This window comes from Benincasa hispida, chromosome 5 (genome assembly GCF_009727055.1).
Source record: "Benincasa hispida cultivar B227 chromosome 5, ASM972705v1, whole genome shotgun sequence".
Lineage (NCBI taxonomy): Eukaryota > Viridiplantae > Streptophyta > Magnoliopsida > Cucurbitales > Cucurbitaceae > Benincasa > Benincasa hispida.
This window is the reverse complement of record NC_052353.1, coordinates 40008559-40076096: the sequence shown is the minus strand read 5'-3', so window position 1 is coordinate 40076096 and position 67538 is coordinate 40008559. Positions and strand designations below refer to the sequence as shown.

Below are 67538 nucleotides of genomic sequence, written 5' to 3'. Positions count from 1 at the left end.
GTTTAGAGATGAATCCAAAAAGGTATGAGGTACTTAAGACTCATGAGGCTCCATACAACTACTAATTTTTTTCACATCTACTAAATTTTTTCACAAGAAATAATCAGCAAAATATACTGAGAAGTATGTTAACGTAAGACTTTTAATCCACATGTATTTAAATCATCCAAAAAACTATAGCGTTTCATAATGGAATGACTTACCAACTCACTGTTTTGAATGCTATCTCTCCCATATACCACATCTAACTGCAATCGTACCTTATAAGCACACGTAGCACCAAGTTTGTCAAGGCAATAAGAGATCTTTAAATGGTCACTTTTTCATTGGTTTAAACTTACTGTCTACATCTTTATAGTAGCCTTGCCATTGCCCCTTGTGAATTTGGAAAGAAAGCAATAACAAGACTAAATATTTTGTGGTTCGATCTTATATAAACTCTTTCGTATTGAATATCCCTGCTAGCATGTCTAATACACGAATGATTAAGATCAGACCATTTGTAGCACTTTACAACATTTGTAATATCTACAATTGCGCCATGCAATTCGTACTGCATGGCGAGATTCCTCTACCACTCTATAAATGGAGGATCGAAAAGTGTCTTCACTTCATCAAATTCAAATCAAAAAATTGAGTACTAGCACGTATGGCTATGGATGCAGCAAACAGGCTTTCTGCAATTGCAGCCGAAATGGGGCAACTGCAAAATCAGATTCAAGAGCGCCGTAGCGTAGAGTGCTAAACCACTTTTTGAGGAGTGTTAGAACACTGGATCCTGCCTGGAAAGAAGCGCGCTCACCAGGATAAGGTTTTCTTCCTTTATCCATATACTACAGACCATTTAGGTTATCACTTAACACATGATCCACTTGTATGTCTCCACATACATGCTTAAGTTACAACGATAACCAATGATCTTAGTTTATTGGTTTGTGGTTAATGCAACTAAATATCTCATATTTCATAGAATGAAGTGAATAAATATCTCATATTATATATCACAAAGTTGTTTGTTCATACAGATATTTACAAACTAATGGACCCTACGAGATTTAGGGTATTAACCTCAATAGTAAACCTGTGTGTTTCTTCTTCTTATCTTTATCTTCTTTGTACAATCGACTGTAATCTTTCTACAAATCGCGCAAAACTATCTTGCCTTCAAATCGTATCGAATTTCAGAGCATCGAGTAGAAACATATCTAGTATCAAGGATTTGACAGAGTCTTTCTCAACCATTTCTTCATCATCTTAGTGTTGATCTTGAGTAATTGGGCCTAAAAAATGTTGAATAAGCCAACAATTTGTGGTATCAGAGCATTTGAAGATCATTAAGGTTAGCATTCTTGAAGCATCAAGATACTCAAGAAAACCAGTCTCAATACTCTATCGGATCAGTGATGGCTGTTGTAAGATTTGAAATAGAGAAGTTCGATGGAAAGGGTGATATTGGTCTGTGGAAGGCCAAAATCAAAGCTATTCTTGGATAACAGAGAGCTTATAAAGCCCTTCTAGATTCGTCGACTCTGCCACCTACATTAACAACTCAAGAAAGGGAAGACATGGAACTTACAGCCTATGGAACTTTGGTTCTTAATCTCAGTGACAACATCTTCAGATAGGTGATTGATCAAGACACGGCCTACAAGATGTGGGTCAAGTTGGAAGGTCTCTTTGCAACCAAGGATCTCCCCAACAAGATGTACCTAAGGGAAAAGTTCTTCAATTTTAAGATGGATGCTGCCAAACCAGTATCAGACAATCTAGATGAGTTTAAGAGAATAGTTTTCGAGTTCAAGAGCTTGGCAAAAAAAATAGCGATGAGAATGAAGCCTTTGTCTTGTTGAACTCTCTACCCAAAGCCTATAAAAAAGTGAAGAATGCCTTGAAATATGGCAGAGAGTCAGTTACCACTGATGCCATTATTTCAGTATTGAGAACTAGAGAGTTGGAGCTTCAATCAGTCAAAAAGAAGAAGCCTTGTGCAGAAGGGTTGTTTGTCAAGGGCAAGAACAAGCAGAATCAGTCAAAAGGGACTAAAAGTCAGTCTGTGAAGAGCAGAAACCCAAAACCAAGTTGAGATGTAACTACTGCAAGAAGAAAGAGCACTTGATGAGGGATTGCTACAACTTAAAACGGAAAAATCAGGAAAAAGAGAAGGATCAGAAAAGAAAACAACCAGAAGCTTCAGTGGTTGAAGGGTCCTACTTCTATTCTGATGCCTTAGCCTCTACTAGAAACAAAACCAACCAAATAAGTCCTCTTGGGAAGCATGACTGGGTACTTGACTCCGATTGTACCTATCATATGACATCCTTCAGACCTTGGTTTAATACCTACAAGGATGTGAATGGAGAATCTATGTACATGGGGAACAATGAAGCTTGCAAAATCAAAGGGGTTGGTTCAGTATCCTTAAAGCTAAAGGTGGATCAATCAAGCTTCTCAGAAATGTGAGACATGTATCTTTACTCAAGAGAAACTTGATATCTCTGGGTATGCTTGACTCCATTGGGTGTGAGTTCAGAATCCTAAAGGTGATTAATGATTATAAGGTAGTGTTGGTTGGTGAAAAGGTCAATGACCTCTATATTGTAAGAGGAGTAGAAATGATGACTAATGTCTGCACTGTTTCAATAGCAAGCTAAATAAAAGCAAAATTGTGGCACAAAAGACTATCACATATCAGTGAGAAAGGGATGTAAGTACTGTCCACACAAGGTATATTACCCAAAGGGATTAATGAGCACATTAACTTCTGTGAGCACTGTATTCTAGGGAAAGCAACTAGACAAAGTTTCACAAAATCTCAGTATACCACCAAAGGAACATTGGATTATGTCCATTCTGACCTATGGGTGTTGCGATTCATACCTTAAATCTCGTAGGGTCCTGTAGTTTGTAAACACATATATGAACAAACTTTTTGTGATGTAATAATATGAGATATTTTATTCACTTTGTCTATGAAATATGAGTTATTTTAGTTGCATTAACCACAAACTAATAAATTAAGATCCCTGGTTATCGTTGTAACTTAAGCATGTATGTAGAGACATACAAGTGGATCGTGCTTTAAGTGATAACCTAAATGGTCTGTCGTATATGGATAAAGGAAGAAAACCTTATTCTGGTGACGCCACGAGTGTGGCCCGCTTTGTAAGTGTTATAAATGTTGTAAAGTACTACAAATGGTCTAATCCTAATCATTTGTGTATTAGACATGTGAGCAGGGATGCTCTATACAAAGGAGTTTGTATAAGACTGGACCACGAAATGTTTAGTCTCGTTATATAACATCGTTCACGACAGAGACTTTCATTTTACTAGGATGACCATAGGTAACATGACCTTAATCCTGAGTGAGTTGTAAACTCCTGCATATGAGGGCGGTCTTTTGATTTGCATGCGTGCAAGTGGCCAGATCATCGACTCAAACCTACCACTTTGGTGATTCGTCTGATTAGGGCTGATTCTGAGGCTTGAACAATATGGCACAAGTAGATAATCTGGCCAATTTCACTCATTCACCGAAAAAGGGATAAGTAGATAAATTGCTCCCTTAAGGGCTGATTCTGAGGCTTGAACAATATGGCACCACACCTTCTCTTGGCCCAAGAAGTGTTTACTCATAGTGGGACTATGATGTATTGTTCATTAGAGGAATCAGTGGTACTTAAGGAGTTAGATGTAACTATAGGGGCAAAACGGTAAATTGATCCAGCTGTATTTACGAGCGATTTGTGAAGGGTCATCATATTGTTGATTGGTTATAACCAATGGACACAGAAATATATCTGTAATGCGAAGAGTGCAGTTGTCGGTCTTTAATGGAATGTTCGATAGTTAACTGATGGTGGATATCGTGATTAAAGAGTTTAGTTAGTTATTCATATACCGTTGGAGCTTCAAGCTACAGGTCCATAAGGTCTCCTTGGTAGCTCAATGGATTCATGTTGAGAATCAGTTTTTGGGTTAGTTTGAAGTGTTCAAATTAACGAGGGGGAAATTAATTATATATGATATAACTAAATTGATTCAATTATATGTGATATAATTGATTTGATGTATTAAATATATTATTTGGAGGAATTAATATAAATATGATTTATATTAAATGCCATAAAGGAGAAAAAGAACTATGGTTTATATATTGCATGAGATGTGATATTAAAACCATAGGTTATAAATATAATATGATAAATTAGTTATTATATTTATAACAAAATAATTATGAGATAGTTGTGGTTGGTTATCTTTTTCTTTATTAACCAATTGAGTGGGAAGTTTTAATTAGTTTTGGTAACTAATGGATAAAATGAAAAAAAAAATTCATTTTTTCATAGTTGATTGCACATAAGGTAGATTGATATATGATAGCCTTGAGAGTGTAAACTATCAAGCATCGAGTTTGCTAAACGATAGTTCCTCACTACTCAATGATCGAGTATCTAAGTCTATATGATAGACGTTCTCTCTTCTCCCACTTACTTGATCATTTAGTTCCTCCTTCCCTCTACCAAATCCATATAGAGCCCACACCTCCTAGATTCTCACACCGAGAATACCAAGGTAGCCTCTTGGTAGTGTCTAGTTTATTGTTCGAGTGTCGAGGATCGAGTGTTACTCGATTGTATTCAAGGATATACCAGAGGCATTGTGTTCGTACTATTGAACGTTCATGTTGTTGGATTGAGGAAATACGAGAAGAAAAAGTTCTTCAAAGGTATGATTCGCTCGATCCCTTTATTTTTAATCCTTGAAGCATGCTGTAATTTATTTGATGCATAACTATCCTGTGTTAGATTGTAAATGTTGTTGTTATTTCACAATGGGGTTTGGAACGATCTACTTCCGCTCATTGGTTGTAAGACCCGCACTCACTTTTTCTTTGTAACGATGTTTACTATTAAGTTAAGCAAAATGTTGGGTTAAGTATCTAAGTTAACTTCGATTTGTACATTCCAAAGTAAAAGATGAGTTTGAAACTAGAGAAAATGGTTAAGTAAGGAAGCTTAGCTCTCGTTCACATCATCTTGGCTTGGCAAGGAAAATTTTGGCTAAGTGTTGATAATACTGAAGGATGCTTGTGAAGGAAATTGTGCACGAGGATTTCCATGAGCAGCAGAAGATCATTCCAAATTACAATTATATATGAACTTAACAATTACAGTCATAAACAAAAACATATGGTTATGCATTTATTATAGAAATTACAGCATGACACTACAAATAATTAAGGAGAAATGCTACACACATTTGTAGACTCATCGCCAAGGTCCTTAATCACGAATGCTCGAACACAGCAACCTCGAACGCTCGTCCAACATGACCGCTACACTACACGAACATCGTACACTCGAACTCAACGAACGCCTCAGTCACGAACACCCCAATAGAACGAACAGCCTCCACAGAACCTCGACAGTATCGAGTTGAGTATGACACCACCAAAAAGACTACCTTGGTATTCTCAGTGTGAGAATCCAGAGGGTGGGCTCTGTGTGGACTTAGTTTGAAGCAGAAGGAGGAGGAAACAACAATCGTGTAAATGATTGAGCAAGTGGGAGAAAACTGAACCTATTGTATAGGTCAATGCTCAATCGTTTAGCAAAAACTAAACGATCGTTTAGCTCATCGCTTAGCTGCGTGTCTGTCACCCACAAACACTACACGATTATTTAGCTCACTCCAAATTGTCGCTTAGTAAATCCTATTTACTTGACAACTTCCGTGAGATTATTTTCCGAGAGAGAAAATCTCAAAAAATAATTTTGCAAGCTTACCAACATTACTAAAATTAGTAAAACCAATTTTTCTTTTATCTCACGATTACCATGAAACCACCAATAACCTCCCACTCAATTGGTTATTAGAGAAAAAGATAAAATTATCTAATAATTAATATTATTATAAATATAAATGATAACTAACTTACCATAATATATTTATAACCTATAGTTTTAATATTTCATCTCATGAAACATACAAACCATAGCTCTTTTTCTATTTCATGGCACTTAATATAAATCTTATTTATATTAATCCTCCACTTGATGTATCTCATACACCATACCGATCATATCATATATAAATGAAATACCTCTTGTCAATTTGAAAATTTCAAATCAACACCAAGGATTCATCCTCAACCGAATCCATTGAGCTACCAAGAGGACCTTATGGACCTGTAACTCAAAGCTCCAACGGTACGTGAATAACTAACTAAACTCTTTAGTCATGGGATACACCATCCATTAACTGCCAGGCACTCCACTCAAGACCGATAGTTGAACTCTCCTTACCACAGATATATTATGTGTTCATCTTAACCAATTAGCAGTACGACAACCCTTCACAGATCGCTCGTAAGTACAGCTCGGCTAATAACCGTTATGCCCCTGTAGTTACGTCTAACTCCTTAAGTACCACTGGTCCCTTTAATGAACATAAGTCATAGTCCTACCATGAGTGAGTTCTCTCTTCCAAAGAGAAGTTGTGGCCACTATGTTCAAGCCCCGGAATCAGCCCTTAAGTGAGCAATCTCTCTACTTATCCTTGCTTCGAGAAAGGAGTAAATTCCATCTTATGGATTGAGTTATCAGTTCCCAAATCAGACAAGTCCTCAGAAAGGTAGACATGTTGAGTTGGCAATCTGACCACTCTCACCCATACTAATCAAAGAACCGCCCTCAATGACAGGAGTTCCCAAAACATTCAGGATTTAGATCGTCTCACATGTGGTCGTTTAGGTGAGATGTAAGTCTCTAGTATCAACGATGTTATATACAGAGTCTAGTCATCTCGTGGTCTAATCTTATACAAACTCTTTATATATGACACCCCCATTCGTATGTCTTCACATGAATGGTTAGGATCTACCATCTGTAGTAGTTTACAATACTTGCAAACATCTACAAAGCGGGCCACATCCGTAGTGTCACCAGGATTAGGTATCTCATCTTAATCCTTATACTATAGACCTATTAAGATTATCACTTAAGGCATGATCCACTTATATATCACATATACATGCTTAAGTTTACATAAGATAACCATGAAGATTTGTTTATTGGATATGAGTAAATGCTAGAATGAAATAACAGTTATTTTATTCATCAACAATGTGTATCATTACAAACAACAAGACTCCGGGAGAATTAGGACACTAATCCCAACAGCTTGAACATCGAGTAAACGCCAGGTGAGCATCGAGTAGATGCCACCGAGCATTGAGTAGATGTTGTCGAGCATTGAGTATATGTGAGCAAGGAAGGAGGCGAGTGTCGAGAGAGGGCGAGGAAGGCAAGTGTGTCAAGTTCGAGCATCGTGTAAGGGCACGTATCAAGCGAGCTCCCAATGTCGAGATCCTCATCGAGTAGAGAGTCCTCCCATCGAGTTTCCCCAACGAGTAATGAATTGCTCGAAACACTCAGATTTAAACGCTCAGTTTCAGACCTCTCTTTTAGTTACCTAGACAAATGGCTTAATCTCGACACTTGATCTCCATTAATGGTTGAGGTACCCGAAGGAGATTTCAGGTGAAGGGTTGGACATTAGTATAAAAAAGAATAGGACTTCAAGGGTTCGTTTTGGACATTCTACTCGAGCAAACTAGGCAAACTTGGTACCATTGGAAAGATCTTCGAGTCTAGTTGCTGAAATCGAGCCTTTGGAAGGGAGATCTCATTGATAAAAAGTCTGAAGATGGAAGAAAGAGTTGGAGGTTCTTTTTTGAGCTTTTTCGGGCACTCAACGAAGAATCATAGATCTAGATCGAACCACTTGGATTTTCGAGCTAAAACTTTAAGGTATTCTTGTGAACATCCTTCCAAGTAAGTTTGTAGAAGGAACCTTGGCAAGAAAAAGTATGTTTCGAGTTATATATATTTTGGGAAGTAACCCTGGAATCTTTACTCAAGCAGGAAGTTGGAGTTAGGGTCGTCAGGAAGGATTCGAGGGCCTAGGTTAAACCAAAAGGAGTTTCATGTTGAAACTTTGAGGCAACATTGGTAAAAAAATTACAAACATGTTTGGAGAAGGAACTTTCATGAAATGGGTTCTAGTTTTCAAGTTATTTACGTTAGAAATTGAATCTGAAAAATGTGGATGATTAGGCAATCCATTGCCAAGTATGAGCTTAGTTAAAGAGTAGTCTCAAAAGGGAGGCCAAGTAACAACTAAACTCTTATTCTTTTATGTGCAGGAACCAAGTCCATTGGAGAGGCACACAAAGCTTAGAAAGAACCAAGCCCAAGGATTTGCGAGTGACTAAATGTTTTCGAATATGTCCACAAAAGGGACATGCGGTTCAAATGAATTTCATGTTAATGTTCATGGTTTCCAAGCAACTAAAGTTATACTTTTATTTTAAATGAGTTTATGAAGAAACTCTTATCAAAGAGTACCTCTGAATGGAAGAAAGATCGTTCCAAACTCATTGTGACAGAATTATAGCATTTAGAATCTAACAGGCTAGATATGCATTAACAACTAATTACAGGCATGCTTTGAAACTTTAAACAACAAGAGAACAAAATACATACTAGTTGAAGAATTCTTCTTCACTGAAATCTCGCTCTCGTCCAACGAACTGCTCCTCTCGCTCTCGCTGAGAATGTCCAAGCAATCGTCCACCAAATCACAGTCGTCTACCCATGAATTTACTCCACATGAACTCGGCAGCAAGGAAGACACCACCACTTGGAACCCTCGGTATTCTCGTTGTGAGAATCTAGGAGGTGTGCGCTCTGTTGGATTTGGTAGAGGGAAGACGAAAAAGGCAATCGTATACCACGACCAAGCAAGTGGGAGAAGTAGGTGTCTATCGTATAGACGATGCTTGATCATTTAGGTAGAGGCACACGATCGTTTAGTAAAGGGGTCGCGATCGTTTAGTAAACACTCGGGCACTCGATCGTTTAGGAAAAAGCTAGACGATCGTTTAGTAAAACCTATACGATCATTTAATAAATTGTGCGTGTGTATACGATCATTTAGAAACTTTGAGCTATCATGTAGGCTCTCGGTTTGCTATGCGATTGGCAGTATACACCTCTTCATCAGTTACGAAAACTGAATTCAACCTCCCACTATCATTCGGTTACGGAGAAAAAATCGGCACAATTATCCTATAATTGTCAAAATTAAATAATAAATATAATCATATTATATTCATTGACCTGTAGTTTAATATCACATCAAATGCAACATATGAACTATAGTCTTTTCTCCTCCACTAGATATAAATCATATTTATATCATTTTCCTCCAATTAATGTATCTTATACATCATGTCAACTATATCATATATAATTGACCAGTTCAATCATATCATATATAATCGAACTCCCTCTTGTTAATTTGAACACTTCAAACTGATCTAAAAACTTATTCTCAACTTGAATCCATTAAGCTACCAAGTTGACCTTATGGACCTATGGCTCGAAGCTCCAACGATACGTGAATAGCTGACTAAACTCTTTAGCCACGAGATCCACCATCCGTTAACTACCAGGCATTCCACTAAAGACCGACAGCTGCACTCTTCTCACCACAAATATATTTTTGTGTCCATTGGATATAACCAATCAATAGTACGATAACCCTTCACAGATGCTCGTAAGTACAGCTGGGCCAATTTACCGTTTTGTCCCTGTAGTTACATCTAACTCCTTAAGTACCATCGATCCCTCTAATGAACAATACAACATAGTCCTACTATGTGTGGACACCTCTCGGGCCATGAGAAAGTGTGTGACGCCACATCGTTCAAGCCCCGAAATCAGCCCTCAAGGGAGCAATCTATCTACTCACCCCTGCTTCGGGGAAAGAGTGAATTCCATTTTATGTAGCTTAGTTCCCAGCTCCCAAATTAGAAGAATCCCCAAAGTAGTAGGTTTGAGTCGGCGATCTGGCCACTCGCACCCGTGTAAATTAAAGAACCGCCCTCAAAGACAGAAGTTCTCAACTCACTCAGGATTAAGGTCATGTTACCTATGGTCATCCTAGTGAAGTGAAGTCTCTGTCATGAATGGCGTTATATAACGAGACTATAACATTTCGTGGTCTGGTCTTATACAAACTCCTTTGTATAGGATCCCCCGCTCGCATGTCTCCACATGAATGATCAGGATCAGACCATCTGTAGCAAGTCACAACACTTATAACTATTCTACAAAGCGGGCCACATTCGTAGCGTTATCAGGATAAGGTTTCCCTCATCTATCCATATATTACATACCATTTTGGTATCACTTAAGGCATGATCCGCCTGTATGTCTCCATATACCTGCTTAAGTTACAAACGAAAACCAGGGATCTTAGTTTATTGGTTTGTAGTAAAGCAAATAAAATATCCAATGTTCATAGACAAAAGTGAAAAAAATATCATATATTATTACATCACAAGCGTTTGTTCGAAACGTTTTACAAACTACAGGACCGAACGAGAGTTTAGGGCATCATCCCCAATATTTTGTGAATCCTAGCATATGTTAAGAATGCATGAAAAGAAATGCAACTACATGTTATTAATTGTGAAGCATGCATGTGACTGATAATGATGCTAGAATTTCCCATGAATGTTATGTGTCCAATGTACCGGGTACCGCAAGTGTAGAAGGTATCCGAGGAAGTGCTAAGGTGTTGATGGTACTTAGTAAACTCCACATGCACGTAGGTAGTTCTTTACGCGAGATCGAAGTATGGGTCTCCTAGCCACAGTCTTCATTAAAGGACCAAAGTATGGGTCTCACGGCCTTGAATGGACGTTGGGAGCTTGAGCTATGAATTCTCATTCTCAACTTAGGTTTACTAGCATGATTGATTATAATGCTATGATTAATGTATGATATTGTGCAAGTTTCTTGAGGTTATTTCCAACATGTTATTTATTTTACATTTAAGCATATGAAAAGTTCGAGAAGAAATGTATTTCTATGCGTCACTCAATGGGCAACCAGCTCACAGTTTTCAAATATTTTTCCATTTACCAGGTAGCGGTAAGTACTCTCATGGTTGAATCCTCTGCAACTTACCACCCAAAGTTTGGAGACCTTAGAGAGGAGCTTAGGTTAAACTTGTTTTGATGTACACACTCTTGGAAAGGAGTTAGGGACTTGTGAGACTTATTAAATTTTTGGGACACATGTTATTTCGGTCATCTTAATTTTGTCGGACAATTGTTTATTTGTTTTGGAATTATGATTAAGACTTGCACTGTTCTATTGCATGGACATGTCATTACTAAGTCGTTGCATATTCAGGTTTAAGCAGGTTCACTTAAGTTAGGTAGTAAGTGCCGGCACCTAGGTCGGTAACTACTGTCGTCATGTCCTCTTCCGATTTCAGAGGGTAAACTGGGAGGGGGTGTGACATTGGTTCTCTTTGTTAAGAGTTCTTTTATGGGGACCATCTCCCACACAAAGCCTTAATGGCTCGAGGTATTTTCTAAACTTTATAGATGACTTTTCTAGGAAGAGTTGGATATACTTTCTTAAAACTAAGGACCAAATTTTTGGGAAGTTTAAATAGTGGAAACCTATGATAGAATCCCAAACATCTAAAAGGTTAAAATACTTTAGAACCGACAATGGGTTTGAGTTTTGCTATGAATACTTTGACAAATATTGTAGTGAGAATGGTATAACTAGGCATAGAACTATGAGGTATACACCTCAACAGAATGGGGTTGCTGAGAGGTTAAATAGAACAATAATAGAAAGGGTTAGATGTTTGCTTTCTGATGCTATCCTAAGTGAAATCTATTGGGCAAAAGCTGCAGCCCACACAGTGTATACCTTGAATAGGTGCCCTCACACATCTCTAGAGTCACTTACCCCTGAGGAGAAATGGACTAATCATCCTCCTAATCTAGAGAACCTCAAGTTCCTTAGATGTGTAGGGTTTACTCACCAAAATAAGGGAAAGTTGAAAGCCAAAGCAGTTAAGTGCATGTTTGTAAGCTTCACAGAGGGTGTCAAAGGATATAAAATGTGGCATCCAGTAGAGAGGAAGTTCGTAATTAGTAGAGACACCACTTTTAGAGAAGAGAAGATATTTATGCAAAAGGAGAAAAGGCTTGAAGATGAAGGCGAGTCATCCACCACAGGAATTGAGGTGAAGTTACCTACTGAGCAATCAATAGAATCTAACCTACCTAGTGACACAGAAGAAGTTAAGGAAGATGCAGGGGAACAAGAGGAGACTGTAAATGAGCAGCCTGATTTGAGTCAATATGTCTTAGCTAGGGATAGACAAAGGAGAACCATTACCCCTCCAGCTAGATATACTGAAATGAACTATATGAATTTGGTTTTAAATGCTGCTGTGGCTCCTACTAATCAAGAACCAACAACCTTTGAGGAAGCTATAAGTTGTGTTGTTGCAAGGGATTGGATAGAAGCTATGAATGAGGAAATGCATTCACTAAAAGTGAATGACACTTGGTCTTTAATTCCTCTGCTTAAGGGTTATGAACCAGCTACCTCTAAATGGGTTTTCAAACTTAAGGAAGGTGCATCCTGTGAAAGAAAAAAAAAAAAAAAAAAAAAAAAAAAAAAAAAAAAAAAAACCAAGGTATAAAGCAAGGTTGGTTGTAAAAGGGTTTACTCAAAGAAAAGGAATAGACTACTCATAGATTTTCTTTTCAATTGTCAAACAAACCTCCATAAGACTTCTTTTATCCTTAGTTGCTCAAAATAACTTAGAATTGTATCAACCAGATGTGAAAAAAGCCTTCCTCCGTGGACATCTAGAAGATACTATCTATATGACGCAACCTAAAGGATTTAAAGTTAAAGGGAAAAAAATCTCTATTACTTACTCAACAAGTCAATCTATAGGTTAAAACAATCACTAGGTGCTTGTATAGAAGGTTCAATGACTATATTTCTAGCATTAGATTGAAAAGAAGTTCATTTGACATATGTGTTTATGTAAGTACAGGTATAAGAATACGGTTTACCTACTCATATATGTGGATGATATGTTACTGGCAGGTAGGTCGAAGGAAAATCTAACCCGTGTTAAAAACCTCTTAAAAAGGGAGTTTGATATGAAGGACTTAAGAGAAGCAAACAAGGTCCTAGGAATTGAAATCCTAAAGAACAAAGAGGAGTCTGTTCTAAGCATCGATCAATCTAACTATTGTGAGAAAAACCTAAAAAGGTTCAATATGAGTGATGCTAAACCTCTAAGCTTATCTATTGCTCAGCACTTTAAGCTATCCTTAGCTAACTCTCCTAAAGATTCTGACAAGGAACATAAAAAACAAATGTCTGTCATACCCTATAGTCAAGAAGTCGGAAGCCTAATGTATTTAGGGATTTCTACTAGACCTGATCTCTAATATTCAACTTGCCTTGTTAGTAGATATATGTCTAACCCTAGTAAGAGACACTGGAAGGCTACTAAATGAATCCTAAGATACTTAGTTTGGTCTAAAAACTCAAGACTAGTCTACCAAAAATTAGCTGAACCAAACTTAGAACTATGTGGATATGTGGATGCTGACTATGCTGGTGATTTGGACAAAAGAAGGTCCCTAACAGGTTACATATTCCTTTATGGTCCTAATCTAATCAGTTGAAAAGTAACATTACAACCTATAGTAGCCTTATCTACAACAGAAGCTGAATATATGGCTTTGATAGAAGCAATTAAAGAGGCATTGTGGCTTTAGGGATTACTGAAAGACTTTAGAATAGATCAAAGAGTGGTAAAACTCTAATGTGACAACCAAAGTGCTATCCATTTATCTCGAAATCCACAATACCATACTAGAACTAAACACATTGATATAAAGTATCATTTCATCAGAGATAAAGTAGAGATTGAGGAAATAGAAATCCTAAAGGTTCACACATCAGACAATGCAATTGACATGTTGACAAAGCTTGTTTCAAAGCTTAAAATGGTTAAATGTCTAGAACATGTTGGTTTCGATCTTCCAGACACAGGGTAAACAGAATGGTTAGAATTAGGAAGATCAGAAGATTGCAAGGCATTAAAGTCAAGGTGGAGAATTTGAAGAAGTCGTGACTCAAATACCTCAGCTAGTTTTTTTTTTCATAACTTTATTTTGTAACGGTCTATTGGTATATGTTATAAATACCACTAATCAGAAAACAAAATAGAGCAAGTTCATCATTTTCTATTTTTTTGTAAACAAACAAGTTGTACGCAATCTTCTAAGTCAAAAACAACTTAAATCTTCCTGTGGACGTAGGCATCTGGGCCGAACCACGTAAACCTGTGTGTTTCTTCTTCTTGTATTTATCTTCTTTGTTCGATCGACTGTAATCTTTCTGTAAATCGTGCAAAACAATCTTGCCTTCAAATCGTATCAAATTCCAGAGTATTGAATTGAATCGTGCATCGATTTCGTCTATCAAGTAGCTTCGAATCAGTCATTTCTACCTTTGAGTCATACAGAGTAAATATCAAGATTCATCGAGTAAGATCGAGTATCGTTCAACATTAATCGAGTTCCATCGAGGATTGAACAGAAACTCGTCAAGAATAGAGGAAATTCGCATCAAGCATCGAGTATCTAGCATTGAGGATTTGACAGAGTCTTTCTCAGCCATTTCTTCATCATCTCAATATTGATCTTGAGTAACTGGCCTAGAGAATATTGAATAACCCAACACATTTCATCCTGTAAAAAACCCTAAATTCTTATTTATTGTTATTATTTAATTTGAACTCTTTGTATGTTAAGGTTTATAGGTAATATCAAAGAGAGAATATGGAAGGAAAAAAAAAAGCACTCTCAAAATTGGAAAAGGATCCAACAATCTTTCTAGTCATATTCTTTTGAAGAGGAAGGGACAAGAAGTTTTTTAAACTTCTCTAACAAACTGAAATTTGATTCTCATTAATGTATCCTATAAGTCAAGCAATTGAAAATCATATCCAATGCAAACTATGGATCCATTCTCATATCTTCCACATAAGTATAAATTAACAAGTTACATAACATATTCCAAAAAATATTAAAATATAGAAACAAAAACCACATTCAACTTTTGAAAACAATTCCAGAAGATTTTATAAAACATTAAATAGACTCCCATGCACAATATGAAATCAAAACAGATTTGGAAAAAAAAAATACCGATGGAGAAAAATTGCAACATAAGGCAAAATGTGTGGGTAGATATGGAGCAAGGATTAGAGATTTGACTTGTCAATGCACAAGTGAAAGTAGTTAGGGCATTTTAAAAGGGTCATCGAAGAGTACTCTGATGGTCTTCTCAAATGATTTGGCACCGCAAAACTCCAAACAATTATCAGCCCTAAGATATTTAATTTCCTTAGTTGTCTGATTTTCTATCATTAGTTTTCATTCCTTACTTTTCAAAAAACCAAATTTTTCTCTTTAGAAAGTAAATCCAAATTTATCTTTAAAAATCATCAGTTAAGGATAAGATATACCTGGAGCCATTTAGTAGAATGTTGTGCCTTTGTGAAACTATATCTTTTGGCTTTCCTCAACACACATTGCTCACAAAAAGTCTGTTCCTTGCTTATTTTTTTTAGGTAGAATGCCCTATTTTGATAAGGCTTCAAGTCCTTTAGAACCAATATGTGACAGCATCTTATGCCATAGGTTAGCCTCAGTCAAATCTGATGAAGTTACTATATTAGCTTCATTTAGCATTTGAACTCCTCTTACAATGAACAGATCATTTACCTTTTCTCCAACCAAGACTACCTTAGAGTCCTTTAGGACCGCTAAACTTCCACCTTTTCCCCTATATTCATATTCTATAGAGTCAAGCATTCCTAGGGAAATTAGGTTCCTTTTAAAAGAGGAACATGCCTTACATTCCTTAGTAGCTTTATTATCCCATCTTTTAGTTTCAATGTAACTGATCAATACCAGCAATTTGACATGCTTTATTATTCCCCAAGTAGACTCACCACTAATTTCTATGTAAGTGTTGAAACGAGATTTGAAGGGTGTCATATGGTAGATGCATTCGGGATCAAGCACCCAATCATGTTTTACTAGAGCATCAGTGTAGATTAGGAGCTTTCAACAAGGGATCCTTAGATTGTTTGCCCTTGGCATCTTTTTCTTTTTCTTAGTTTTTTCTTTTTAAAATAAAGCAATCTTTGATCAAATGACCCTTCTTTTTACAATACTTACACCCCAGTTTTTGTTTTGACTTGCTTCTTCATTTGACTGTTGTTTTTCCATTTTTGTTTTAATTAGAAGTAGGTGTGGCCTTCACAAAAGGGCCATTTCCATTGGGTTGATCCCTCTTTATAGCTTGCAGCTCAATTTCTCTTATTTTAAGGTTTGATATTAATGAATTTTCAGTTATTGATTCTCTGTCATACTTCAATGTACTCTTCACCTCTCTTTAGGATTCAGGTAAGGAATTTAGAAATACATAAGCCTTATTTTCATCCCCTAGTTTTGCACCTAGACTTTTGAATTTAGATGCAATCTTCTGGAACTCATCTAGGTTGTCTGATAAAGATTTAGAAGGATCCATCTTATAGGTGAAGAATTTTTCCTTTAAGTACATTTTGTTTGGGAGATCTCTTGTTGCGTGCAACTCTTTTAACTTGATCTAAATCTTGCATGTTGTTTCTTCTTCGGTTATCTGCCTTAGAACACTATCACTAAGATTCAAAATTAGTGTTTCATATGTTGTGTCAAACCCCACCTCAGATTACCCTAGGACGGACTACGATGACAAAAAACCCCGAGTGTAGAGTGGAGTCTATTGTCAAACTTGCCTTGAACTTGAAACTTAACTTGAACTAAATACCTTGTTTACCTACATGTAGCAACAAATTGGTGAGTCAGGTGGTAGCTTCTGATGCATTAATTCCTAATGAAACTCAAGAGCAACTTGGTGAACAAACATTTTGGAAAGATTGAGCTAAAAATGCCCAGTGAATGGTGAAATTTTCTAGGAAAATAACTTGAGAAAACTATAATCATACTAAATATAAATTTGAGGTCTTGAAAACATATATTAATCTTGAGCATATGAAAAACTTGAGAAGTGTCGTACAAATAAAATATGAGAATTATATTGCATCATAAACACGAACTTGAAAAAAAAATACATCACCAAACTTGTACTCAAACGTAGTCATACTATATACGGAGGAACTCAATGTATATAGTAGAGAAACATGGTCATATTATACATCGAGTAAGCTCCAGATTCATAGTAGAGCAAATGTGGTCATACTATCCATGGAGTAATCTCAAGTAAATAGTAGAGCAAACGTGGTCATACGTGCACACAGAGCAGCCCCACAAGACAAAACATACTGATACACGGTCCAAAGCCTATGTGTGTGTCAAAGTGGGTCCACAATGAAAACGAATTGAGATAGTGTAATGAAAAATCATCATGGGTACAATGATTTAGTGGTTTGAAAAGCACTTCAAACTTAATACATAAAATTTGTCACTTTTGAAAATCCTATGTTCACATAATTCATAAATCATTCTAAAATCATGATTATTCTTGATGAATATTTTATAAATCTAGAATTTCATATGAAAACGCATTTTTTCTAAAATACTTTTAAAACATCAAATCATATTAAAATGTGAATTTACTTGAAAATTTCGTAAACCTATTTTGGAAATATTTCAATTCTTTTAAAACTATACATCATCATAATTTTCATAAAATGTCATAATATTTAACTAATAACATTTGCTCTCTCCATCTAAACCTTCATTCTCCTTCAAACCCAGCTGACAAAACTCCCATAACTCCTCCATTGTTTTTTTACTCATCTTCTTCATGGCTCCAATAACCATAACCTCCAGCTTGCTATGCACTCCCTCACCAAAACTCTCAAATCACCTTGAAAGGCTCACATCAATTTGTTTCCAATCGCCGCCCAATTCTCACCCATGTTCTTCCAACATCATTTCCACTCATTCCCCTTTTTTAAACCAATAACTCCTCCTCGGTCCTTTTTCTTGGCTTCATCGGACGAAAATATGTACTTAGTTTAATTTTTCTTTATATTTTTTTTTTCTTTGCCACGTGCTAGGTCATAAAATACCCCACCAATAAACCCAAACACATGCCACTATAGCACGCTTCTCAAAATATATTTCGACTGAATTATCAACACTCTCATTTGTTTAAGTCTCGTTTGATAATCATTTGATTTTTTATTTTTATTTTTGAAAATTACGCATATTCCATTCACATTTCTTACTATGATTTGCATGTACAATAGTTGAATTCTTAGCCAAATTCCAAATTCTAAAAAAAACTTTTTTTTGTTCTCAAATTTTGGTTTGGTTTTTTAAATCATTGGTGAAAAGTGGATAACAAAGGAAGAAGTTTAGAGATGGAAGTAGTGTCCATAAACTTAATTTTCAAAAACAAAAATAAAAAACAAAATTGTTACTAAATGGAGCCATATGTATTTATTTTTACTTCAAGTTCAATTTTTTTTAATAGAAAGACACACCCTTGCATTTTAATATTTTCCCCTTTTAACCCTTAGCTTACTATTCTTCTTCAATTCCTACTTCCCTTTTTAACTTCTTTAATTTAGTTTTTATTTATCTTCTTTATGTAAGTGTATAATTCAAATGGACATTACCGGTGGATTTAAATTTCTACAATTAATATGTTAATAGACCATGATAGAAGTATATATATATATATATATATATATATAGAAGTATCAATAATAGAATCATAAGTAAATATTTTTAAAAAAGGAAATATGACAGATAGAATTATTAATGATAGATTCTGATAGAAGTATATATAGATATCTAACAGTATGTTAGTAGACCATGATAGAAGTATGTAGAAGTACAATTGTTAGAATTATAAGTTAATGATTGATTTTTTATAATAGTATGTAACTGATAGACTCTGATCAAATTATATGTGCAGTATGCTTATTATTATTGGTAGACTCTGTTGAAAACAAATATCAAGGTGGTTACATATAAAGACAAAGCAATCAATTTATTACTAAACAAAAACCTCATACAAATAAAAAAATAAATAAAATAATTATATCAGTAATAGACTTCTATCACTATCCATTAATGATAGTAATAGAATCACTGATAGACTTCTATCATTATACATCACTAATCTAATAGATATGATAAAAGCCTAGAAATGAGTTTTAAGCTTAGGGTTTAGATAGTGATATTTTCAATAGATTGGAGGTAAATTTTGCTATATTTGTAATTAATTTTAAGTTTGGTTGTTTTTGCTTAAATACATAAGGAGCCCTGAATTTTTTTTATAATACTTGAAATTTTTTTCAAAAAATACATATCATCATTGAAATTTGATGTTCTAAAAATGTGAGACTTCCACAATTCCGATCGATGGTAATCCTAAAGAAATATGTCCAATCTTTTGAAAAATATTCATCGACACACATTGATATTTTATAAAATTAAAAATAATTGACATCCACATTTTATAAATTATTTTTACCAACTTTCCATAAATTCTATCTCTCACGTTTCATTGATATCAACGCCTTTAAACCCTGGATGATAGAGATTATTTTTATCAACTTTCCATAAATTCTGTCTCTCACATTTCACTCATGCCAACGTTTTAAACGTTGGATCACATAATAATCTATTAAAAGAAATTGAGTTTGTCTACTTCAAAGAAAAATACTTAGGTCCGGAAATATCTTATTAAATTATCCTATCAATAATGTGACAAATGACAAATTATTCTTATTTATTTAAAAAAATAATTATTTTTTAGTATGAGTGATTGGAGGGAAAAACATAGAAATGTGTACATCTTAAAATACATTCAAATATTATTTTTTTAAAAAAATTGTCTTATTCAAAATATGAAAATGCAAACAATTTTCAATCCAACCCATCCAGCATACAAAACTCTATCCCATCTTCCTCAAACCTCAGCAAACCAAAAATCCTAAAACAGACACAACCAATGACTTCCACCATGGATTCCCTCCCCCATGTCTTCCTCGTCAGCTTCCCTGGCCAAGGCCACATAAACCCCATGCTTCGCTTTGGCAAAAAACTCGCCGCCTCCGGCCTCCTTGTCACGTTTTCCACCACAGCCTACCTCGGCCGCGACATGAAGAAGGCTGGCAGCATCTCCGACACACCGACCCCTCTCGGTCACGGCTTTCTCCGCTTCGAATTCTTCGACGATGGCCGCACCAACGAGTCCGCCCCTTCTACCTCCCTCTCCTTCGACCAATACATGCCGCAGCTCCAGAGTCTAGGTTCGATTTCTCTACTCCACATCTTGAAAAACCAAACCAAAGAAAACCGACCAGCCGTCTCCTGTGTTATTGGAAACCCTTTTGTGCCTTGGGTGTGTGACGTGGCCGACCAACTCGGAATCGCCTCCGCTGTCTTTTGGGTCCAATCATGCGCCGTTTTTTCCATTTATTACCACCATTTTAATGGCTCAATCCCTTTCCCTTCTGAAACCCAACCAAATCTCGACGTTCAAATTCCTTCTTTGCCTCTTCTAAAGCACGACGAAATTCCAAGCTTCTTGCTTCCAAACAACTCTCTTCATGCCATTGGGAAAGCCATTTTGGGGCAGTTTTTGAGCCTCTCGAAGCCCTTTTGTATATTAATCGATACATTTGAGGAGCTCGAGAGCGAGGTGGTGGACTTTATGTCGAAAAATTTTCCGATTAAGGCGGTGGGGCCATTGTTCAAACATTGTAGTGAAATTAAAACGAGGATCTCGGGGGATTGTTTGAGAACTGATGAATGTATGGAGTGGTTAGACTCAAAGCCAAAAGGGTCAGTGGTTTATGTGTCGTTTGGGAGTGTTGTTTATCTGAAACAAGAACAGGTAGATGAGATTGCTTATGGACTTGTAAATTCTGGGTTTTCCTTCTTGTGGGTCTTGAAACCGCCTGTTTCAAGTCTTGGGGGCAAGCGCCATGTCCTTCCTAATGAGGTTTGTAATTTTCCTTTTTTCTTCTTTTTTCTTTTTTTTGATAAATCATAAAAGCCGTCCTTCAACTTTGTCTTTGACCTATAACCTGAAAATTTAGATTATTACATTGTTTTTAGGTCGTTGTCAGACAAATCTAAATCTCGATTTTTGTTCAAATATCTAAAGGATTTGTATTTTCTGTTAATTTTGAAATGTGTATGGAAGTTCAAGTAATATGCCAACTTTTAAAAATATAGGGATATTTTTTAAACAAATGACAAAGCTCAACAATATTTGTTATAATTTCGCCTTTTTTCTTTTTAAAAAAATGGGCCTTTTTAAATATAAAAAATATTTAAAATATTTACACTCTATAGCAAAAAATTCCAACACAACAAAACATTTTTTAACTTTTTACTATAAAATGTAAATATTTTTAGATTTTTCTATTTATAAGAATTAGCAAAAGAAAAAAAATAGTTACATGCATCTTAGGCTATACTCATCTCTTGAAACATTTTTCATGTGAGCATAGAAAACTTTTCATTCTACCCTTCACTTATTGATTGCCACTTCAACGTACTTTTAAAAATAGTATAGCTTTTACTATAATAAGAAAAATACTGAAATTTCTAATATGAACAAATAAAGTATATACTCTTATTGTACTAGAAATTTTCTTACATCTCTTTGTGGATTTTATCTAGTTGTCCTAGTTCTAAATTCTCCTTATTTTTGTCTTAAAATATATATATATATATATATATATATATATATATATATATTATTTTGTGAATTTAGAGTTGGATGCATAAAATGTAGTGATATTCCTCGAGATATAATTTCTTTCTTGACAACATTGTGAGCTAAGAGGATTACAGTTTAGGTCTTGAGTTTGATAATACATGTTTAGGAATGGCAAAAAAATTTATACGTACAGGTTCTCGACCTAGTCTACTGGGTGGAAAATCTCTGATTTAACTAGGTACGGGGGCAAAACCAGATATTTAATTTGTTTTTTAGTGTATATATATATATATATATATATATATATATATATATATATATATATATATATATATAGTGTTATTCATTTTATTTTATATTAAATTTAATTTCAAAATATAATAACTCTAATTTTTGTATTAAATTTACAATAAAAAATGTTAAAATGTTTTTTTTTTCAATTATTCATAACAATAATACTAATTTGTTACACAAAATAAATAATTATTAAAAATGTGACCTAACAGAAATTAAAATCTTAGATCACCCTAATAACAAAAAGGAAAACCAACAAAAATTAGACCAATAGATTATCATAAATTCAACTTTTTTTTCTTAACTCAGATTCTTTCTTCTCTTATAGGTTAAGGAAAAGGCCGGCGAGAGAGGGAAGGTGGTTCAATGGAGTCCACAAGAACAAGTACTCTCACACCCATCAGTCGCATGTTTCATGACACACTGCGGTTGGAACTCGTCGGTGGAGTCGATCAGCTCCGGCGTGCCAGTGGTGGCATTTCCTCAGTGGGGAGATCAGCTCACCAACGCCAAGTTTCTTGTTGATGTCTTCGGCGTTGGTCTCCGCCTTTCTCGTGGTGCTGGAGAAGACAGGCTAATCAAAAGAGATGAGATCAAGAATTGCCTTAAAGAAGCCATGGAAGGACCCAAGGCGGTGGAGATAAGAAAGAAAGCCTTGGAGCGGAAAATAGCGGCGGAGAAGGCGGTGGCTGAGGGTGGGTCCTCCAACAGAAATATCAAATACTTTATTGATGAGATAAGGAAACGGTCTCTTGGTTGTTGTCGGAATCTCCAAGTTTGTCCCTCTACTACCTAGAAACTTTCTCTCTTTCATCATCATTTTTTTTCTCTTATTGTCTTCTTGTTTTTAGTTTAAAAACATGGATTGGTGTGATAGAATTAAACTTTTGATCTTTTAGTCGAGAGTATATTCTTAAACTAAATGTAACTTTATAAAAATAATATCCTAACAAAATGTATGTATATAAGTTAAAAAGGAGTTTCTCTTTAAGTTCAAAATATATAGCGGTGACTATATCAATAGTAAAGAACAATGTATTTTTAGAGAATTAGGGTTTGGCTATTTCACTAATATATATAAATTTTTGTTTCTTTTTAAATGTTATTTATATAATCTAAAATCGTCAATTGATCCAAAAGCTTACACTCATAAGTGAGGATAAATTTCACTTGTGGATGTTGAAATATGTAGAAGAGCCAAACAAGTGGAAATAAATATTAATTGAGTAGAAAACGAGATTGTAAGGCTTGAATAGAGGACCTCCCTGGACCATCTGCTCTTATCACATTTTAAATCATTAATTAACCCAAAAACTTAAGTTAATGGATGAAGATAAATTTAGATAAATTTAATTATGTCATTCAACACTAAAAGACCTAACAGTTTAAGCGAATGTGTGAACATATAAATTTAGGTAAATTTAATTATATCATCTAACGCTCCTCTCACTTGTGGACTTGAAATATATAAGACCCAACAAGTGGAGATCAACATTAATTGAGGAAATAACACTAAACCAACATGCTCGGATACTATCTTAAATTACTGTTTGACCAAAAAACTTAAACTCGTGAGTAAAGATAATTTTAATTATATATCATCTAACATATAAAAATAACTTTATATAAGAAACTAAAATTGGAATATATTACAAGAAAATTATAAATTTGGTTTGACCTTTGGGAAAAAGAAAATAATAATAAAAGTTAGAAACTAAAATTAAAAATAAAAAATAAAAAATAAAAAAGATTATGGCAAGAAATTTGAATATATTACAAAGAAATAAAATAAAACATTCTTAAAATAAGACATCTCCATATATATCCTGTGAAACAAACACAACTATCAGAGTATTCCAGGATATTTGCAAAAATATTTCTACAAAACAAACATAGTTATCTAAAGATAACAAACCTATGTTATTTCGTACATCTATAATTTACGATATCTAAAGATTCTAATTATGTACATTTCTTAAAGGTAAATTTGTTGAGGTTTGTGATGGTGATTTAATCATGTTGTATATTGTTTCGTTCAAACTTGTTCTTTTCTTCATCCCTTCCAAATCAATGAGCTTCTATAAGATTTCTATCACACTATTTCTTGAAAAAAAAATGTTAATACACATTTAAAATAGACTACAATAAAGTTATTGGGATCGTATAATTGATTAGTCTGGCCAAAGATAGCAAATGGAAATGTTTATTATTGGCCTAAAAACGAAGCTTTGTTGGTATCGAAAAATATGGTGGGGAAACCAAAGGCATCAAAGCAAAAACGCATTAGACAAATCTAATGGAAATAAAAAACAGCAAGATGATGATATGACACATTAACAACTCCAATGCCAAATTCCTTCCCACAAATGGTATATATAATTTATAATTACCCTTTACAATGAGTAATTTCTAAACGAAAAATTATTATTTCTATTTTTTTAATTTGAAAGAGACATTTGACATATACGGTTGAGTTGAATTGATAATAATTATCTAGAAAATTAGATTATTTGTGAACTTAGATTGTCTGTGTTTAGGTACTGAATTGAACTGAGTTAAGTCAGAAAGTCTGTATTTTGGTGCAGAATTGAGTTGGATTGAATTTGGGTATCTGGTAAAGTGTTTCTAAATAAAATTAATTTTGTTTTGAATTTTTTACTGCTCTTTTAAATTTCCAACTACACATATTTTCTAAAATTTTTAACACTAAAAAGTGATTTATTATTTTTTTTCATTTTTAAAACATAGTAAATTCTTACAAAGTAGACATATACTAAATGCAAAATTTGAATTCATTTTTTGAACACTCAGTTTCATAACATATATTTTTTCTCATTCCCAAACACCAAACAAATGAAAACTTTTCTAAACTACTTAACTCTCAATCATGAATACTGAAGAAGTTTAAAAATTGAACAACTTTTTGTTTTTTTCTTCTTGGAAAATGTGACATATTTTTACCACATAACTTGAACACTCTGTTGCATAATAATTTTATCTATCCCAAAGACATGTCATATTCCAATAAATGAACATTTTCTCTAACCCCTAATCCTCAATTTTTAACCCTCAATAAATTTTCACTCAACCACAAATATTAACTAAAAAAATTCTTTTTCTTTTCTTTTTTTTTTTCCATTTGTGAAATATAAAATCCAATTTTTATGTTTTTTCTATTTTTATGCAAACGTTTGATTTTTTACATTTTACACGAATACAACGAATGATGCTTTTTTTTGTGCACATTTTTTATGGTTGATTTTTATGGCTAAGTCTAATTTGCTACTTAAAAATGAAATAATAATATCTACAAAAATGTCTATGCACATGTAAAAAAAAATACATAACAATAAATAGCACTCGATAAATCGCAAATTGTTCCCAACAATTATATAAAATTTGGATGAAAGTAGACTTTGAACTTAAAACTAATGAACATGAAGCTAATTATTGGAGGAATTGTGCAATCAATTTCGGTCGTACAAGTAAGATAACAAACTATAGTTAGATTAGAATAAAGTTAAATGCAAATAAAATTAAAATCAAACATACTACAACATATCCTGAAAGGTTCAGAATGAATTATATCGAAATACCAAGACTAAATAGGGTAATAATAACGATATTTATATAGTATATTGAGTCAAAATTATAACTAACCATAAATAATTATATATGCTAAATATGAAACCATTCTTATTTTTTTTCAAATTTTTTAAAAAGATATTTATTGCTTTGCTATTTTTCCTTTAAATATTCTTATATCCGTGTACATCTTTAACATCTAAAAGGGTGGATGGGTGATAAACTTTTGATTTTCCCTTTTGCCCTTTTTAGTTGATGGTCAAAGGGATATTTTAGGTAATTTCATATCTGATAGGTAGATGAGCCGTCAACTTTCGAAACTATTAGTCCATGGTGGGAGCACTTTGTATATAACTTTTGGCCCTTCATCTTTCTAAATCGAGGTCCAGCTCACGTCGTTTCAACAACCGGCATGGATCCTCTGAGTCTCAATTGGGTTACCTTCCCAGGTCTCACCGTGAAAAATGGATAACGATCAATAGATATGAAGGGGAGGGCAGTGTATGAAATGAAACTAGATCGATGCTTGCATTAGCCGTCGAGGTCCCAAGGAGAAAGTCGTAGCCACAATCTAGAACATGTTAAATCAATAAACACACCTATTTTTTTGGCATCCACTTCAAAGGAATTTTTTTAAAATTATATATATTATATTTTATCTCTAATTCACGTTAATAGAAAAAAATTATAAAACCACAATTTATCTATATTCCATGAAAGAAAAATTAAAAAAATCACATTTATCTCTAATTCATCTTAAAAGATAAACAATTAAAAAATTCTCATGTTATCGAAAAGGCTACCATTCAAACTAAATGATAGTAGATTTCTATTAAAAAAAAAAAAAAAAAAAACACGTTTTCTCTCTAATCTAGATTAAGAGGGCAAAAAAAAAAAAAAGTAAATCTCATGTTATCTAAACCTACCATTTATCTCTTAACTCACATTAAAACAAGACAAATTTTTTTTAAAAAAAATCACATTTATCTCTAATTCACATTAAAAGAAAACCTAATTTAAAAACATCACATTTGATCTCCAATTCACATTAAAAGAAAAAATTAGAAAAAAAAAATCTCATGTTATTTAAAAAACTATCATTCACATTAAGTTATAGTAGATTTTCAAAAAAAAAATATAATTACATCTTATCTCTAATTCACATTAAAGAAAAAAATCACATTTTTTCTTTAATTCACATAAAAAAAATAATAATAATAAATAATTAATGTTATCTAAAAGCTATCAACCATTCACATGAAGTTATAGTAGATTTTGAGAACAACAAATTATACTTTTTTCTCCAATTCATGTTAAAAGAAGAAGAAAAAACTAAAAGAAAAAAAATATAATCTTATCTAAACCCAACCATTTACGTTAAATGATTTATATATTTTTAAAAAAAAAAATCATATTTTATCTCCAATTCATGTTAACATTAAAAACAAATCTCAAATTATCTAAAAATCTATTGTTCAGATTAAATGATAGTAGATTTTTTAAAAAAATAATAAAAATAAAAAACAAAATCACACTTTATCACTAATTAACATTAAAAGAAAAAGAAAAAAAAAAAAAAAAAAAAACTCTCACTTTGTCTATTAACCTACCATTCACGTTAAACGATAGTATATTTTCAAACAGAAAAATTACATTTTATCTTTAATTCTCGTTAAAAAAATAAAAATAAAAATATCATATTATCTAAAAACCTACCATTTACATTAAATGGTGTAATAGCTTTCTAAAGAAATCAAACTTTATCTCTATTCCACGTTCACAAAAAAAAAAAAAAAAAAAAAAAAAAAAAAAAAAAAAAAAAAAAAGACAAAAAAGGTCATGTTATCTATAAATTTACCATTCACATTAAATGATAGTAGATTTTTAAAGAAAAATAGAAAGTTAATAATAAAAATCACAACTTATAATTCGTGTTGAAAGAAAAAAGATTTTAAGTAAATCACATTCTACCTCTAATTCACATTTAAGAAAATGATGTTATCTAAAAATCTATCAGTGACATGATAGTAAATTTTCCAAAAAAAAAAAAAAAGATTTTATCCGTAACTCACATTTTAAAATGTTTTAAAAATTATATTTTATCTCTAATTTAAATTAAAAGATAAAAAATTAAAAAATCTCATGATATCTAAAAACTTATCATTCAATAGTAGATTTCAAAACTAAAATCATATTTTATCTCTAATTCAATAAAAAAAATTAAAAAATCACATTTTATCTCAAAATTTACCTTAAAAAATAATAAGAAATTTATGTTATAAAAAAATATACCATCATATTAAATGAAGGTAGATTTTAAGAAAAAATAAAGTATATTTTTATATCTAATTCACTTTAAAAGAAGAATTTTTCTAAAAAAAGGAAAGAAGATTAAAAAATAACATGTTATCTTGAAATACCTACCATTCACATCATTTAGATTTTTCCAAAAATAAAAAATAAAAATAAATAAAAACCAAAAATAAAAAATCTCTAATTCACGTTAGAAAGAAAAAGATTAAAAGTATCTTGTTATCTAAAAACCTATCATTCACATGACATGATTTGCATGTTAACTAGTGGAATATTTGCATGTTAGTCTCTAAATAATTCATTTTTAAATTTTACCATTTTAACTAGTGGAATATTTGCACGTTAGTCTTAGGTTGTTTAATTAGTCAGTTAGTTATTAGTCTAATTGATGAAACTAACCCCTAATCTTTCTCATATGTTTATTTTTAATTATTCTACTTGATTTAATTGTGTTGTTATACATCAATTATTATCTCAAAAGTTTCTTAGATTGTTATTTGTAATTTTGTGATTTATTGAAGTAAATACATTACCCAAAATGTGGATTTTAGAAGTTTTGAGGTTTTGTATTAATGAGATTTAATATTGGGTTGTTTTCATATATAGAAAAATGAACCAAAATTTTTCTATTTAGTTTATTTTATTTTAAGTAATTACAATTGATAGTGTTTTTAGAAATAATAACCAAGTGTATAATATCATTTTAAAAAATGCAAATGTAGCCAAGTCGATCAGCGATAGACTCTTCTTACCAGTAATATGGTCTCTCACTGATAGACTCCTACCAATAATATGGTCTATCACTGATAGACTATCTAAATTTAGTTATATTTGTAATACTTTTTACATTATGTTATATATGCTATATTTTAGGTCTAATATCGATATTTGCAATTTTTCCTTTTATTTTTTTAGTTTAAAAGAGAGAGTCAAACCATTAATTTTTTTTTTGATAATAATGGATGTATTTATCATTTAAATTTGGCTCATATATATATAAAGATAGGAGTGTACAAATCTAACTTTTAATCCTAAATGCCTCCAAAAAGGTGTTTCGTATAGAGACGGTCTTGGACAAATAAAATTGTCTACATTTGGACATAGGATTAACGTTTGAACATCTTCTATGTGCTTTTCTTTTTTGTTTTTGGTTTTTCGAAAGGATATCTTCTATGTGTATTACTTTGTTAACAATTTGTTTTCAATCAAAATACATGAAAACTAATTATATTACCCACTCTACTATTTAGGCACAATTTGATAATTATGTTCTTTTCAGTTTTAGTTTTTGAAAAAAGAAAATACTACTTTCACTTCATGAATTTTTTTGTTTCATTTTATTATCCATTATTTTAGGAATATTTCAAAATCAGGTCAAAAAATTTAATTTTTTTTTAATTAAAAATAGTAGTTTAAATTTTCTTTTTATTTTTGGAATTTATTTAAAAATTCAAATATTAACTTAAAAAAGATGAAAACATGATACAAAACTGTGAGAAAAGAAGCGCTTTTTAAAAACTAAATAGTTGGTCAAAATATTGTTTTCGTTTTGTTTTGAAAATTAAACTAAGAATTCAATATTTCTTTAAAAAAATTGAAAATTATAATAAAAGAAATGATGAAAAAACAAGCATCATCTCTAAAAACAAAATCGTTATATAGTTGTTTTTCACTATAAATGTTGAAATATTATCTTTAATTTATTCAACTTAAATGCTTTTTTACACAAAGCGCTTTTTAAAAACTAAATAGTTGGTCAAAATATTATTTTCGTTTTGTTTTGAAAATTAAACTAAGAATTCATATTTCTTCAAAACAATTGAAAATTGTAATAAAAGAAATGATTAAAAAAAAGCATCAGTTCAAAAACCAAAATCGTTATAGAGTTGTTTTTCACTATAAATATTGAAACATTATCTTTAATTCATTCAACTTAAATACTTTTTTACACGATTCATCTATATCCCGGGGTGATTCAAGGATAGAGTGATATAAATTTGTCAATGAGAATTGATAAATTATGTTTTTTCCAAACTATATATCTCAATTACACGTTTCTTCGTTAAATTAGTACAATATTTAGTTTACAATTGTGTTCTTGAAAACAAAATTTTCACTACAAAATTGGGATATTATTTTTCAAAATATGAAAAGAAATGAAAAAAAAAAAAAAGAAAGAAGAGAGAACTTATTTATTTATTTATTTTGTGTATGCATGCCTTTGGGAGTGGGAAAGTTTGGAAAGCTTCATCCCCTCCCTTTTTCTCTTTTACTTTCCCTCTTTCTTCAAAGGGAGGGTTTCATGATCATGATTACTCCACGAAGCCTTACTCAAATCTATCTACCACGATTGGATAGTTGGCAACGACGCCAAGATCGACCGCTATCCTTACCACAAGAACTGCAACTGCACCCTTCACGACTGAGATAACAAACACTATTCCCACTCTATGCCTACACATAAGTCCTCTCGTACCCGACCAGACGAACCTAGAGTGTTGATAACATAGCAGTTGAAGATCAAGAGATTTTGTTTTTGGAGAGAGCCTTTTCGATTTCCTTCTTTTCTTCTTGTATTTAATCAATGCAATAGTAGCTACAGCCCTATTATCTTTTATACACTCATTGCCCTACAATATGGTTACATAATAATACAAAAGAATAAAGGCTATTACACTTGGCTTGGTTTGATTGGTGGAGAAAAAACAAATTCTCAACTGAAAAGTAGGGACTCATTTCTTCTATTTTCTTCCACCTTTCCTTTGCCTTTTTCATCTTTATTTTCTTCTCTAACACCCCCCCTCAAACTGGAGGTACTCAAGTACTCCCAGTTTAGATCTCAATGTATAGAAGTGGGAGTTTTTTAGTGGTTTGGTTAGGCAATCAGCTAGTTGGTCTGCCAAAGGAACATATCAAATGGGGATGTTGCCTTTTAGAACATGGTCCTAGACAAAATGAAGATCAATTTCTACATGCTTAGTTCTAGAGTGAAACACCGGGTTGACAGCTAAGGCACCTGCCCCTAGATTATCACACCATATGGTCGGTCGAGTGTTTGACTGTAATCCCATCTCACCTAGTAGTTGTTGAAGCCAGAGGACTTCGGATGTAGCATGAGCAAGTGCCCTGTATTCAGATTCTGTACTCGACCGTGCAACGACCGTTTGCTTCATCGAGGACCATGATACAATGTTCTTTCCTACAAAGGTACAGTAGGCAGCCACTGATTTTCTGTCATCGAGATTGGACGCCCAATCAGCATCAGACTAGGCAGAGACATGTAAGTTCGGGCTTGGTTGGAAGTAAATGTCATAGTGTTTTGTGCCGCTGATGTAGCGAAGGACTCTCTTAGTTGCCTACCAGTGTACATCAGTTGGAGTTTGAAGGAATTGACTTAGCTGGTTGACAGCATAGGTGATGTCCGGTCATGTGTGAGTTAAGTACTAAAGGGTGCCGATGGTGTTACGATATATGTAAAGTTCAGAGAGGGGTTGTCCATCAGTCTTCGATAGTTTCCTGCCTTGCACACTTGGTGAGGGAATTGGTTTCACATCAGTCATCTGTAGCTTGTGCAGTAGGTCATCTACATACTTGGATTGGTTGATCAGTAGGCCGGATCGACATTGGTTTCACATTAGTCATCTGTAGCTTGTGCAGTAGGTCATCCACATTTTTGGATTGGTTGATCAGTAGGCCAGATTCTAAATAGTGAAATTGTATTCCCAAGAAATACCAACCTGTCCCAAGTCCTTGAGTGCAAACTGAATATCAAGAGTTTCAATGAGTTGCTCTATTAATTGAGAATTGTTACCTGTGATAATGACGTTGTCGACATAGACAAGTAGGAATATTATGGAGCCCATCGTGCGGTAGATGAACAAGGAAATGTTCGATCGTGACTGATGAAATCCTCATTTTGTTAGGACAGAGCTGAGAGCTATATTCCATGCTCGTGGTGCTTGTTTTAGGCCATAGATAGCTTTTTCTAGTTTGTAGACATGCTTCAGGTATTGAGAGCTAACATACCCGGGTGGTTAGCACATATAGACATCCTTGGCAAATTTTCTTTTTAAGAACGCATTGTTGAAGTCAAGTTGCCTGAGAGTTCAGCCTTGTGACATAGAAACACTGATTACTACTCGAATTATGGAAGATTTCACGACAGGGTTGAATGTCTCAAAGAAGTCCACTCCATGATGTTGATGAAAGCCCTTCACAACTAGTCAGGCCTTGTATCTCTGTATTGAGCCATCCATGTTACTCTTGAGTCGAAATATCCACTTATTTCCAACTATATTGTGTGATGGAGATGGAGGAACCAGTTTCCAGGTCTTGTTCTTTATGAGAGTCGAGTATTCCTCATCCATTGCCTTCTTCCATTGAGGAGTTGCAAGCGCAGCTATGATTCTACTGGGCTCTGTTTGAGACCAATCAGTACTTTTGCTTATTATTCAGGCTTTGGGTTTAAATATGCCAGTTTTAGCTCTTGTTATCATGCGGTGAGTGGGAACAAGTGAGGGGCGGGAGGAGATGGCAGGCTTTGGTAAAATGGTAGAGGTTGGATTATTAGTATGATGTGATATATGTGGTATAATGGGGTACTGAGCTGGTTTGAGTCAGTGGCACCGGTGAGTGATGGGTAGGCTCACCATCAGGGAGAGATTTGGGTTGTGGTAGGATGCATAGTCTGGAGAGGATGTTTGGTTTGTAGTGGTGTAGGATTTATTTGTAGGAATGATTGTGACTGAAGCAGGTTATTGAGTATGGGTTGAAGGCTCGGGATTAAGGACTCGACTATGGTAGGGGCTATCGCCTAGAAGATCGTGTTGGATGATGGAATGTCAGCGATCGTGGGGTTCTTCGCTGTGGTGATCGTTCTATGAGATGAGCTTTCACCAATTTGTCTAGGTGATAGACTCTTTGCGATCGTTGTGTCTTTGGCCTGGGCAATCGTTCTACATGATGGAGACTGAGCGATCGTGTTGTCTTTCGTCTAGGCAATCGTTCTAGACGATGGATGCTGAACGATCGCATTGTCTGTCGCCTAGGCGATTATTTTAGACAATGAAAGCTGAACGATCGTGTTGTCTATCGTCTGGGCGATCGTTCTTAGTGATGATAACTCAGCGATCGTTTTTTCTTTCTTTTGGCCTGTCATCTGGGCGATCGTGCTAAACGATGGAGGTTTAGGATCGTTTTGTCTATCGTATGAGTGATTGTGGTACACGATGGGGATGCAAAGGGGAAGTCATTCTCATTGAACTTCACATGTCTGTTGGTGTATATTCGGCCCGATGGACTAAGGCATCTGTACCCTTTGTGATGTGAGCTGGGACCAATATACACACATTTCTCCGAGTTTAATTGGAATTTTTTTATTGTAGTATGGCCTTAGATAAGGGAAGCAAGCACATTTGAATGTCCTGAGATTGAAAAAATCAAGGTTAGAACCAAACAGTACAATGATGGGCGATTTACCTTGTAGCACGGTGGTAGGCATTCCATTTTTTAGATAAGCTACTGTTGAGAATGCCTCCCACCAAAAAGACAGAGGCATGGATGCTTGTGCAAGTAGCGTGAGGCCGGTTTTGACGATATGTCGATGCTTGTGCTCGGCCCTACCATTTTATGTAAAGGTATACGGCCATGATTTTCTAATTAAGATGCCTTTGGACTCACAAAGATGATGAATTCTATTATACTCTTTACCATTATCTGATTGAAGCATTTTGATCCCTGATTTGAATTGAGTTTGGATTAATTGTATAAAGTGATTGAATGCCGACAGTGTCTCACTCTTCTGTTTCATAGGGTATATCCACACATATCTACTGTGATCATTCAAGAACAGTATGTAGTATCGGTATCCATCAGTAGATTCAATAGAAGTTGGTCCCCATACATCTGTATGTATTAAGTCAAAATTGTTTGATGCTCGAGATTGAGATTGAAAATGGTAGGGCACTTGCTTTTCCTAATTGACATGGATCACAAAATTCATTTCCTTCATTAAATTTGACAGGTAAATTACATTCTCTAATGATATAATCTAGTGTCTTAATCGACGGATGTCCTAATCTCCTATGCCAAACAGCTCTTGACTCAGCCAAATTTATCCTAATTCCTGATAGAACTAGGGCAATCAGGTTGTTATTTTTTTACAGAGTATTCCCTCTTCTCTTTGTGTTGTCTTTTAGTACTTCAGTCCCTTGTAGGCGGTATAGTCCTTTGTCAAGCTCCCTTTTCAGCAGTGTTTTGCCCATAGTCTTGTCCTTAATGACACAACAGTCAGTGTGAAATTCAACAATCACAGTATTGTCATGAGCTAACTTGGATATGTTAATCAAATTCTTTGCAATATTAGGCACACATAGGACATCATTTAGTATAAACTCATTTCTTCCATCAGATAAATATGACTGACCGGTGTGAGATATATGCAGTTTTTCACCATTACCTACAATGACCAGTTCATTACCTCCATAATCGGTTGGGTTGTTGATTTTGTTATAATCAGAAGTTACATGATTTGTAGTGCCACTGTCGATGTACCAATTTAGATCAACTATTGTCTCTGGTGTGGCCATGAATGGGTTGAAGGTCTGTGAGGCTGTGGACACAGCTGAGGCATTGTTACTGGGGCTAACCGACCCATGATTTCCTCTGCCTTGTCCATTATTTTGGGAGTATTCTGTATCAAACCGATGATAGCATACTAAGGCTGAGTGATTGTACTTCCCACAAACTTGACATGTCGGTCAGTTTGAGTTGTTGTTTCGTCCTCTTCCTCGACCTCGGCCGCCACCTTCTCCATTGAATGGATTATGGTTAGAAATGCTACCTTTGGAGTTGTTGCCCTGTTATCGATTTCCATTGAATGAAGGATTGAAATGTGGCTTCCTCCATTTTTGTTTCTATTGAAATCTACATTGACAGAAGGATGCTAGGCAAAGGAGCTATGCATTTTAACAAAGTTTTAGTGTTCCAATCATTTTTCATAAGAAAGAAGTTTGGATTACATATCTAACCAAGAAATACCTGGTTTACCTTGGATGCCCACGACTACTGGTTGTATTCCTCATCAAGGCCAAGGAGAACTTGTGAGATTAGTGCTCTTGTCAACACAGGGCTGCCTGTTTGCACAAGGTTATCGGAGTGCAGCTTCATCAGCTTGAGATACTCACTCATTTTCTGACTGCCTTTCCTTGTCTATTGGAACATTTACCTTAGGTAGTCTTCTTCAGCTCGAGATTGAACATCAAACAGCTCTTGGATTGCCTCCCACAGTTCTTTTGCATTCTCGTACCCCATGAGTTGAACGGCAACATCTGAAGCCATGGAGTTGGACAGCCATCCTAGCAGGAGTTGATCAACAGCCAGTCATGCTTCATATGGAGGATTCAAACATCGTTCAACTGAGGAGCTTACTCTATCATCGTCGATCGTTTGGGAGCTCGAGGTTGCTTCAGAGGTAGTTTGGACAAACATCGGTGGGCAGAGATTTGTCCTGAGAGGTGTCCTTCGAGCTTGTAGCTTTGGAGGATGGGCAACGCGAGCGTCTTCCACAACATGAAATTGCTACGTTCTAGCTTCGTGGTGGTGAGCTGATTTAGAAATGGTGTGCTAAACTTCACTGGTTCGACGGTGGAGGAACTTCCGGTGAGTGTGGCGTCGGCCACGGTTGCTCTGATACCAAGTTAAAGATCAAAAGATTTTGTTTTTGGAGAGAGCCTTTTCGACTTCCTTCTTTTCTTCTTGTATTCAATCAATGCAATAACAGCTACAATCCTATTATCTTTTATACACTCATTGCCCTACAATATGGTTATATAATAATACAAAAGAATAAGGAATATTATACTTGGCTTGGTTTGATTGGTGGAGAGAAAACAAATTCTCAATTGAAAAGTAATGACTCATTTCTTCTATTTTCTTCCACCATTCTGTTGCCTTTTTCATCTTTATTTTCTTTTCTAACAATGGCTTATCATAATCTTCTATAGCGTCCATTATAGTTCTATAAAAATGCTATAAAAACTCTCATACTTTTAATAACATGGTTTGTCAGGGTCTTCGAAAAAGGCTATAAAAGGTTTTACTATAGCATTGTTCATTAGCTATCGTAACCATTATTTCTTGTAGTGTTTGCTTTTCTTTAAAAGAAAACATGTGTTCAATCATGCATCAATAAAAGGAGAGTGAGATGTCTTTACCTTAGGACTTGAAGGAATTGGCGGCAATGCTTGTGTTTCACTTTCTTTTTCTTTTCTTACCTCTTCTTGAGTTGTGACAGGAGATGGAATGGGGTTAGCAACTAGCGTGGAAGGGGTAGGAGAGATTTCTTTACTACTTCTCAATGTGATTGCACATACATTTGTTGGGATTGGTGTCCTAATTCTCCTGGAGTCTCGTAGTTTGTAAATTGTACACATTGTCATGAATAAAATAAGAGTTATTTTATTTTGCATTTACTCATATCCAATAAACAAAGCTCCATAGTTATTGTATGAAAACTTAAGCATGTATATGAGATATACAAGTGGATCATGCCTTAAGTGATAACCTAAAAAGGTCTGTAGCATAAGGATTAAAGGAGGGATTCCCTATCCTGGTGACACTACGGATGCAACCTGCTTTGTAGAGGTTTGCAAGTGTTGTGAGCTACTACAGATGGTTGATCCTGGCCATTCATGTGGAGACATGCGAGCAAGGGTGTCCTACACAAAGAGTTTGTATAAGATCGGACCACGAGATGACTAGTCTCTTTATATAACGCCGCTGATACTTGAGTCTTACATCTCACCTAAACGACTATAGGTAACATGACCTTAATCCTGAGTGTTTTGGAAACTTCTGCCTTTGCGGGCGGTCCTTTGATTAGTATGGGTGAGAGTGACCAAATTGCCAACTCAACAAGCCTACTTTTTTGGGGATTTATCTGATCTGGGAGCTGGGAACTCAGTTACACAAGATGGAATTCACTTCTTCACCAAAGTAGGGATAAATAGATAGATTGTTCCCTTAAAGGCTGATTTCGGGTCTTGAACATAGTGGTCACAGCCTCTCTTTGGAATAGATGACTCAGCCATAATAGAGTATGACTTATGTTCATTAGAGGGATCAGTGGTACTTAAAGAGTTAGATGTAACTACAGGGGCAAAATGGTATATTGGTCAAGCTATACTTACGAGCGATCTAAGAAAGGTTATCGCACTGTTGATTGGTTGATATGGACACAAAATATATTTGTAGTAAGAAGAGTGCAGCTGTCGCTCTTTAGTGGAATGCTCGGCAGTTAACGGATGGTGGATCCTGTGACTAAAGAGTTTAGTCAGTTATTCATATACCTGTTGAAGTTTCAAGCTACATGTCCATAAGGTCCCCTTGGTAGCTCAATGGATTCAAATTTAGAACGATTATGGGATCCAAATTGTGTGAGAATAGAAGGGAATTTAAGAAAATTTTAGAGTTTTGGTATATATAGGTTAAAGAACAAAATCTTCTTCAAAATTCACCAAATTGCATGAAGATTTTCCAAATCAACTTTTCTTTTATTTAAAGAGAATTACATGCATTCTAAATGCATATAAATTTGACACCAACACAAGGATAAAAAGTGGAATTATTAGGTGTAAATCATATTGGAGAATGTGGGATTTTCCCACAAAATTCTCCATAAATCCAATTTTTATTTTAATATTGATTTTCAAAAAATAAAATGTAAAATGAATTTAGATTTTAAAATTGAATTTCTTAAATCCAATTTTAAATTTTAAATAGTTAATTAAACAATTTAATTAATTAAATTAAATTAATATCAAATATTAAATTAAAACACCTATTCCAAACATGAATCCCTATTCATTTAATTAATATTTAAATCAAATTTACATATTCTCAATTCTTTAACTTGTTTAATACAGTAATTAAATGTTTTAATCATATCATATATAATCAATACTTTAATTCCCTAAAACTGAATTTGAACATTTTAAATTCTCTCAATATACTGTTTTAAGGTTTAATCCGATACAAACTAGCAAGGGAACCTAATGGACCTACAGATCATGAGCTCCAACAATCTGAGATTAACCAGCAAATCTCATTAACCCAATTAACCAACATTTGTTAACAATCAGGACACTCCACTAAAACCCAATAGTTGCACTCTCTCCACTTTAGATATATTTCTTGTTGGGATTGATGCCCTAAATCACATAGGGTCCTGTAGTTTGTAAACACATATATGAACAAACAGTTTTGTGATATATAATATGAGATATTTTATTCACTTCAGTCTATTAAATATGAGATATTTTAGTTGAATTAACCATAAACCAATAACCTAAGATCTCTGGTTATCATCGTAACTTAAGCATGTATATGGAGACATACAAGTGGATCGTGCTTTAAGTGATAACCTAAATGGTCTGTAGTATATGGATAAAGGAGGGAAACCTTATCGTGGTGACACTACGAGTGTAGCTAGCTTTATATGTGTTACAAATGTTGTAAAGTACTATAAATGGTCTGATCCTGATCATTCGTGTATTAGACATGCAAGCGGGGATACTCTATACAAAGGAGTTTATGTAAGACAGGACTACGGAATGTTTAGTCTCGTCATATAACGCCGTTCATGACAGAAACTTTCATTTCACTAGAATAACCATAGGTAACATGACCTTAATCCTGAGTGAGTTGTGAACTCCTACCTATGAGGGCGGTCCTTTGATTTGCATGGGTATGAGTGGCCAGATCGCCAACTCAAACCTACCACTTTGGGATTCATCTTATTGGGGAGCTGGGAACTCAGCTACACAAGACGAAATTCACTCCTTCCCTAAAACAGGGGATAAGTAGATAAATTACTCCCTTAAAGGCTGATTTCGGGGCTTGAACAATGTGGTGTCACACCTTCTCTTAGCCCTAGAGAGGTTTAGTCATAATGGGACTATGATGTGTTGTTCATTAGAGGAATAGTGGTATTTAAGAAGTTAGATGTAACTACAGGGGTAAAACGAAAAATTGGCCAAGCTGTACTTACGAGCGATTTGTGAAGATTCATCGTACTATTGATTGGTTATATCTGATGAACACAGAAATATATCTGTAGTGCGAAGAGTGCAGTTGTCGGTCTTTAGTGGAGTGCCCGGTAATTGACGGATGGTGGATATCGTGATTAAAGAGTTTAGTCAATTATTCACGTACTATTGGAGCTTCAAGCTACAGGTCCACAAGGTCCCCTTGGTAGCTCAATGGATTCATGTTGAGAATCAGGTTTTGGGTTAGTTTGAAATGTTCAAATTAACTAGAGGAAATTTTATTATATATGATATAATGAAATTGATTCATTATATGTGATATAATTGATTTGATGTATTTGATACATTATTCGATTGGAGGAATTAATATAAATATGATTTATATTAAATGCCATAAAGGAGAAAAAGAACTATGGTTTATATGTTGCATATGATGTGATATTAAAACTATTTGTTATAATTATAATATGATAAATTAGTTATTATATTTATTTATAATAAATTCATTTTGAGATAATTGATTTTAGTTTTTCTCCAATAATCAACTTAGTGGTTGGTTATGCACGGTTTATGGCTAACTGATGGATAAAGAAGAAAAAGAGTTTTTCATTATTCATTCCATACAACACACGAATCAAGTGATCGTTTTCATATTCGAGAGAGTAAACGATTGTTATTGATTTTACTATATGATAGTTACTCGTTACTAAACGATCGAGTACTCAAGTCTATACGATAGACTCATTCCTTCCGTCGCCTACTCGATCGTCTAGTTCCTCTATCCCTCTACCCAAATCCATAGAGAGCCCACAACTCTTAGGTTCTCACACCAAGAGTACCAAAGCGATCGAATGGTGGTGTCCAATTTCGTTCGAGGATCGAGTTTTACTTGATCGTGATCGAAGTTTTTCCAGTTCGTGTTGTTTGTTGGTTTGATCGTTGTATTTATGCTATTGGACACATTGGTGTTCGATTGAGGGAAATAATAGAAGAAAAGGGTTCTTCAAAGGTATTGTACTCGATCCCTTATTTGTTCATTTAAGAAGCATACTGTAATTTAGTCTTTAATGCATAACTATTTGGTTTGATTGTAAATGTTTATGTTCTTTCACAATAGGTTTTGGAAGGATTTGCTTTCGCTCACTGATTCTCCAGATTTAGAGTTCCTTCAATTGGTATCAGAGCCAAGTTTTAGCAAAATAGTTCTATTGTACCCTAAGTGACATCTATTTTGTAATGATGCCCTAGTGAGGTAGGACAAAAGTCACCGTTGGGATGATCAAGTGCCCCTTCACTGGAATGAGACAATCTCAACCATTAGACAGAAACAGCTCCTTGTAACTGACTCTAACAGTCACCATTGTTCGATCTAGAATTTGTTAACAACCTTAACAATTCCACATAAGTGTAACCCCTCATTTTAGGCCCTAAAGTCCCACCCTAATACGTCCACCGTATGGAAAAAGAAAATTATGACAAGAGACTAAAGCAATCCTATCCTTTTCAAAAGATCGGATAAAAAGTTGTGCAAATACAACCATCCTTTAGGGGGGACACTCCCAGGTTGCCTCGAGGCAATGCACGAAAACGTTATCCAACCTAATGAGAGAAACCATGGTATATGTTGTCACACATCCCGCTCCCACTTACTATGAACATTCTCTCCATTCACCTTCGTATTGTTGGATTTTATGTCCTAAAACCTCACAGTTTGTAAAATGATAAACATTTTCTATTATCAATATACTTGTTATTGATCTTATAAATTGTATGAAAATCTAAATCCAATAAACTAAGACCTATGACATTGTATGAGTACTTGAACTTTATATGGAGACACAAGAGTGGATCGGGTTCGAGTAAATAGTCAAAATGATCTATGGTACCTGAATGAGGTTGGGTACCTTATTCTGATAACACCATTGGATGTGGCCTACTTTGTAGTTATTATAAAGAGTTGTAAAGTGCTACATACGATGTGATTCTAATTCATACATGTTATGACATGAGGAGTGGGAGCGTCTTATGCAATGAGTTTGCATAAGATCCGGATCAAGAAATAAGTCACTCTTATTTTATAACGTTGTTTACTGTTTAAGACTGACTATTTCACTTAGATGACCTAGGTAACTCGATCTTAATCCTGAGCTAACTATGAACGCCTGTTTATTCGGGATTGCCCTTAGATTTGCATAGTTGAGGGTTGGCTCAACATCGCCGGCTCACTAAGACTTCCATTGTAGGGTTAAGACCGAATAGATAGTTGGGAACATAGGGTACAAGATGGAGTTCACACCTACCCAATTTAGGGATAGGAGAAAGGTTGTTCTCTCAAGTATTGAATCCAGGTCTTAAACAAGGGGCCCCACCCTCTCACTGGGCTGAAAGAGTTTGGTTTGGTGATTGGATCACAAACTAGCTGTTCATTAGAGAATTAGTAGGGACTTAAGGAATAAGACGTAATCTCGGGGTAAAACAGATATTTAACCCAGTCGTTATTATGAATAACCTGTGAAGGGTCGACTTATTGATTATGATTAAATCATGTGGACATAATGTATCTACAGTGAGGGGAGTGAAACTATGGGCTTTAGTAGAATGACCCTAATGGAACACGAGACATATGCAGTGTAATTAAGATCTAATTGCACTTTAATTGCTTCTAATTTAAAGGAAATAAGCATGCAAATGGAGGAAAAAAAACAGTAAATAAAAGTGGATAGCAAACAACCTTTGTAGCTTTCAAACACCGCTTTTCCTCACTGAATCTTGACCCAAACTCTTCTAGATCACCACTAGAGTTGACCTACTATGCTCTGGACTCAGAACCGGGTTGTGGGACCCGGTGGATGAAGGAAATCGAGAGAGAGAAAAGAGATGGAAAATAAGAATGAATTTAGGTTTGGGTTTTTATTGCACTCAAAGAAAAGAGAATTTTCCAACCCAAATTTAGAAAAATCTTTTGGCAAAAATGGCAAAAGTTTTTAATCCAAAATGAAAGCCCAATTTATAGAAAAAACCATGCAACAATTGCATCAACCAAATTCATAAAAATCTAAACCTATAACCCACTATCTTAGTAGGCTTAATGTCTCCACTATAAGCCAACACCTAGCCCACTGTTTTGTTAGTGAAATTATCCAACAAAAGTTTGGATTTTCCCACTAATTATAGTCAAAGGGTAAAATAGTCACTTGGTTAAAGTCAAACTTTGATGATCATTTTCCCAGCTAGAGATGGAGCTTTGAAGAAGTTCTTCAAGAGGTATGTCTTGAAACCCATTTTTTCAACAGAAGTATGCTTTATATTATGCCAAAATTAGTGAATTTGAATACTTAGATGATCATTGTTCTTCCGCTGCAAATGATACAATCCTACAGTATTGACCTACTCAAACACCATCCTATAGGGAGACACTCTCAGGGTGCCTCGAGGTCGAGGATAGATCTCACGGTGTGAACTCTTAGGGAGAAACGTGTAGAGGTTTAAGTGAAGTATCATATACCCAAAGTACCTCTCACTGAATGTTCTACCTAGGGATTCATTAACTTAGTAAATTTGGCTACTGATCTTAACTAAATAGGAGCTTAATTTGCTAAAAAAACAAAATCACTCGATTTTGTGATTTGATCATTGTTCATTAGGGGATCAGTGAGGACTTAAGGAACAAAAGGTAATTTCGGAGGTAAAACAGAGATTTGACCCAGCCGTTATTGCGAACAACATGTGAAGGGTTAACTTACTAATCATGGTTATATCGAGTGGACATAATATATCTACAGTGAGGGGAGTTCAATTATGGGCTTTAATGGAGTGACCCATTAGTTAACGAATGGGGGTTAGATCGGTCTAATGAGTTTAGTCGACTAATCTAAGATCATTGGAGCCCATGATCTGTAGATCCATGAGGTCCCCCTACTAGCTCGGAAATGGATAACTCTAGAGTAGCGTGATAAGTTAATTTGAAACGTTCAACTTAGAATCAAGCGAAATTGGAGAAAATATATTTAAATATGATTTAAATATATGAAGATGAATTTGTGTAAAAATTAATTTAATATTAGATATTAAATTAATTAGAATTATTTAAATTGTTTAAATAATTATTTATTAATTTTAGAAAATTAATTTATGAAATTAATTTGTAACATTAATAAATTTTGATTTTAGAAATAAAATATGATTTTAAAATCAAAATGGATTTTTGGAAATTGAAAATTACACAAAACTTGAAAAATGGGTTTTCAAGTTCATCTTCAAAGTAGCTTACAAGAAACCCACTTTCTCCTTTGATTCACTCCAAGCATGAGTTGTAGCCCATGTAGGACTTCTCTTTGTATGATAGTTTGCAATATATTGAAGAGATTGGAGTGAAGAAAGGCAAGAGAACTGACTGAATTTTTGCTGAAAAATTCGGATGAAGAAGGTGTTTTTCAATGAGTTCTATTCAGTGAGTTTTATCCATATTCCCTTTGATTCCACCTTATTTTGAGTCCCACAACTCAATCTAGAGTACCAAGAGGATAGTAGGGAAGATCTTGTGGTGGTCTACTCAAGGATCGGAAGATTTTGCAGTTGGAAATGGAGATTTCGTTGGTTCGGCCAAGGTATGTTCATGAAACCCATTATACTCTGTTTTTAGCATGTTTTTTTCAACCAAAATTAATGAACTAGAGTGCTTATGGATCCTGTTCCCTTCCACTGCGTGCTGGAACTATGATGTATTGTTCATTAGAGGAATCAGTAGTACTTAAGGAGTTAGATGTAACTATAGGAGCAAAATGGCAAATTAGCCCAGTCGTACTTACGAGCGATTTGTGAAGGGTCATCATACTGTTGATTGGTTATATCCGAGAACCATTTTCTTTTGTTTTAGTTTTGTTGAGCTCATAGAAACTATTACCATGTATGAGGGCATCATTAGGACTCTTGAAGCTATCACAACTCCAGTTTGAACCAAAACTCATTCACTGATTATTTGAAATTTCTAGATTGAAAAATCTAGATACGATAATTTTTTCGTAGAAAAGAGTTCAAAAATTTTCTAATTGCTAAAAACTTTTTTTCCCTTTATAAATTCAATCAAACATATCATAAGTGGTAATATTAAAAAAATATCATTATTATAATAGTAAAATTAAGTTGTCTTTTTCTATTACTAAAAATAAGTTTTTTTTCTTCTTTCTTAACCGAACGACTTTATTTTTTATTCTTGCATAAATTCCAAGGTAAAATACAAAGTTTAGCTCTGAAACCTTTATATTTGTGTCTAGGAACTTTATGTTTAATAGGCTTTGCCATATTCGATATTTTTTAAAATTAACAAACATATTGTACATAAATTTAAGTTTGGTTTCTATTAGATCATAAAATTATCAATTTTATGTCTAATAAATTTGTAGATTTAAAAAATGAACGACTATTTGATATAAAATTAAAAGAAAAACTTATTAGATACAAGGTTCAAAATATCAATGTCAATAAAAAATATAGAGATCCTGATTTTATGAAAATTGATGAAAATTGTCATAATTAGTTAATAAAACTTTGATTGTGGCTCAATTACATTATAATTGAACATTCTTAATCATCATTTCTATAAATTAAGATAATATTTAGTTGTATATATTAAATATTTGTGTAAATATTGATGCGATATTATAAATTTAAAAAAGAAATAGGACAAGCAACTACAAAATAATATAAAATTCAAAAATATTTTGAAGTGAAATGATGTGAAAATGAGTTTTTTATGGTAAAAAGAAACAAAACTGACATACATCGCTTCAATTTTGAGGTAAGTAATGTGAAAATTTAATGGAAAATATTTAAATGAGGTTAAAAATAAATAAAAAATAAAAAAAATTGATGATTCACTCCTCATATCAATGTTAGAAATGACATTGGCATGTAAAATTATATAACTGTATTTAATAAAGACCATTAAAAAAAAAAAAAAAAAAAACCCTTAATCTGAGCTAACATAGGTAATTCCTAAAATAAAACAAAATTTTCTTGGAATATTCTCGAAATCTCTCAAAAAAAATAGTAAGATTTCGATGAAAATTTTCTACTATGATTAAAAGTTTAAAAATTTATTAGACATCTTTTAAAATGAGGGACCTTTTAGATACCAGATGGAAAGCTTGTAGTCTTATGGATATTATTTTCCCCTGTTTGAAACCTTAGAATTTTGAAAGATTTCAAATCCATTATGATTTAAAAAGAATTTACTTTTTTACCAAAGAAAATCAAATAATTTCAAGTAATTGCTGATTTCAAATCTTGTTTTTTCCAAAAATATTTTGGCTTTGCCAAGATTTAAGTCTTTTAAAATTTGGAATTTTTTTAATAATGTTGTTTTAATAATTATTAACAAAAATATAGTTGAGTAGAAAATATTGTCAAAAATATTTAGTGGTATACAATTACCACTAAATCATGTACCCGATACACGATTTACGATTACCTGTGACCTGGCACGTGCAGATTGCCACATGGACAGTCATGCAGTGTTGACCAGGTAGTCGTGGATGGGGTCCACAATTACCTTTAAGTCTTGTATCGGGTACACGACTTAGTGGTTCTTAAACCCGTGTTTCTACTGGGTACACCACGAGCATACATTATGCAGCTTATCGGAAGATTTTTGTTTGCTAACAAGTCAAACACTCGAGTACATCTCATGTTTCTCTCGCTACTCACTAGAAGAAATTCGAGTTTTAATGTCGGTTGACAACCGACATTAAAGATAGTGTTATTAAAGCCTTTTAATGTCGGTTGCCTTTAATATCAGTTTTAAACCGACGTTAAAGGGTTTCAATAACATAGCCTTCAATGTCGGTTGCAATCAATATTAAAGGTCTTCAGTGAAATTTCCAACCGACATTAAAGGTCTTTAATGTCGATTGCAACCAACATTAAAGCTTTTTTTTAATTCTTAACCGACATTGAAGTCCGAATCTGTCTGTTTTTTTTAATTCCATTGCCAAACTCATTTTTTTGGTCAAAAAGTATAACATGACACATCATCATCGAACGTTGTGGCTATGACATATTATTTATGTATGGATTGTAAATCTATTACATTTAATTCACAAATTTTGCTATAAAATTATAATTTAAAAGGCCGTACAATAATTCAGCCCTTGAAAACACAAATTACAAGTAATACAAACATTATGATTTTACAAACATTATGAGTTTACTGTCCCTCTCCACTTGGTAAGTATGGATCCCTTCATAATTCTTCTTGAACAGACCGCCCGCGGATTCTGCAGTGTCTAGTTATAGGCATCTTTGTCTGACCACTGTTGTTTAAAGGATCACAAACAAAAAAGGTTTAAGACAAAGGATTGAAAGTGAAAATGTGATCAAAATTCATATTCAACTAACCGTGTTTATTGGGAATGTGTATAAATGGTACATTCAAGGCAAAATTCTTTATTAGAGTTTCCCAAGAAAAAGCATGAAGAGGTTGCGATATCAAATCTTTACTCCTTTGTTGCACCTGCAAAACAAGAAAACTCAATAGTTGAATAAATGAGAGAATCTTCTTTTTAAAACTGGAGTAATCAACTAAAACTTATTAAAACTGTGAGTCAAACATTCTTTTAGTGTATTTAATTAGCATAATGCACATGTTCTCAAGCCAATCAATCGTTTAGTTCCTGCATCTATCGCTTAGCTCCAGCGGCCCATTGTGTAGCTCAATCGTTTAGTAAATGATCTCGCGAATAGGCTATCGTTTAGCTATCGTGCCCATCGTTTAGCATTGACACCTATCGTCTAATGCATTCGCCTATCGCTTAACATCATCGCCTATCGCTTAGCATTCCGCCTATCATGTAAGTGCTATCGTCTAGCGCATTGCTTAGCTCCGCGCATCTGCTATACGATCGTCTACCTCATCGTTTAGCTCTTTGTATTGCTACACGATCGTCTAACGCCCGCCTACACGATTGCCTACCTCATTATATAGCGCTACCCATTTGCTACACGATCGTCTACCCAGCGCCTTGCGCTCAATATTTCGCTTTCACTGCTCTTGCTCACGTATACCCAACACAGGGGAAACTCTTGGCAACGCCTCTTGCCAATACTTTAACAAATGTATCATATACAACAAAACCATTAATCAAATCGAATTTCAAAGGCCATAGACATATAAAAAGTAAGCCTAAATCTAGGAGCAGAGAGACATATTGAAGTGAAACCGCAGCTGGCTTTCATTGAGACATTTACACAAACAGTTGAAAAGCGTAACATAAGAACAAAAATTGGTGTGAGTTTAAGAGAGGAAAGAGAAGAAGAGCATACTAAACTGGACAAACGACGAACAGCGAACTTCAAATCTTCAGATCTGGACTTCAGATTGAATGACGAACGGTGGCGCATAGATCAACGCGTCTACTCATCGTCTACCGCAGCACGGTTATCGTCTAGCACTCATGCCCATCGCGTAGCGCCATCGTGTAGTCTATCGCTTCGTGCCCACACATCTGCTATGCGATCGTCCAATGCCCGCCTACACGAACGATGATCATCCAGTGCCCACCTACACGATCGTCCAGCGTCTGCCTACACGATTGTCTCGCGCCTATGCATATCTACACGATCGTGTAGCACTGAGAGGAAAGTTGAGAGGCGTAACATTGAGACATTTATACAAACAGTTGAGAGGCGTAACATAAGAACAAAAATTGTTGTGAGTTTAAGAGAGGAAAGAGAAGAAGAGCATATTGATCTGAACGAACGACGAACGGCGAACTTCAGATCTTCAGATTTGGACTTCAGATCAAACGACGAACGATGACACATGGATCCGGGTGACTTCAGATCTAGACTTCAGATCCGGACGACTGGGTGCGACGGCGCGGGTTGTATGACGAACAGACCTGCACGGAAGCCAGATCTATACCACGACAAACCTACATGGGTTGCACGGCGACGCGGGTTACGCTACCCATTGGGCAAGGGTTTGGAAAAGAGAAGTGAGAAAGAAGAGGATCTGAAGAGGGAAGTGTGAGAATGAGAGGAAAAAGAAAATAGGGGGAGAGTGAAGAGGAAAAAATTAAGCGGGTCTTTAATGTCGGTTTAAAACCGACATTAAAGGTACCTCTACAATGTCGGTTTAAAACCACATTAAAGATCCGCTTTTAAAAAAAAACAAAACCAACATTATACATCCGATTTCACTTTTTTCAACCGACATTAAAGGCCAAAATTCTTGTAGTGATTGTTTGATTTCGAGCATGTTGGTACGTACTCGTGGGGTAGTTTCTGTCTTGCATGGCTTTATAGAGAACTTTTTCGGGCTACCATTGCACAAGCGTTGGAAATAGCGGGGTCGCTGAACTATTACAAGTATAGACTTATGATAGATTTCTAATTATAGCACCACAAGTCCAGTTACAGGCCCCAGGTCATCATCCACTTAGTGACATGTATTATTTCATTTATATATTTATTTCGTTATCATTTTATGTAAGAATATAAATTAATTGTATGTTTTATAATTTTAGATGGAGTGATGTATTAGTTGCCTCTAAACAGTCAACAAATATGTTGCTAGTATACCGAAAAATATTTGATAGACTGATGCACAATCAGATAACAAATGTATATATAAATGAATATTTAAAATATTTGGTCAAATTAATTAGATGTATAATTATCTTCTTTTTTTGCCAGATTAATTGAACGTCATACACGCAAGATATTTAGTAATCATTATCTGATTACTGTCGTGATGGTAAGACATTTGGTTGACCGTTAGCTCTCTTATATGCTTCCATATAGTAGAGTGACATTATCCAGATCATGCGCTGAGATAGTTCGGTTTATGACCAATGGTACCTTCGGTTTATGACCAATGGTACCTTCGTTGTGCTATACATTCCCGAAACTACACCAGATTGATTTGAGAGGTAAACATGACCAAGACTGGCGTTGAATTCAGGCAGAATATATATCCTACTAGCATGCACGACATGATTGTTGTGCACAGGGAGAAATAACAAATACATATCAGACAACTACTTTTCCTGGTACGATTCAATCACGAGGCGATTTATCACACCTGACGACACTTACTATCACTGCATGGTAAGAGATTTAAATCAGACATTTCCCAAATATATGATATGAATATTGTTTAATATTAATTATTTTCATCGTACAGAATAAATTTATTGAAGAAGTACAATAATATTCACAACACAATTTACCAGAGTTGGGTTCAATGTGTGACCAAACATTTGTAGAGATTACTACTTAGTGAAGTCACAATTTTTTTTATTGATTAAAATTGAGGATTACTTAAAAATTAGAAAATAATCAGTTAAATGGATTAAAAAAAGAAATATATATATATATATATATATATATATAATTCACAATTAAATATATAATTAATTCAAAAAAAAAAGTAATCGTAGACCCGATCCATGAGTACGTGGTTGACCACACCACCGTTGTTGACATGGTGCTAATTGGATTAAAGCTTAATCGTGTACCGGGTACACGATTTCCCTTCCCCATCTACCATATTTTTGTCGATACTTTCCATTCCCACCTATGTTTAAAAATTGTTTTCCATATATCCCATTTTTGTCATTATTTCAAAAATCAACTATATTTTTTAACTTTCTCCAAAAATTTGTTTCCAATTTTACTCTCATGTTTCAACATTCCTCTATTTACATCACTTCAAACTAAACTCATCTAATCTAGTGTAAACAATTACTATAAAAAAAAAAAAAATAGTGTAAACATAATCTACGCACAAAATTAAAAAAAAAAAAAATCAAGAAAAAAGAATCTAAAATATGACAGAGTATCGCCAATGGAAGTTTCTTTTTTTCTTCTCAGTTTTATCAAAGATATGGAGGAGATTTAAAATTGATATTGGGATTTTTTTAATGGAAAACCATAATTTAGGTTACTTTTTCAAGGAATAAAAACAACTTGCAGTCAGGTTTAAAATAGGAATGTTGATAGAAATATCAAAATCTTAATTTTATAGAAATTTTGATGAAAATATTGATAAAATATCAATTTTGATGAATATTTTTGAAAAATTATAGAAAGAAAAAATTCAAAAAATAAATTTAAATTAATAATTAAACATTCTATTATTTTAAATGAGTAAACATGTCTAATATTTATATTTATGACATTGCGATGCTTATTTTATGTGTTCGTAGATTACGATATAATAGAAATATCAATGATTTCTCATGCCAATATCGAACCTATAGAAATATGAAAATATCGATGGAAATATGAATATATTGATAGAAATTTAATACTATGATTGCAAAATAGACTTTTTTTTTTTTTTTAATTTCATAGTATATAAAAAAATGTTTAATAGTTAATAATAAAATAATTTATTATTATAATGTATAAGGACAAAAAGAGTAAATGAGACCTTTCCTTTTCATTTCTAGTGAGTATCAGAACAATAAAAATAAAATAAAATAAAATTATTTCAAATGAATTTAGTTCCAAACGTAAATAAGAATTGGAAATCATTTTGACCTTTTAAAATCTTAAGATTTGAAATCATTTTCAGTTAAAATGTATCTTTAAAGTTTAAAATTCTATTTCACACCAACCGAAAAGGATATTAACTCACTTTTAAAAGTACATAAATAAATCTCGTGATTTATGATCACCAACTTTATGACAATTTGGTACAATGTGATTTATGATCTCATCACACAAACAAGAGTTTAGTGTGACATTTTACTAAAGCTCACCTCTCGAACATCTCTGTCTAATCTCATCAACAAATTCTTCGAAGTTACGGGCAGAGGAGCCGCCGTCCGCCACAGCCGCCGCTGCCGCCTTCTTCCATTTCAAAGCATTTTGCCTCAATTTCCTCTCTCCACCGCCGCTGATCATCACCTCCGTCAAACATCTCTCAATTTCATCCCTCGTAATCAACTCACTTGCCTCTGCTCCACGCGACAGCCTCACTCCAACTCCATGATCCTCCACCAGAAACTTGGCGTTCGTCACTTGATCCCCCCAATGCGGGAACGCCACCACCGGAACACCGTTGGCGACGGCTTCCACCGATGAATTCCACCCACAGTGCGTCAAAAAGCACCCAACAGATTCATGTGATAAAACCCGCTCTTGTGAGCTCCATTGCACTATTTTCCCCCTCTCCCCTGTTTTTTCCAGAACCTCTGCTGGCAAAATATGGCGTTTTAGATCGAAAAATTCAGACGGCGGTTTCAGGACCCATAAAAATGAGAACCCTGAATTGCAAAGCCCATAAGCAATCTCATCGATTTGCTCTTGTTTCAAGTAAACGATGCTTCCAAATGAAACGTAGACGACGGATTGTGGGGGCTTCGAGTTTAGCCACTCCATACAATCCTCTGGTTTTAGGCAGTCGACAGAGATCTCTGTTTCTAACTTTTGGGAGTTTAAGAACAATGGGCCAATGGGTTTTATTGGAATGGTTTTCGACATGTAATTGATGATTTCCTTCTCGAGTTCTTCGAAAGTATCCATCAAAATACAAAAGGGTATTGATAATTTACCAATTTGGGTTGACAGAGTTTTTCCCAAAATACCATAGATGTTATTGGGATGCAAGAAGCTTGGGATTTCATCGTTCTTCAAAAGCGGCAAAATCGGGAGCTGAACATCGACTTTGGGTTCGATTTCAGAAGGAAACGAGGAGAAATTGTGGAAATAATGATAGTAAATTGAGAACACAGCGCAAGATTGAACCCAGAGAATGGCACAGGGGATTTGAAGCTCCTCTGCAACTTCGTAAGTCCATGGCAAAAAGGGGTTCAAAATCAGGCAAGAAACCGGGCGGTTTTTGGCGGTTTGGTTCTTAATCAGATCGGTAAGCGATGGCCGGCCGGAGAGCTCGAGCTGGGCGACGACGCGGTCCAAGTTTATGTCCTTGAGATTAATCTCTCCGAGGCCATCTTCGAAAAATTCGAATCTGATGAAGCCATTACCGACGGAAGTAGGTTGGTCGCCGCCGCCGCGGATACTTCCGGCTTTCTGCAGTGTTTGACGGTAAAACGCCGCCGTGGAAATGGTGACGAGAAGGCCGTCGGCGGCGAGTTTCTTGGCTAGTCTGAGAGTGGGATTGATATGTCCTTGGCCGGGATAACACACTAGGAAGACATGGGAAGGAGATTGTTTAGAAGTCATATTGATTGTGGTCGTCAATGGCTTACTTTGAGGGATTATTTGTAGGGAAATTGGAATTGATTGACAAAATTATTAGGATACATCACTACCATGTAGAATTACAAATTTAGACATAAATGTATAATTGAGAAACTCCTTGAATTAAATAATTTATTAGACATATGAAGGTTTTTTAATTTATATCTAATTGTTTATTAGAATAGGACGGCTCACCAATTGCCTTTTTTGTTGTCTCACTTTCGTGGACTTCTAATTTTCTACATGGCTAGCTTTTAGATGTGAGTGTGATCTACAAAACTTTATTCTTGTGTCCAATGTTTCACGACTTTTATTATAATATATGATCTTATTTGGTTAAAAAAAAAAGAAAAGAAAAGCTTAAAATGGTAGGTTTGGAATTTTCTTTCTTCAAAAATTAGGTATGAAATTGATTTTCTTGAAATTTGAAAGGTGTCATTAATCAATCAATGTAAAATCACTCTTTAACACATTCATTTGCAAAAAAATTTTTAAAAAATAATAATAAAATATTCACGGCCAAAGAGAACATACCTTAATTAACATTTATATATGTTAACAGACACTAAGTCTATAGTTCGAATTGTCTTGTAATTTCTTCAAATTTAGGAACCATATTTGAGAGTGATTCTAAATTGTCAAAATAATTTTTGTCATCTTCAAAATGATTTCAAATTCATTTATCTGTGTAAAAATAATTATTAAATTAATTTTGCATGATTAAAGGCATATTCAAAATAACTTTAAAGTGACAAAAGTTATTTTAACAATTTTAAAATTACTCCAAAACATGCATTTAAGCACTTTTTAATGGTATATTGGGAGTTTACTTGGAAAAAAATCAACATAATTTTATACATACAATAGGGTAATAAAGAAAAGTATTACAATTCAACATAATTATGGTAGAAATTTTCCATCGAAATCTTGAATTTTCAAGTAGGAAAAATCTCAAATTTTTATTGAAAGTTTTTGGTTTTCCCCATTTCAACCAAATTTGGAGAAAATTTTGATTTTTTTTTTTTTTTGTCGAAATTAGCTATGTTAGCCCAATTCTAGTTTTTTCAATTTTATGATTCTGATTATAGACAATTGAATAATTTCATATGCCAATATCATTTCCAATGAAGAATGATGTTTTTTCATTGTGCCAAAATTTCTAGTTTTCAAATTTTCTCAATTTTTAGCTTTTATTTTCAATCCAAAACATTTATTTTAAAGAAATTGAAATATATATATATATATATATATATATAATATATATATATATATATCATTTCTTTTAAATTTCTCTTGTATTGACATTTATACAAACATTATGATTCACATCTAAATATTATCTTATTTTATAGAAATGATGATTAAAATGTTCTAATTTTATTAGGTCAGGATCAAAGTTCTATTAACTAATTATGACAATTTTCATCCATTTTCATAATTTTTTTTCAAAATTTTCATCGATGTCAATAGTTCTACCAATATTTTAAAAATATTGATATCTCAATATTTCTATCCACATTCATATTTTAAATTTGAAAAGAACCAGAGTTATAATCTTGAGAAAAGGATATTGAAATGATCAGGTGAAGTCATCTTTTATAATTACAATAATAATTTATATTATTTTAAACCATTCTTTCCACTCTCTTCCCTTTTCCTTTTTCTATGCTGCACATTTTTTCCAATTAATATCATTAAAAAAAATGGTTCATTTATCATTTAGAAAGAAATGATAGGCTGTAAGCTCTAAAATATATTTTTTCATAAATGTACCTTTTTTAATATCATTCAAAGGTATCACTCTTCTCTTTTTTTTTTTTCCCCTAATAAAATAGGTTGACTCCTGCCATATCTTTTTTGGATTTTGTTATTTTTTAAGTGCACAATATGCCTTTTATTTTTCTCTATTACTAAATTCAATTCATACAATTTTAAAAATTATTAGATAAAACTCATTCTTTTTTAACATAACTATGGTGTTAAATTTCGAGCAATATCTCAAAATATCACTCGACATGTCGATAAGGTTGACATACCAAAGAGGAGAATTTTGAGACATTTTGTTTCTTAAAAATTAAAATTAAAACAAAAATGTTACTATCAAAATTTAAAAGGTATATATATTTTTTTTTTTATTTAAGATCGACCTTATCTATCACATATATTTTTGTCCATGAATTTTCTTTAATAAAGATTATTGTAGCAGTTGTTTCTTCCAACATTTTAACAAATAATATATAGTAAACAAATCAAAAGTTTTTTGTTTTTAATATAACAACCTATGAAGTTGAAGATTCAAATTTTTACTTTGTTTAAATCGATAATATAATGTCTTAATTAAGTTATGCTCAAGTTAAATCAAACATATATTTGAATTGAAAGCATAATATTTTAACGTCATTATCTTTTAACATTAATAAATGAAAGATTATAGAAAAAAATATAGATCTATTTTAGTAATTATACTTACATCGCAATAATTCAGTATTATTCTCTTTCCAGATAATGAATGTATCAAACAATAATTTACTTTCATCTAGGCTGAGTTTTAATAACTATTTATTTTTTTAATTATATTTGTTTTCTCACAATTTTGTTACCATAATTTTTATCAAGTAAATATTTAAATTCTTAAAGCTAAGCTCCAAAAAAAAATTTATTAAAAACCATATTTTGTTAGTTTCCACAACTTCACATGAATTTTAAAAACATTCCAATTAGATTGTTGATATAATATTAAAATTTTTCATTATTTATCTATTTTAACTTTTGGGTTGGATTGATGATTGATTAAAATTTAAAAATACAACTTTTTCTGTGAGTATACCTTCTTTTGGAATATTTATAGCATATTTCTTTTATAAGTCCGTTTATTCATTCTTACAAAATCTAAATTTTCATAATTTATTTGTCAAAAGTTTTACTAATAATTTTAAGTAGATGTTGAAGGAAGCAAAGAAACAAAATATAAAAATAGTGTTTTTAAACTTATTTTCTAAAAAAACAAATTGTTTTCAAATGGACCTGATCATTTAATTTTTTTTAATTGTTTTAGCAGTTGTAGTAATTCTAAACTAAAGTCTTAATTATAGATACGAACATTTTTTTGACAAAAATGGAAAAGGATTTTTTTTTTCTTTTGAATATTTTTTATGAAAAAATGGAAAGGGAAATTAATTACAGCATCATTAGCGGTAGGAAATTATCTTATTCATGAAGTAAAGCAAATACTAAACTTTGATTTGGCCATAATCATATGATATCACCCATGACGACTATGTTTTTTGGACTATAAGGGAACATCATGGAAATGGAAATTAACAAGAGGTGTATATAAATAAATTATAACTAAAACTTTGATTACCTATTTATTTAATTTATCTGTTTGAAACTTGATACTTTGAAATTTCAAAAGAAATTAAACAATAGTAATAAAAAGAACTTTGAACTTTGTGACTTTTTTTAATAAAAAAATAAAATAGAACATGAAGTAGGAGAAATTTTTCTTGTATACGGTCGTAAGGAAACTATTATCTCTATTGATTGCCACGATAAAGAAATAGAAAATTTTCACGCATAGAAAAAATGTCAAACTATTTATAGAAATAATAAAAGAAAAATATTGATAAACATCGATAGACATTGATATACTTCTATTAGCTATCAGTAATAGACTTCTATCAGTTTTTATCACTGACAAACATTAATAGACTTCTATCAGCTTCTACCAAAGAAGATTAAAATTTTGCTATTTTGTGTAAATAGTTTCCATTATTTGTCTAATTTTGAAAATCAGCCATTTAATATTTAAGAATTATGTAATAGTAATATTTAAAAATCATGTAGTTCATGAAATAAATAAATAATAAATTAATATACTGTTGACATGTCAAATTATGAATGGTTATTAGAGACAGTGTCCGCAAGAGGAATGGTCGCCAATACTATACCATATGGAAAATGTTAAATAAAATCTAGTATTTCCTATTGTGAAATTGAGGAGCACGACAAGAAGACGGATATAGAGAAAATATAATATAATAATATGTTTATATAATAATATTACATATATAAAATATAATATAGAATAAAATAACTAAAATTATAGAATGAGATAATATGAAATTAGTAGAATTTTGAAATGGAATTCTCACCAATGTATGTATGATTTTAAGATCCATCAAATACCATTATTTATAGACAAAGTGGCAAGTAGTATGTGGACTTACATGGACACCAAGCATGAATAATTCAAAGCACAAGGACAATATAATGGTGACACATGACTTTTGGGATACTAAGCAATGAACATCTATTTATTATTATAATATTCATAATACTCCTCCTTAGATATCTATATATGTATGAAATATGTCTCATTAAAACCTTACTAGGAAAAACCCAATGAGAAAAAACACTAAGGAAGAAAAAATAGTACATATTTCATAAAATATATACTCCTAAAAGAATACAATACATTTACTCCCCTCATGAAAACATCATTTAAGATCTCTGAGTCGACGCATTCCAATGTCATGCACCAATTTTTCAAAAGTTATGGTTGGTAATGCGTTTGTAAATAAGTCTGCCAGGTTATCCTTCGAACAATTTTTTTGTACAGTGATGTCGTCATTTTATTCAAGAGCATAAGTGTAGAAAAGCTTCAGTGCAATATGTCTTGATTTATCTCCTTTAATATATCATCATTTGATTTGGGCTATGCAAGTCATGTTGTCTTTGTATAATATTGTTGGAAGATTTTTATTAGAAGACAAGCTACATGTTTCACGAATGTACTGAGTCATTGACCTTAGCTATACACAGTCTCGACTAGCCTCATAAACTCCAAGAATTTCAGCATGATTTGAGGAAGTAATCGTTATGATCTGTTTCACCGATCGCCATGATATTGCAGTTCTTCCACATGTGAATAGATAACCTATTTGAGATCTAGTTTTGTGTAGATTAGATAAATATCCATAATCTGCATAACCAACTAGATCAAAATTTGATTTATTTGAATAAAAGAAACCCATATTGATGGTTACTCGGAGATAACCAAGTATATGCTTTATCTTGTTCCAATGTCTTCTTATTGGAAAAGAACTATATCTTGCTAAGAAATTTACTGAAAATGCAATATCTGGTCTTGTATTATTAGCAAGATACATAAGTGCAGTAATTGCACTAAGATATGGTATTTCAGGACGAAGAAGTTCTTCATTATCTTCTCGAGGTCGAAATATATCTTTCTTTATATCCAATGAATGGACTTCCATTGGAATATTTAATGGATGTGCTTTGTCAATATAAAATCTTTCCAAAAAAATTTCTGTATACGTTGATTGATGATAAATATTTCATCTGTTAAATGCTCAATTTTTAAACCAAGGCAATTTTTTTTCCAAGTTCTTTCATCTCCAATTCTTTCTTAAGATATTTTATTGCCTTTAAAAGCCCTTCAAGAGTTCCAATTATATTCAAGTCATCAACATATACATTTATAAAAGCAAATCTGAATTATGATGTCTTTATAAAAACACACATATATATTGAATTATTTTGATATCCTTCTTTCAATAAATATCCACTAAAACGATTGTACCCCATCCGTCCTAATTGTTTCAATTCATATAGTCACTATAACTTTATTGAATACCATTTCTAGAAATTTGATGTACATGTTTCAAGTACCTTAAGTCCTTCTGGGATTCTCATATAAATATCATTATCAAGAGGTCCATTTAAATATGTTGTGATTACATCCATAAGATGCATATCCACATTTTTATACACAGTCAAACCAATTAAATATCTTAATATAATTGCATCCACCGTCGAAGAATACGTCTCCTCAAAATCAATACCAGGTCTTTATGAAAAACCATATGCAACTAGTCTTGCTTTATATCTTGTGATCTCATTATTTTCATTTCTTTTCCTCACAAATACCCATAGGTTTAACATCTTCTGGTGTTTGGACTACTGGTCCAAAAACCTGACGTTTTGAAAATGAGTTTAATTTTGTCTCGATTAATTCTTTCCGCTGAAGCCAATCTTTTCTATATCGACATTCTTCAATAGACTTTGGTTCAGGATCCTCATTTTCAGATATAATATCAAGAGCAACATTATACACAAAAATGTTGTCAATAATTACAATAGTTCGATTCCATCTTTTTCCTGACATGACATAGTTGATTGAAATCTCATTATTATCTTTAGGTATTTTACCATCCTCACTAGTCATGTCGAGGATTTTTTTTATGAGTATTTACATCCTCAACCAAGTCTTTTTCATTATCAATTATTTTTCATTTTCAAGGATTTTTATATTTGGACCCCACTGGTCTACCCTCTTCTGGCGTGTTCTAGATTCATGAATAATAATATTAAATTGGACCAAGTTAATTTTATGTAATTCAACGGTCACGATGAAACCACGTGGCACAATTTGGGGCACATGTCAACTCCTAATTGGTCCCAAATTTACTATTTTGGAATTTCATCATTAATTTAGTAAATGATGTGGCAATTTGTGGTTGGTCTAAAATTTCTCATTCAATATGTTTCTTCTTCCCTCAAATTTCATGCTTAACATACTACATGTTGATGTATGTTTCTTCTTTTTAGTGTTGTAATTTTAAAACAAAATCAAAGCACAATGATCATTCGCTTCCACTGTGGGATTCAATTTCTTCAACGTGCTTATTAAATCATGCAACCATATAATATAACATTTATATTAAATATAATGAATGAACATGTTTATCCTAAGGTGAGATTTTAAACTATGTGGCATACATTATGCAATATATTTTAATTTAATCATACATTACATGCATAACTTAAACTAAATAGCAAAATAGACCGAACTTGCAACCCCTAAAAATTAATTAAATTATTATAATCATATATAAAAATTACTTAATAAAAAAAATAAAAATATAACAAAAGAAAATAAATTGTTGGAACTATCCCACTAGGCTCAAACCCACATCCTGGAGGTGCTAGAACACGCGTGCAACCACTTGGAGCATCACGACGTCTTGCACCTTTGGCCAAAGCTTTTCGCAACGCAGCAAGGTGCACCACTGCACTTAGCGATAGCATCGTGGCACTATTGCCTAGCAGAAAGGCACTAGTGCTTCTGATGTGCAACGCTACGCAAAGCACCGCAACGCTTTGCTTGGTGCTGCGACATAGAATGCCAAATTCTGCTCTGTCGTCACTTTGATCTGCTCTGTTCTTGATCTCCTTCCTCAGCGACTCTTAGCAAAACTCATGACATGGACTTACATACTCGATTACTAAATTTAAATGCCCAAAACACGAGGTCCTTATAATTGATCTCATAAAAAGCAGCAATCTAAGATGTCAAATTCGAAATTATCTATTTTGGAAAATCCAACATTCATAATACAGAGAACAACCCACCTTTCTCTATTTTTCGATTCCAAAACGAAAAAATGACACATTTTGGCTCTGATACCAATTGAACGAATCAAATTCCAATGCGGAAACATACGAATGCTGGTGCCATTGAATTCAATTTTGGAAAATCAAGAAAAAAAGAGAAAAAACATAAAAAGTACAGGATAAACAACTTAAAGGCTTACCCTTTAAGACCGTCTTCAACGAAAATCCTTCCCATATGAACTCTCACAAACTCCGAACCTCTTCCTCGATCAAGAACCAACTAAGCGGTCACAACCACTAGTAATACCTTATTATTCCCTTGCAAGTACCGGATGGTGGGATCCAAGCTTTTGAAGAGGGAAGAACAATTTTTACAAAAGGAATTTTTTCTATAAAATACTTTTTAGAGAGAGCTTTTGTGTGAATGCCAATTGAGGGAGATCTTACAAATAATACCTTAACCTCAATGTTCGGCCCAAAAATGATGTCGTTAGTTTCAAGCTTAGCCCTAAACAAATAAAATTTGTAAAACACGTACAACTACTAATATTAACACTTAGTAATAGTGGAAGCACGAGGTCGATCCTTAGGGAACCTCTTTTAACTAGCAAACTTGACTCTTAAATTCCAATTTGGGGGAGGGAGTTGAATTTTTAGAAACAAAGTAAAACTAAAACTAGTATTATATGAATTTTGTAAGAAACTAATAGTAGAGAGCATAAAAGAATTCTTGCTAAGATTTCAATGTAAAAGATCTTGAGCATAAAAGAATTCTTGCAATTTGATTGTTCCATAACCCATTAGAGACATGCCCTGATGTCCCAATTAGTTAATTGACCTAAAACTGTTAATTAACCCTAATTTAGTACTAAAATGCTTCAAAAAGACATTCCACATCAAATTCCTAAATTACATTAATTCTACGGTTTTCTAGGCTATGGCATGCTTGAAATACTATAGAGGCAATTCAAGAATGATTTATTTGAATATTCTAAACTAGTCATGCTTCCAAGAAAATAGGAAAAAATCTAAATTTTTATTCAAGATTTCTAATTCTTGAAACTTCATTACAATTATGCTATAGAGCCATGTACTTTTACATACAAAAATCTAACAAATTTGAGGTGTCAACTCATTTCTAACAGATTATATTGAAATTAAAATCAAGAACATTCAAGAACAATCAATTACACAAGATGAAAATACAAGAAAAAGCCTCAAGACTTTACTAACCTAACAAATTCTCCAAGAAAGAAGAATACCTAGCCATGAAGTGGTAGATTCTTGAAGAAATCCATTGAATCTTACAAGAAATGATACAAGAATTGAAGAAATTATAAAAATTTCTCTCAAAATCGTAAAAACTGATCTCTGAATCCTAAAAAATGGTCTCTCATTCGTTCTAAAATGAATTTCATGAAAAACTGGATTTTAATGGCTGGTCGCAGTGTTGTGACCCTGGAGTGATGCTGGCTCGACGCTCACTTGCGTAAAGGCACGCAGGCATGGATTTTTATTTTTTCATCAATATTCGTAGTATTGCGACGTTGTTAGGTAGCGTTTCGACGCTACCCTGTATGGCTGAATTGAGCATGCTACTGCCTTTCAGCGTTGCTCAACGCTGGTTGGAGGGTTGTGATGTTGCTTCCAGTAGCATTTTAGTAAATATTTTAACTTTCTTCAATTATGTTGATTTCTTGGTCCTTTTTGCTCCTTTTTATTCCAAATTTCTTGTAATGACTCCAAAATGCTCCAAGGATTATTTTACCTATAAAATTTACATTTAAAGCAAACGAATAACATAAAATCGAGCGATTTAACATTTAGAACATAGCTCTTTTCAAAACCTATTACTCAACTTCTCAACTATGAGAGAAGAAGAAATTAATTGGAGAAGTTATAACTCCCTTCGATTCCACGATAGATAACCCCAATAGGAGTTATCTTTTATTTATATATAATTAAATAAGTTATATTAATTAATTAACAATTAAATATCATATATTTAATTATATTTGAATCATATTCAAATATTATTCTCTCTCATAACCTATAGTTTTAATACTAATCTCATTCACATAATTTAACCTATAACTTTATAAAAATCTCATTCATATAATTAATATTTGAATCCTATTCAAATATTTATCTCTCTTATATAATAAAGTTAATTTTGATTCTCATTCAAAATTAACTTTGTATGATAATGTATCCATATATTGTATCTCATACAGTTAATTTATATTTCCTCATTTAATTTGAATAATTTAAATTAATAAAAAATTAAATGATACTTGTTTTATCCTTAGTGAGCTATCAAAGAGACCTAATAGACCTACAGATTAAAAGTTTCAATGATACGAGATTAATTAATTAAATTCTTTAATTAAATTAGTCAACATTCGAGTTACACTCTTCACGCTGTAGATATGTTTTTGTGTTCACGGATATAATTATCATTAGTAAGTCAACATTCACGAATATAATTATCAATAGTAAGTCAACCTTCATTAACTGCGAGTCACTCCACTACTTTATTCATATAACTTGTCATGTCTAACTTCTAGGAATACTTGTTGGAAAAAATAGAAGTTGTCTTTCTCAAACAACTAAATATCGTTATGAGTTTCTAAGAGAAACTTCTTCACTGCGAAATGAAGAGCGAGATGGCTAAAAAATATGTGGAAGTAACAAGGGACTTTTCACTTTAATAAACCTCCCTTTGAAATGAAGTGCATAGTTTGAAATGAAGTGGGTAGTTGTATTTATAGAGAAGAATAATCCTAATCCTAAATTATTTGGGATTCTATAACTGAAGTAGTAGATATATTAGTTTTCCTTTTTTAATATGATAGTTTATCTCATTAGGAAATTTATTTTTTAATTAATTAGAAAACCAATAATTAAAATAGTAGATAGATTTGATTTTGTTTTGAATAAGACATTTTCTCTAATTAGAAAATCCATATTTAATTAATTAGAAAATTTATAATTAGAGTAATAGATAAATTAGATTTACTTTTTGAATATGCTATAATCTAATTAGGAACTCTACATTTTAATTTACTAGAAATTTCATAATCTAATTAAATTAAGCATCCATATTCAAATTAGAAAATCCAAAATCTAATTAAATTATGCATCCATATTCTAATTAAACTTGAAAATCAAGAATAAACTCAAACAACACTAAAAATGAATTATCTTTCTCTTCTTAATTCTAAGTCATGTCTATGTTTTAATGTGTTTATTTAGTATTTTTTTGGATTTCAGACAACTAAGAGGTATAATTAATCGTTATAGACTATTCAGGATTAATTTGAAGCAATTAGGAGCTAAAAATGCTATTCGGGTTTCAAATGAGGCAAAATGACGAAAATGCCCTAAAGGCACAGCGCTCATTGCCACACGCTTTTTCTAGAAGCACCAGATTTTGGTGCAGTGTCGTGTGCTACGTACTTTGATGAACACACGTGCACAATAGCGCTGTAGCGCCCCCGCAACTAATATATAAAGAATTCTTCATTTTAGGGCAGGAAAATCAACCCCCAATTTGGCCTCCAGTCGATTTCTTCCACTTTTCTCTCTTCCACTTGTATTTTTCTCTATTTTCTTCATTCTTCTCATGTAATTAATGGAACGATGCTGGAATTTGTCTTCTCCATCCCCATGGGAAGGCAAGTTCTAATAATTTTTTAGTTTAGGGGATTTTGGAATAATGTAATTTTGGGAGTATTGTTTAATTGCAATTTTCATATCTTGGCTATGGGATTGTCTCTGTTTATCTTGCTTAATCAATTATATCATCTCTTGATTGTCTGACAAACTACTTGAGATTTTGTAATTGCATGCTTAGGATTATCTAGCAATATGTGACATAAAATTGTCCATAAGAAGCGATAGGTTAGTAGGCTTGCAATTTGTTGTCTAAAACGAGTTGTACTATTCCTATCAACCTAGAGAAAACCATAGTGAGTGTTTAATTAGACGATGGAAATTAAACATTCCTAGCATAAGCCCTAGAACTTTGTGGCTGGTTAATCATGTTTAATATGGATTCATTTGAGCATGTTTAGCTAATTAGGTAATTATGACCATTGGTTGGATGTCCAATCAATTGGGCTAGGCATAGTTAAGAAACTAAAATTACATTAAGCATTCGATGATCAAAATTACATTGAGCAATTCCAATTCCCTTAACCTAGGTCGTTTTCTTTAATTACATTTTTATCTTTATTTTCCTGCACTTTACTTTTATGCAATTTGTCTTATTCAATCCACACCAACCCCCTCAATTTTACCACTTTAACTAAAAATGAGCTTTGAGGAACTAATCTTCCACACTTCCTTGTGGTTTGACCCTAGACTTGCTGCTTGTACTACTATTAGTATACGTAGTTTGTTCAGTGATTTATAAATTTTATTTGATTGGCGGAGAGAGGTTTGTGACACCCACTCTTCGACTTTTCAAACTTTAATTCCCCTCCTTTGACTTAAATATAAATTTCTCTTATCAACTCAATTTAAATTAACTATCTTCTCTAATTTGGCATCAAAATTAAAATTAAAGAACTATAAATCCAATCAATTTAAGATGCTTAAATTAACATTACTGAAAACTTGAGATGTTATATTCGAACATAGTATCCTTACCAAGAAGCGATTAATGGTCGAAGGAGAGTTTAAAGTGACCTCTCACCTGAATCCTAAATTTAGAATATCTTTAAATTAAGGTCACATTTCCCTTGGGGAATGGGTATAAATCAATCTCATTTTGGTTAGTGGACTCCATCTGATTACTTTAGTTTTTGTCTAAACGTCCATCTGTAATTGTAATTAAACATGAGCTCCACTGTACCATCCATAATCAAATCTTATAAACTGATTGAGATTTGGAAGGTCCTCAATCTAATGTGTTTGATTATGTAGTGAGACTCACACATTTTGTAAGAATAGTTTTTGTTGAATTTCCATCTTTTACCCTTGGAAATTCGGAGATACGGATTTACGGATGCATCCATAGGTAGCAAATGAGGACGTTCTAACAATTCTATAACCCCATATGATAGTCTTACTGATCTATCAGTTCTCATTGTGTACTTGATAATGATAACAATACTGATGGTTTTATTGATTTGTGTTTATTTGATCGGTTCGAATGTTGATTTTTTTAATTTTCTTATAACCACATTCCTGCTACACTTATTGATCTACCGATATCATGTTACGTAGATTAAGATTTAAGTCACTCCATTCATTGAATGCATATGAAATTACCATTTCGCTCTATGCAATTGAAGGGATTGAATCTCAATGCGGAAGCGATTTAACACTGTGTCTTTGAATTGGGATTGCGAAAATCACAAAACTAATTTACAGAAACATTAAGGCAAAGCATTCAATTAAGGGAATTTAGGAGAAATACCTTTGAAAACCAATTTTTTCAAGAACTTTCATGAAATTCTTCTGCATGATCCTCCAAGGTCATGAACGGAAAGACACCACCACAAGGTTACCCGACTATTCTCAGGGAGGATCAAGGATGGTGGGATCCAATAGGCAGGAAATTGAAGAAAAGTTTTTGGAGGAGATTTGTTTTCATGGTGAGATTTTTAGAGAGAGTAAAGAGGTCACCACAACATACACTCATTTGTGTTTCTACGTTTCTGTATTTCACGCAGAAACCAAAGTGAGGGGAAAGTAACCACTCACCACACTCTCCACTCCTCTACATAACCGTAAGGGAGTTATTTTATTTTTGATTAATTTATTACATGATTAATCAATATATATTACATCATATTTAATATATAGTAAATAATTAAATAAATATTAATTAATTAATTAATATAAAATTTTCATATTTATTAATAATGCATTTAAACCATATAAAAATGCATATCTCTCTCTTAACCTAAAGTATTTAATATGAATCCAATTCACATTAAATTTTATTATATAGTTTTAATATGAATTCAATTCATATTAATTTAATATTTGAATCTTATTCAAATATCATTCTCACATATTATATAGTTTTAACTATAAATCATATTTATAATTAACTATATACTATATAATGTATCATTATACATTATACTTTATATTAATCTTTATTAATATAAAATTTTCTAAAATAATATGAACAATTCAAATTAATCCAAAAATTAATTGATTCTTGTTTAGTGAACTAGTATGAGGACCCTATGGACCTATAGATTAGAAGCTCAAATGATTCGAAATTAAATTAATTAAACTCTTTAATTAACTTAATTAACATTCATAACTGTGTGTCGTTCCACTAAACACCCACAGCTGCACTCTTCGCACTGTAGATATATTTATGTGTCCATGGATATAACCAGACATCAATAAGTCGATCCTTCACGAGTTGTTCGTAGTTACAGTCGGGTCAAAATTACCATTTTACCCCTATAATTACATCTTTCTCCTTAAGTCCCACTGATTCTCTAATGAACAACCTGTTTATAGTCCTACCATCAATCTCAAGCCAATGAGAGGGAGGGACCCTTTATTCAAGACCCGAAGTCAGCACTTAAGAGAGAAATTCATCTACTTTCCCTAAAAGTTTGAAAGAGTGAATTCCATCTTGTGGAGTTATGTTCTCAACTCTCTACTTGGACAAATCTCTAAAATGGTAGGTTTATTGAGTCGATGACAGGGACCATTCTCACCCATATAAATCAAATGACCGCCTTCATAGACAGAAGTTCATAACCCACTCAGTATTGAGATTGAGTTACGTATGGCCATCCTATGAAATGTTAGTCTCTCCAATTAATGGAGTTATAAAGAGAGAACAACACATCTCGTGGTCTGATCTTATACAAACTCTTTGTACAGGATACCCCTACTCATATGTCTCCATATGAACGATTTAGATCAAATAGTTTTTAATATTTACAACTCTTGTAATATTTACAAAGTGGATCGTATCTATAGTATCACAAGGATAAGGCACTCAATCTTATCTATATATTACAGACCTTTTAGGTTATTACTTGAACATGATTCACTTATATGTCTACCACATATTGTTTAAGCTACATAAAATAACCATGGATCTTATTTTATTGGATTGAGTTAATACATTCTAAATATTTAATAAAATACTTCTTATTTTATTAAATAAATAATTAATACTTACAAATTACAAAATACAAATCCACAAGATTTAGGACACTAAATTCAACAAACTCCCACTTGTTCTAAAGTGAGTAGGGTGTGTAGTACATACAAAATAAAGCACAATACAATAAACTAGTTTATACTCTATACTCCATAATACTCCCACATGTCCTATACAAGATGACTCATATTCCGTAGACTCAGACTCTCCAAGTGACCTTAAAAAAATGGATTAGCAACACTCTCCAGGTGCTCTGAAGCAATCTTCTTTATGATCATGTCTTCTCCATTGCACAATCTCTCATATGAGATGATATTTGTGGTCGATACGTTTTCCTCTTTTGTGACTCCGAGGCTCCTTGGAGTTTGCCACAACACCACTATTATCATAGGATAGAGTGATCGACATTGACATATTTGGAACCACTTCCAAGTCTGTCAAAAACTTTATAAGTCAAACAACTTCTTTTGCAGTTTCACAAGCAGCTACATATTCTACCTCCATGGTAGAGTCAACAATACAACCTTGTTTGACGCTACACCATACTTAGCCCCTCTATTAAGAGTGAACACTGATCTTGATGTGGATTTCATAGAATCCTTATTAATTTGAAAATTAGAGTCCATGTATCCTATAAGGATCAAATCCTTAGCACCATACAAGCATATAATTTCTCATTCTCCTAAGATATTTGAGAATAATTTTAATCATTGTTTAGTGATCAAATACTGGATTGGATTGATATCTACTAACTATTTCCACTGCATAGCAAATATCTGGCCTAGTGCACAACATGACATGCATGAGGCTACCTACTACAGATGTATATGGAATCTGTCTCATCTC

At 33.2% G+C, this 67538-nt stretch overlaps 2 protein-coding genes across 2 annotated transcripts; one reads left to right on the top strand and one right to left on the bottom strand.

The window, feature by feature from the left end:
- Positions 1-19874: 19874 nt before the first annotated feature.
- Positions 19875-22869, top strand: LOC120078254 (gallate 1-beta-glucosyltransferase-like). The gene is made up of 2 exons (XM_039032478.1): positions 19875-20951; positions 22300-22869. The coding sequence occupies exons 1-2, from the start codon at positions 19956-19958 to the stop codon at positions 22765-22767; spliced, it is 1464 nt and encodes a 487-aa protein (XP_038888406.1). The 5' UTR covers positions 19875-19955; the 3' UTR covers positions 22768-22869.
- A 27654-nt stretch (positions 22870-50523) lies between these two features.
- LOC120077169 (limonoid UDP-glucosyltransferase-like) lies at positions 50524-52171 on the bottom strand. Its single transcript, XM_039031073.1, has one exon. It carries the CDS (start codon positions 52103-52105, stop codon positions 50669-50671), a length of 1437 nt encoding a protein of 478 aa, XP_038887001.1. The 5' UTR covers positions 52106-52171; the 3' UTR covers positions 50524-50668.
- Between the last annotated feature and the right edge of the window lie 15367 nt (positions 52172-67538).

What these genes read in the sequence shown, in the direction of transcription:
- LOC120078254 (XM_039032478.1), top strand. Translation starts at nt 19,956, where the DNA reads ATGACTTCCACCATGGATTCCCTCCCCCATGTCTTCCTCGTCAGCTTC. An exon ending in GCCATGTCCTTCCTAATGAG is followed by an intron (nt 20,952 to 22,299) that starts GTTTGTAATTTT and finishes CTTCTCTTATAG; the next exon opens with GTTAAGGAAAAGGCCGGCGA.
- LOC120077169 (XM_039031073.1), bottom strand. Translation starts at nt 52,105, where the DNA reads ATGACTTCTAAACAATCTCCTTCCCATGTCTTCCTAGTGTGTTATCCC.